This window comes from Azolla caroliniana, unplaced genomic scaffold, assembly GCF_043228905.1.
Source record: "Azolla caroliniana isolate FFs.n. ecotype wild unplaced genomic scaffold, voAzoCaro1.0.p SCAF_7, whole genome shotgun sequence".
NCBI lineage: Eukaryota > Viridiplantae > Streptophyta > Polypodiopsida > Salviniales > Salviniaceae > Azolla > Azolla caroliniana.
This window is the reverse complement of record NW_028230442.1, coordinates 7157296-7229384: the sequence shown is the minus strand read 5'-3', so window position 1 is coordinate 7229384 and position 72089 is coordinate 7157296. Positions and strand designations below refer to the sequence as shown.

At 43.2% G+C, this 72089-nt stretch overlaps 3 protein-coding genes and 3 non-coding genes across 6 annotated transcripts; 1 reads left to right on the top strand and 5 right to left on the bottom strand.

The window, feature by feature from the left end:
• Window positions 1-14555: 14555 nt before the first annotated feature.
• LOC147861755 (signal recognition particle RNA) lies at window positions 14556-14863 on the bottom strand. Its single transcript, XR_015530068.1, has one exon.
• An 8717-nt stretch (window positions 14864-23580) lies between these two features.
• Window positions 23581-23722, bottom strand: LOC147861754 (signal recognition particle RNA). Its single transcript, XR_015530076.1, has one exon.
• Window positions 23723-23752: 30 nt separating this feature from the next.
• LOC147861753 (signal recognition particle RNA) lies at window positions 23753-23888 on the bottom strand. The gene has a single exon (XR_015530077.1).
• Window positions 23889-28208: 4320 nt separating this feature from the next.
• On the top strand, window positions 28209-35057 carry LOC147861752 (phenylalanine--tRNA ligase, chloroplastic/mitochondrial-like). Its single transcript, XM_087322974.1, has 10 exons — window positions 28209-28435; window positions 32428-32621; window positions 32715-32921; window positions 33001-33118; window positions 33274-33350; window positions 33774-33953; window positions 34039-34083; window positions 34228-34332; window positions 34421-34534; window positions 34608-35057. Exons 1-10 carry the CDS (start codon window positions 28258-28260, stop codon window positions 34656-34658), a joined length of 1269 nt encoding a protein of 422 aa, XP_087179100.1. The 5' UTR covers window positions 28209-28257; the 3' UTR covers window positions 34659-35057.
• Window positions 35058-40019: 4962 nt separating this feature from the next.
• LOC147861751 (Vps51/Vps67 family (components of vesicular transport) protein) lies at window positions 40020-45499 on the bottom strand. The gene is made up of 6 exons (XM_087322080.1): window positions 42972-45499; window positions 42667-42861; window positions 42110-42426; window positions 41836-42018; window positions 41097-41247; window positions 40020-40666 (listed from the first exon to the last, which is right to left on the bottom strand). Exons 1-6 carry the CDS (start codon window positions 45294-45296, stop codon window positions 40490-40492), a joined length of 3348 nt encoding a protein of 1115 aa, XP_087178206.1. The 5' UTR covers window positions 45297-45499; the 3' UTR covers window positions 40020-40489.
• Window positions 45500-56937: 11438 nt separating this feature from the next.
• Window positions 56938-60209, bottom strand: LOC147861750 (uncharacterized). The gene is made up of 5 exons (XM_087322434.1): window positions 60059-60209; window positions 58316-58395; window positions 57472-57542; window positions 57251-57396; window positions 56938-57182 (listed from the first exon to the last, which is right to left on the bottom strand). The coding sequence occupies exons 1-5, from the start codon at window positions 60207-60209 to the stop codon at window positions 56938-56940; spliced, it is 693 nt and encodes a 230-aa protein (XP_087178560.1).
• Between the last annotated feature and the right edge of the window lie 11880 nt (window positions 60210-72089).

The window sequence follows — 72089 nt, the reverse complement described above, 5'->3', positions numbered from 1 at the left end:
GCTACATCATTTGGATATTGGTTAGGATGCATCGAAATCACTTGACTCACATGGTCAAAGAATCCTCAAATTTGAGACGATGCATTCTCGAAGTTCTCTAGGTGATTCACATTTTATTGTTATGGGGAACATGGAACTCTTATGCTTGCTTTCCACCTAGCTATCCTCAAAAACCTAATGATTTTTTGTATGCTCGTGACAATGGGAATTTTTGTGCGGTTGATTGAAATAAAATAAACTTGCATTGTGGTTTATCTAGAGGTATATTTGGCTTACCCTTATTATTTGATGGCATAGACTTTGCCTCTCTCTTAAATAATATTCTTGTTTTCTCTCTATTTGGCCTTTGGACTCTAGACAAACCTCAAAGCATGTGTGTCAATGGGTGGGAATGTCTTAACTTAAAACCATTGCTTTGATTTCTTTCAAAGATTAATTCGTCTTTATAATAAAGCTAATGATTCCATATCTATATTCTGTGATCAAATAATAAAGGGGTTCACATTCTTGTAGAGCCCTTACACCAAATGCATAACCTTTATGATTTACCAACTAGTGGCTATGTAATTACTATACATGACGCATTGGTTTTTTTTACATGGAAGGGCCAACTACTTGAATAACGTTAAGAAATAAATTAGATAAATATAATGCAAAAGGGAAATTTATCATTTTTATGTTATATGGATAGTTCTCTTTACTTAGCATTATCAAAATACAATCAGGAAATCATGCCCGTGATGAGTCCACTAGATCTACATATATTTGTCAATGATTTCCCAAATGATTCCCATCTCCCTCCATTTCGAATCACATGATGCAATCGATATAAGGAAAGGATAAAGAGATGATTGTAAACAAAAACTCTTAGCCACATTGAAGTTGGCTCCACACCATTGTAATGTCCCACATTGTAAAGTCTTGACTGTGCATGCTAATCCTAGCGCAAAACATTAGCCACTTAAATAACTTTGGAGATAACATGGATAAAAAGTAGTCCTACACCCCACAATATCAAATCAAGGTTCTATACATAAACGATTGAAATGAAGTTTTATATATTGAAAGGATAAAGAGACAAAACTATACAAGATTTTTAGCCACACTCTATGTGGAGTTTCAAGTGCACCCTTGTAATATCCCAAAATATGCATACTAACCTACATTTGGAGATCATAACAATATGGACCAAAAGTAGTCTTAATATTGATTAGCTTACTACAAAAGGGAAGAAGTATGGTGCAACAAGATAGATCGAGTTGACAAATGGCCAAGAACCATAATGTCATAGAGGAAACTTGAGGGAAAAGCATATAAGGAAAATAGAAGCATCATTCGAGGATAATGGTCATTGATGGTTTCGCTTGACAATAGATATGTGCACCCATGGTTTATATTTGCTCTAAAATTGAATAATTGAGGTTGGGTTGGGTTGCTTGAACTTTTGTACTTTTGGCTATTATATTATTACTTTCATCCTAAGCAACCACGATAATAAAGATGATATTTATATCAACTTAACTTTATGCACGCTCTAATTAATTGATGAACTTCATTTTAGAGGAGACACAAACATTTCCTTCAATGAGCTTACAAACTTTACAGTTGGAAGACATGTGCCATATTGAGCATTAAGAACACTTTGACTTCTCCAATTAGGTTTTTATTTACTAGTAATGACAAGGACATTTGACAACAACTCTTAACGTTGTTAATGTGAATGGAAACGTGTCTTACTTTGTAACAAGAGTGTTACGGGCATGACCATATAATATCTCGTAGTCAGAATTTACCGTAGTATTCTATACACGTGGATAGTTCTGAGGGTTAAACAAATGAGGGTAGCTAGGCCTCTTATTTATAGCGATACCCAAGGCCCCCAACCATGTTCACACTTGGCCTAATGGGTTGTCTCAATCCTGAGGATTAAAAGTAATCCTCCCCTTCTTTACACTCTTGTTTAACCCTCACACCTATCCACGTGTATAGAATACTACGGTAAATTTTGACCACGGGATATTATATGGTCATGCCCGTAACAAAGAGCTTGGCTAAAGTATGGCGAAATAAGACGTATTCTATCATTTGAAACTTATAGAGGATGAAGACGAACATTGAGCTAGAAATTAGAGGCTAATAATGTTAGCCAATGGGAAAAGTACATGAACATAGGCTTAAAGATTGTGCTTAATTGTGCAATTCACCATTTAAAGCTCAAACTATAAGTATTTCAATAAACACAGTAATTGCACAAGTTTTTGAAAATGGTCTCCCCTCTTTCCTCATAACTAAACATCAATCCTTGAACTTGAAATGTACCAAATTTACATAAGCAATGTGAAAGAGACGATTTTTCATGTGTGTAAATGGCAGAATTAAAACCACAATTGTCTAACAGAGATGAATCGACAATACAATGAAGATGTTATTTATTGTGTTGATGTTAACAACTTATCTACTATGTGTCATATATAATGATAAGCTATTATAGCAAGGAAAATTGATTGCAATAAATGCAACAATTGATCCATTTCTTGAGTACAGTAAAACCAAGACTTAGCATTAAACGATTTGTATATTATATTGCATCATACTACCACACATATTCCAATTATAAGCTAATTTTGTATTTTCCATGTAATATGTAATATGTGATGCTGACACAAACGTGTGTTAGTATAGTCATGTTAGCTGGATAATGTTGTTAGAAAAGAGTTAGTTGGGAGCTGTAGACTCGGGGTAAAAGAGGGTTTATTTCAATTTTGCTTGAGTTGAGGATCGGTTGAGTTTTTTTGTTGTTTTTGTTAGTTAGTTTTGGAGTTGTTTCTCCAAGTTGTATATGTTGATCCCATTGTGGATTTGGACAAATTTTGTTGTATTCTATTTGCTAACTAATGCGAAGTAGTGGTTTTTTGGAAAATTAAATAAATGTGATGCTATAGAAGCTTAGACACATAACACTTTTTATTCATTCAATCCATTATTTTGCATGAACTTGGATAGTTCATATAGGCTCACTTGTTACGTTTGTTCGAGGCACTTTCACAAATAGGCCTAAAGGGACTTTCCTCAATCAATATTAAATATGGAACAAACAATATTGGGTACAATCTTATTTGCTCATGCTACACGACAATGCTTTCATTTGTAACCCTTTGGTAGTGGAAAGTGATTTTTTAAAGTAACTTTTTTTTTGAGAAAGCTATTTGGGTGTATGATTGCAAACTTAAAATGGAAACATTCGCTTTTAATGAATGCATAATTTAGACATTGCATCAAGCTTTGATATGTGATAATAAGATTTCAAATCACAAACTTGTTGTCAGAGGTCATGGATCTTCTGTTTTTGAGGTAAGCTTATGCATCTATGAGGGGTCGATTTGAATTGACTAGGAGAGTCTATTGTGTATCATTCAACATATAACGACAATGCTTTCACATTGTACTTTAGGAAATGATGTTTGCTTCTAATGCTTGGGTTTCACTTTCAATGTTGTAACTTGTAATGCAAATCAACATTAAATTACTTCGTGAATAATGATGCGAAGATGCATGAGGAAAATAAGTCATTGCATGTGTTAAAGGTCAATAAAACATACATTGCCTTTATATCTCATACAATAAACTTTAAACATGTATAAGTTCAAACAATGGGATCAAGTATCGACTTATGGGTTTTATAATTGAGCATTCAATATCAGTTTCTTTAAAATTTGAGATGAGGGAGGCTAATAGTTTTTGACATACTTTCTCTAACCCAAGTTTCAAGACTAGTTTCATGACACAAAGGGTGGTTGAGAATATCATCACCTTATGGAAAGGTAAGGAAAAAGGAACAAAATACCCCTACATGTTTTTCATATTGTTGGAATGTTTATAAGGTTCTCAAAATTTAGTGAAATAACTCTACTTTACTTTGCTTGAGCCATTTTAATGCTAATTATTAGATTATTATGAGCATTAATTTTTATTTCCCATAGAATATTATGTGTTGATGAATACAATTGAAATGTAATTATTAATTAGTCCCATAATACCACTTACAAAATTATATTAAAATTAGAGACCATCAAAACACTTAAAGTGTAATTTTGTTGTGAATATTATTATGTAATTCGATTAAGGATTTTGTTATGTTGGAGTGAACAAGCCTCTATTGATTGTTTGAAATTTAATTGAGATGGCAGCTTGAAAAGTTAATGTCGTAGCTGATAAGTTATTGTGATTGTAATATTATTTTCTCACTAATTATGGGGCATATAAGCATATTAAATATTGTGTTATTATTTTTAAGCCGCTTAGTCATAATACTTAATCTTGTCACAGATTATGGAGCATATGAGCATGTGTTGTGTTATTGCTTTGCTATAATCAAGCTTTTGTGCTCCATTAAATCGAATATGTCTCTTCCATTGTATCACTATGTTGATGATTGTTTTTGCATGACACTATTTTCCACTATTAGGTATCAACTTTCCCATATTATATTCTCTATCCTAAGTTGATGTGAAAAGATGCATGTTTTTCTTGTGGTTGTACCTAAATTATGTGATTATGTATTTATCTTTGTACATAAGGTGGATGGTTAAATTGTCAAGAGAGAGTGAAAATGGTTGTAATAAATGCATCATCCAAGTCGTGCCATGAAAACTTGGTAGGTTAAGCCATGTCCTTTCAGTGTTTAGCTTTAGTCCAGAAGATTTTATCATGAGCCGTTGTCGTGAAGATTTTCGGTTACAGTGTGAAACCAGGGTGGAATAGGGCAAGTCGGTGGTGTGCGACATGTGCACATGTATAGTAGGAAACAATGTATAGAATAAGGGGGAGTATTTATCCCACATTGTAACGCCCTCCCCTCCTTGGTCTATAAAAGGAGGGAGGGGTCTCTTGTGAAAACGGTTGCCCATTTTGAGTCATCAAGGTATACCATTTTGTGGAGGGTCGTTTTGTCAAGAGTTTCTAGGGTTAGTAACTTCATGTTCTTCTTCTTCTTCTTCTTCTCCTTCTTGAGAAGTCGGGTGTCGTAGCCATGGTGGCAAAGTTGTTAGGGTTAACTTCTTTTCTTCTGAGCGTAGTCGGCTCGAAGCCAGGGGTTGTATCTTTTCCCTTGTAATATATATACTCATACCTGTTTGTGCATATGGTGTACTTGGTGGTGTCGGGAGCATAGCCCCTTGTTTCCTGTGCATAAGAGTCGGTGTCGCGCGCGTGCTCTCTCTCTTTTATCTCTCTCTCTCTCTCTCTCTCTCTCTCTCTCTCTCTCTCTCTCTCTCTCTCTCTCTCTCTCTCGTGTCAGGTTGCCTTTGGGACATTGTCTAGGAAATTCTCGCGGATGCGTAGAAGTTGGGCAGGACCACATGGGTCTTGAACCAAGGAATTGAGAAGTGGGGAGGAAGAGTCTGTGGTTTACGTAAGCCCTAAGACTGCGGTTAGCCACGATTTTTCCCACGCACCCGTATCGGCATATGACATCTTTGATCATAAACTTACATACTGCCATGGTGGACTTGTTTGTTAGTGTCGGACCCTCTACCTAGTTCGTTAGGTCTTCTTTGGCCAGCACCAGGTATTGCTTTTGACCCTCCCCCATCGGCATCGTTACTAAGTCGACCATCCATTTGAAGTGCACGACCGGTGGGTACGTTGGGTGTAGCTCATCGCAGTGTCGAACCACCGAGTGCATCTGGCAACTTTTGCATGTGGACACGAAGTCGTGCATGCTCTTATATATACCTGACCACTAGTATTTCTCCTTTAACTTCTCGAATGTGGCCCATGTACCCCGGTGTTCAGACCAAGGGCTTTCGTGGAACTCCGATATTAGCTTCCCTTGATCATCTGCCCACGCTATTACCCGGAGCAGCGCATCGTTTCGCGTTTTTGGGACCCTCCAGATCTTCGCGTTCCATAGGAAGTATCGGTATGCCCTTTTTCGGAGCTGTCTCGCCTCCTCCCTAGTCATTGAGGCGTCTGCCGTCATTGTTTTCAGAAATCTTCCGATTAGAAGCCACTCCCCATCGTAGTCGTCTTCGTCGAACTCGTTCAGGGGCGGAGCGCTTCGCCTTTTTATCCTCATCCTTGCTGATTCGAAGAAGTCCGCGCCGACTTCTTCATTCTCTGATACCATGTCGTCCTCGTCCTCAAACCTTGCTCTGGAAAGCATATCGGCCATGGCGTTGTCTTTACCCGAGATGTGTTGTATCTCTGGGTTTAGGGACTTGATGTAGCAATCCACCTGAGCATGGCCAGGTCGGGAGTTGTGTATCTGGAGACCATACCAAGGATCGGTAGGCAATCCGTTTCTATGACCACTTTTGTCCCGATTAGGTAGTCTTTGTCGACCTTAACCGCCGAAACGATACCCCATAGCTCGCGCTTGACTTGGGCGTATCCTCGTTGTCGCGCACTCAGTACCTTCACACCGAACAGGATAGGGAAATGCATGTCGTCTTCGTCCTCTTGATTTACAACCCATTTGATCCCGATCGGGCTAGTGTCCACCATAATGTAGACCGGAGTTCCCGGTGCGTATTCCGCTTTACGTAAAGCTGGTGTTGCGGTGAGCGTTCATTTTAGCTTCCGGACCGCCTCGGTATGTTCCTTTGTCCATTCGAATTTCCTGCTCTTCTTTAGCAAGCCGTAGAGTGGTTCGGTGACGTGCGCATAATGAGGTATACGTATGTGGTAGAAGGCTCATGCTCCTAAGAATCGCCAAACCTTTGTGATGGACCTGCACTCCTCCTTCATTGCCGAGATGGCCTCTACCTTGGTCGGCGATGGCTTCCGACCATACGACTCACATAGATGGCCCACCACTAAGATCTCTGGTTGTCCAAAGGCTGACTTCTCTCCTGAGAAGGTAAGTCGCACATCTTCGAGCCTCTGTAGTATCTTCTCGCAGTCGGGAGATATGGTCGGTGACAAACCTTCGGCACCTGTCCGTGCCGATCGACTCATCCTTGGTGTCCTCCGGACACCCCTTGATAGGGATGTCGTCTAGGAAAGGCATGGTGATGGCTGGAATGCAGTCCCACAAAACTCTGTTCATTGCATTCACCATGTGTGCCACCCAGTTGGTCCCTCCCTGTGGTAGGGTACACATTCGAACTAGACCAAGAGGGGTTCGCATTGTAGTGATGTCCCTGCTTTCCACGGCCAACTGGAACTGGTTGTACCCCCCCGAGTAAAGGTCTCTGACCGAGTATATGGACCTTCCGGCGAAGGCTTCCGCGAACTCATCGATCGACGGTCCAACTCCCGTATTGCGGATGGTCACCTTATTGACCGGTTGTAAGTCATGGATGAAGCGCAACGTACCGTTCTTCTTTGGTACCATAAACCACCGGTTAGAGTAAGGGGCACTCAATGGTTCGAGGATGCCCAGCTCCACCTTCTGCTTAAGAAGCTCCATCAACATTGGCATGTGAGCTCTCGACACTTGAATCGGTTTGAGACTCCATGGCACGTGCGACACGGTAAAGATCACCATTGGTTTGACAATGGTCGGGTCGATGCACCCGATCTCTCTTGGTGAGAATGCGAAGGCTTTCCCGTGCCTCTCGAGCATCCTTCTGAACTGGTCCTCTTCCGCTGGCAGTAGGAAGCCACCCCCACCGATCTTCAGCTCTCGTAGCGTTTTGTTGGTGAAACGATGTCCTATGGTGGCCGGATCTCGCAAGTGGTGTCTACTTGGGCGATCTGATGCGCCCTGGTCTTTCTTTCGAAGTCCGCAATGACTTCATACATGTCGACTGAGTTGACCGGTATGACTCGGTCTTCGCTTAGGCCTCCTTCGACTACCTTCCCGATTTCGCCAAGGGTGTCATCGAACGAGAACACCTCCACGGCTTCCCCAATCCCTTCGTCATGACTTAAGGCTCCGCACGCCTTCAAGCGTATCTCGGCCCGTTTTCTTTCTCGGCCACTGATGCTGGGTACTGTACATCCCCTGTTGTCGGAGAACAAAAATTTCCTTCCTATTTTACAGGTGTGGGGAATTTTCCGGCTATCCGGACTATCGCGCCCCCACGCCTTGATAGCCCTTTCTAAAAATCCGCCCTGTTGTTATTTCCGAGGGTGTCCCGGTTCCTCTCGTGATTCTTCCGAACAGTCAAAAATTGGACAGAATGATGGCCGTCCTGATTTTTTACCCTCACATAGGCTAAACCATTGTCCAACACTTTCGTCTCCATTCTAGCCACCGTGATGTATGGTTCGCCGAGGATGACCAGGTGGGAGGACGTCTCTTGCACGAATATCGACGTCTCCAACGCTCACCTTGACGTTCGGGCAAGCCCCGTGTAGTTCTTCTGTGGCTCTTGTAGCCACACGTATCTTCCACCCGTGTTTGGTGTTGATCAGCCAATTCCCCTTTTTGTAGAAGTCCATGGACATCAGGTTAATTTCCGACCCGTGGTCGATCAATACCACCACCGGTTCCTTTACGTCCCCGATACGAACCGGGGTTTCTGTATTCGCTCTTGCCCAGTGCGGCCTAGCGTAGTGGCTCTCTGCAAGCTCGTCTTCCTTGGCCATCTCGTCAAGGAGTGCCGCCCTTATCTCAACCAGCTTCTCGGGCTCCGGCTACGTCGCGAGACGCTTTCTCTTCACGAGGTCCACGATGTTGTCGTGGAATTCCCTCCTTGCTATGCCAAGCACTTCCCTAAGCGTGAGTTCTATGCGACTGTCAAGAACTCCCTCCTCTAGAACCTTCTATAGGTTCGTTGTTTTCTCGATCTCCGAGCTTAAACGGAAGCTTGGAACCCTGCCCTTCTCCGTCTCTTGGGACCCGGTCGAAGTGGCATCGTGCCTTTTCAGCGTACTTCGGGTGTCATACCTCCCCGAAGGGCCCGCTCCCCCGGTTTTCCCCACTTGTCTTTCGTCGATTAGGGCCTCGTAGTTCCTGCACGCGGCCTCCACAAAGCCGGTGCTCTCCTCAACGGGGTCACTCCAGCCGGTAATTTCGCGCAGACGCTCCTCCGCGCACTCCGCTTCTCCCTTTTGCAGCCTTCCTCCGGACAAGGTCTCGAGAATAACCGGCCAGAACCCAGGGTTTGAATCGGGTTTGAACCTACGCGGATGCCGGCTGAAGCCGAGTAGTGGACGACTTTGATGTGCCGTGCAACAGCCTCTTCCATTAGCCTCTTCATGCCACCTCGTCCGGAATTCACGTCAAGCAATCTTTGTGTGTCACTCGCATGTATCCTACCATTCGAAAGATAAATTACATTACTTTTGAGAGCTTCGCCGAGGTCAGCGCAATCTCTCCGGGCATGTCCGATGACGTAGCACCATATGCACCTCTGATTGGCCGCCGGTCGCACAGCTGACCCTCGTCGCTTCATCGGGCCTCGGCGATCTGGAGGTCGCGCACCATCCTTGTTAGTTCTTCGAGTCCTGCGCCACCTGCAGGTCCCGCGACTACGCTTGCCGGGGGTAGGCCTAGCTCGAGCCACCTCCCCATTTCTTCCATTCGGCTTGGCGTCGGCTTGGCTTTGGTTTCGACAGCCGGTCCGGCCGGCGAGGACCCCCTTTCTTTCCTATCTCGACGTTTGTCAATCCTACCGCATACTTCTTTGACGGTCGCCCAGTCAGTCGTGAGACCGCGGTTGGTTTCAAGGAGAAGACCCATGCTTTCCCGGACGTGTGAGTCGAACGACGTGACGAAAAATAGGACTTTGCTCGTTTTGAGCACGGTTCGGTCCAATCTAGAGAGCCGTGGGAACCGTGACTCGAACTCCTGGAGGAGCGCCGAAGCGTTTTGACCTTGTCGGGGCTGTTGACCCAATCCATAAAGTCTGTTCTCGATAGCCGGAGTGAGTCGTTGTAGCTCTACCTTTTGAGAACTTCCTCCACGAATTCCGCCCAATCGCAACAACCCGCTTGTATTTCGGCCATCTTTGTATGGATGTGTGGTGTCACGACCCGGGGAAACCCTGTCAGCCGCCTATCCTCGGGTATATTCCTCATCTGCATTTCAGATTTGTAGGCCTCTAAGTAACTCGTGGCGTCTTTTCCACTAAACCGACCTATCTTGTTGACCATTGCTTTTATGGCCCTGTCAAGGGCACTCGCGCCCTCGCGACCGCTAACCAGGCGGTCTACTACCACCACCATTGCTTCTGCAAGTTCGCTCCCTCTCATTTTTAGATTCCTTTGCTACCCCTCTTCACGTCGGGTTCCCCAAAGATGTCTAGGAAATCCTCGCGGATGCGTAGAAGTTGGGCAGGACCACAGGGGGTCTTGAACCAAGGAATCAAGAAGTGGGGAGGAAGAGTTTGTGGTTTACGTAAGCCTTGAGACCGCGGTTAAACAGAGAAGGTTAGCGAAACGAGAGAGAGAGAGAGAGAGAGAGAGAGAGAGAGAGAGAGAGAGAGAGAGAGAGAGGATCACGCGTAGACATAGGCACAGACAAAGATGTTGAGAGCAACTTGAGTTAGGTAGACAAGTTTCTATTAATCAAACATGCGCGTAGCGCTGTGGGGAATTACAACCAGATTAGTGCCAGGGATAGAGTGTAGAGCTCTACAATAGTTAGATACAAAGACACGTACGCACGCAGAAGGTCGATCCCCCGGTCGAGAGCACTCGGGCGTCCGACGCGAGCAGGGGAAGCGCCTTCCAGTGATACCTCGTAAGACTCATCGTCTCCTCTCCTCGTTGTTTCTTTTCTCCTTTCTAGATGATATATCCTGAACAATCAAAGGTCGCCCATTTATAGCACAAGGAGCGACCATTACAAAGCATTCATAACTTGTCGCTTTCCCTTCCTAGATTCTCCCCCCTAATTTTCTCTCCTCGTAACTCTCCCTACTTGCGTGATGTCTGAATCCCTATTAATGCTTTAACCATCTAATACACCTCCTTCTACCTATGCATAAAACTTACACCAATTAATTCACTAGGGGTGTGCACTCGTGCACACCAGTGTTCCCGCGCGTTTCACATTGTTTCCACCTATGGCCTGGAATCTTCACGACAACGTGGCCGGAGTCGGTTTTCTTGGCATCCCCTTCTCCCTCGTCCGAGACCCCCATGGTCCTGCCCCTTCTACGCGCACGCGCGTAATAACGCGACATCTCTGGTGAACCCGACGTGAAGGGAGGCAAGGGAGAATGGAGTTGGAAGAGGACGACTTCACACAACTTTTTGTCGAAGCGGTGAGGGAGTTTGGATGGGCAACAACGAAAAGAGAGACGACACAACAAGTTGTTGAGCGAGTGGTTGAAAGAGTTGACCGTTTCACAGGGACAAAGTCCCATTCTACTTGGAAGCCTAAAACGCAAAAATGGAGGAGCGAGACGTAGAAAAGGCATTGAGGCTGGAGTTCCTCTGTCGGGTCGTCGCCTCCGCATGCACGCGGAAGTGAAGGAGCTCCGAGAAGCTCATAGTTTGTGGGAGGCCTTCGAAGAGGCGGGTTTGTCTTCGAAAGTGTTTGTCGGTTGAAGAGGTTCTCAACCCTCACGCTCTGATACCATGTGAAAGTTAGCGTGCGGAAGCGTTCGACAAACAGGCTCTGCCGGATAGCAACAGAAGATGAGAAGAAAGCTTAACACAAAGAGAGTACGCGTATGAAGGAGAGACAGAGAGAGAACATAAACTCAATTCAAAATAATAGTCTAAAACTCTGTGTACATAGAATATGCTCAGAGAGCAATTTTATACAAGTCCATAAAGGACTGACAGGTACTTCAATATTCCTACGTGCGATTGACACTAACTACGAGACAATGATTACCTAGTATTCTAGGCTACTACTAGGCTTCCGATTTGCACTTGAATCCGGCTCTCTGATCCGTCTCCCCGATCCGGCCGGTTGTATCCGGATACCGATCCGGCTCATCCTTCCAGATGTCATCTGGATGCCGATCCGGCTCAACCTTATTCAGTCGATCTGGATCCGGTTGAGCTTGCCGCTCAACAAGAACCATACATATGAATTGACGGAGCTGCCGAAAGGAAAGAGAGTGCTCTGGAACAAGTGGGTGTATAAGCTAAAACCAAGAAACGTCGGAAATCCACCGAGATACAAACCCCGCATTGTGGTGAAGGGCTTTCAAACAGAAGAAAGGAGTGGATTTCGATGAGATCTTCGCCCCGATAGTCAAGATGACATCCATCCGGACGGTGTTGAGCATAGCGGCAAGCATGGACCTCGAGGTAGAGCAACTAAACGTCAAGACGACGTTCCTACATGGCTACCTCGAAGAAGAATTCTACATGCAACAACCGGAAGGATTCATCAAGAAAGGGAAGGAGAACCTGGTATGCCGGTTGAAGAAGAGCTTATACGAACTGAAGCAAGCACCCCGACAATGTTATTGGAAGTTTGACTTCTTCATGACCGATTAAGGATACCACAAGACGTGGGCTGACCAGTGCGTATTCATGAAGACGTTTGACGGAGGAGACTTCCTGATACTACTGCTATACGTGGACGACGTGTTGATCGTCAAAGGGGACCGTATCAAATTTTCTGTTTAATCTTCCATTAGCATTCTGGAACTCGGTTGTCGTTGAGCTCTATTTCTATCACTAGAGATAGGGAGAATTAGTACTAAAGATAGAGAGAAAGAATGAGGATTAGTACTAAGAAGGGGAAAAGTGTGTGGAGACTCACGAGAGAAGGAGAGAGAACTATGAAATACCGGATGTATCCGTAGTTGCGGAGGTAGATCAAGGCGAAAAGTAACATCATTAAGTTTTTCGTTAATACGGAAAAGGTCTAACCATCGATAATCCAGTTTGTCACACGGTCGAGTAGTCTTGATGTGTCGTCGTAATAGCCATACTCGATATCTAATATTAAGAGAGGATGGAAGTTGATGATGATTCGCATAGTCCTTCTGTGTTTGTTGGGCGCAATGTAGGTTGGTAGATATTTCTGCCTAAATTCGTCATAACCGCTCCAAATGATCCTCTGCACTAGGATTTGTAAGTAACTCAGGAGTTTCTAATACACACCAACAAGGATGATAAGCGTAGAATGGTGTAACCCTAGTAGAGGCGTGGATAGAATTATTATAAGCAAATTTAGCAAAGTGTAGAATATCTGCCCAATCATCTTGTTGGTAGCTTAGAAAACACCGAAGATATTGTTCCAATGTTAGATTGGTGCATTCTGCTTGTCCATCTGTTTGGGGATGACAGCTGGAGGAGAGATTGCATGTGACCTTCATCATTTTAAAGAGATGCTTCCAAATTTTAGAGACAAATTGCAGTCCACAATCACTGATGATACTGTCGGGAAAACCATGATGTCGAAATTTTTCACCCATAACAATCGCAACGGTTTCTTCACTAGTGATTTCTTAACTACCTGTAATCCTAGGGTTTGTGATCCAAAAATACCCCTCCCTCCTCTATAAATAAAATACATGCATAACTAAAATGTGTTTCCTAAACTCTAGGCTTCTCTCATAAAATTTAGCATTGAAACACCTAATCACACATTTACACCTACTTCCAAGCACTCTCAACACTTCAAGACACTCACATGCACAAATAAACATTCACATATCAATAATATCTCATAATCGCAAATGCTCATATTTAGGCACATAAAGTTTAAAATACTTATATAAGTCAACTCAACAACGACATACAATATCAACATGCACAAAAACACATACATGGACATTTATTTCTCATATGCCCTTATCTACCTATTCAAACCACACAATACACATAGAAGGGTGAATTGTATCAAACTGTCCTTGGTACACAATGTGTGCACCACCAATCAAGAAACATAAACTCCACAATCCTTCATTGACAACACCACATTATTGAAGTCATCTCTTCCTTGGTTCAGGTCCCGAATGGTTCTACTCAACATTCATGGTCGTGACACCATTTTGGATGCCTACTCGAACTCATGAATGATTGTGGATGACATTTGGGTAGTTATGAACATTGTTGGTTTAAGTCAAGCTAAAGTTATTATGGGTTCGAATATTCTTAAATGATTCAATTCAATTTGGTGGGTTCTCAAACTACGGTTGATTGGTGTCAATGATTTATTGTTTTTAACTTAATGTTTTGATTTCTTGGACTTGAAACCAAAGTTTGTAAGAGCTACCAAGGAGCCATTTAAACCAAATAAAAAAGCTATATACGGAATTGTTTAAGAGCTACCAAGGAGCCATTGAAACCAAATAAAAAAGCTATATACCGAATTGTTTAAGAGCTACCAAGAAGCCATTTAAACGAAATCATTACGGGAAATGTGAAATCGAATTGTCACGAGAAAGGGAAAGCAAAATTTGAAACTAGATCGAACCATTTAATAATAATAATCACAACTATTTTTGCACACACGAAAATTTGAATTTAAACAATTCAAAACCCTAAAAACCATCATCATCATCCTTTTCATGTTGTAAACCAACAACATGGCTCGTGTTTATTTGTTGATTGATTAACCCACTGCACACTAAATATATACAACATCCTAACTCGATCGAAGTCAAAGAAGAAGCAGAAAGCCAAGCCAACCGGCCGGCTACTCCATCGAAGAAGGAAGGAAGGAAGCAGAAGAAAAAGGTTTGTTTTGGGGGAGGCCGTGGTGGACAGTGGCGGCTCTGAGAGGATGGTCAGCAGGGGCGCAAGGGCGGCGTGGTCCCTCCACCGCCGAGAGAGGGGGGTGATCGCTGCTCCGTCTCCGGCCTTACACGCAGTACCCCACCACTTCAAGGCGGCGGACGCCTCACCCTCCGGCGAGACGCCCGCCGCCACTCTCTGCTTGGAGCGGGCGCGCCCATTCAGATGCGCCTCCAGCCGGTCCTTAGCCCAGCGAAGCCATGCCTCCACACAGCCCCCCAAATCCCCCCTTGTGAGGGTTACAGGTACAGAACCACCCGGGATGAAGTTCTCTCACTTCCACTTACTCATATATATGCCTCCATCTATGTCCCTTCTTTTGTATGTGGGATAAATGTTGCGACGTCTTTCATTCTCTTTTCTCATATGGGTCTCACTCATCCATCGCATACATACATACACATACATATGTACATTAACATACTATGTATGGGCTTAGCGTCGTCACGTACGTATATATGATGATTTTGTAAATCAAATTTTTTTGGGGGGGATTCTAATGAGCTTTTGTGATATTCTTTTATTGTATTTAGTTGACTTATGTCGAACTACATTAGATTCTTATATTTTCATATATGTAATACAACCCCCTTTACATTGTGTAGTGGTCAATGCAATGTCCCAAAAGAAAGTTTATCTATCATTTGGGGGTAGAGTCATTATTCGCACATGTATTCGGTTACCAAACCAACTTCAAAGTCAAAACCAAGGTGAACCTATTCTTCTTACCATACCTCTACAATTAAAAGATGAAGGACAAGTCCACTTTACATCCATGCAATAGTCCAACTTGTTGGTTCTACAAAGTATTTGATCCCTCTAGCAAACCACCTAGAATTCAACCATCATGATGTTTATACTTTTTCATTGACCCCACATTTTGGGATAACTTGGCATCTTCACCATCTTGGATGCAACACACATCCCACTTACTTTCTGCTCCATGAACCCGTTCCAAAAACCGGAGGAACGGCAGAACCAGAAAACCGGTGATGACGCAGTGACCGGTGAACTTCCGTCGACTACGGAGCCAGTCTAGTGAGGCACCAATGAATGACCTAACGTCACTCAGTACGGTGAGGTACTTCTAGCCGTACCTAGTGAAAAAAGATATCATACAGAAGTTGCATGCGGAAAAAAGAAGAATAATATATTATTCGAGATTTTGAACGGTCACAATGAAAAGGTGTGACGTCAACCCATTTAAAGCTCACCTTTGCGGTGTCATCATGCTATTATTGTACACGTCGAGCATGCGTGGGAGTCAAGAAAAGGCGGCGGCGAAAAATGGGGGCATAGAACTTCCGGATGAATGGAGGAGTCTCATTTCGCGAACGCAAGATCTTGAGAGCACAATAGAGTGCGCAGATTTCCAGACGAGCACAGGCAACCAACCAAGCCCAACTGCACAACCGCAACCGAAGAAGGTCCCAGCAATGATCGACCTCAACAAAATCTCTGAAGGCACAGTGCATGCCCTCTTTGGGTTACCTGCCAGAGGCATGTGCTCCATCGAAAATCTGTCCACAGAAATCCTGACCAAGTACTTTAGCGAATACTCCATAGCTAGCAAGGCTTACTGGACACAACGTGGCGAGAATCCCCTGTTCCGGGAAGTAGCTCTTGTCCTGTTGGAATATGAATTTGTGCACCCTCGAGCACCTGCCATGCCGAAAAACAGGGCCAGATTCATAATCGCAACATTCGAAGGCCTCAAGGTGGATTGGTCGGTGATTGTGGTTGACTCGTTACATGCAAGAATAGCATCCAAAATGGATGGGAAGAAGGCATGGGGCGGATTAGCATAGTGGCTAACACTATTGATACCCCCAACACGAGTCATCAAGCCAAAGAAGCGAGCCCGGCTAGAAACTACACCAAATAGTCATCCAAATGACAGCAGCTCCTAGCGAAACACACCCCTGGATGGACAGCAGGAGAATTTTCTTGGAGGGAAGAGGAAGCATAGGCAAACCGGATGCAGGAGCTAGTGGATAAAGTTCAGGAAAAGGTGGCGACACCAATCAAGATAAAGTTGTGACGGCATGACAGGGACTAGGAAGACCTGGTACGAAGGGTACACCAAGAAATCATGGAAGAGGAGGCTGAGGAAGAACCAGCCGAAACCCTCCAACATTGCCCAAGGAAGCACAACAGTGAGTAGAATGGGGAAGGATCAGGTCTGGAAAAGGACAACACACCGATTCCCCGCTCATCGGTGGTGGAACCCAGCACGGAGGCCGAGTTAGTAACAAGACCAAAAGCGGTGGCAACAATTCAACAGGAACTAGTTACAAAAAGACTTACCTGATCGGGTCTTCTAGGGCAATATCAACAAGAGGAACGCCAACCGGAGGGGACACCGGAGCAAGAAGCATCGTTTGGACAATGGCTTAGGAGGAGGAAGAATTGCGACCAGAGCTAGTGCATCAGTTCATTACAATCACACAACACGGAACTTGCCGACAATGGTTAGAATGTCTTGGCAAGCAGATATCCGGTGTGGCGGACCAGATGGATGAAGAACAACGAGTGGAGCGGCGCCGAGTGGAACAATTGCTGACAACCACTGACGAGTTGGATAAGGCCAGGAATCAGATTCGGAGGCTAGAGGAGGAGTTGGCAAGGGCTAAGGAGTTCGGGGTCCTCATGTCAAAGATGGGCCAAAACACAGCCTCCGGAACAAAGCCGGTAGAACCGACCAATCTACAGAAGGAAGCTCCGAAAACGGATGCACAACCGGAGGCCAACACCCCGGTAAAAGATGTTGAGTGGGAATAGGAAATGCTAACACTAAGGGAGGAACTACCCACTCAAGAAGCATTAAGGGAGAAAGAGAGAGCACAGAGGAAGACAGCCGAAGAAGAGAAACAGAGGACTGAGGAATGTCTCCGGAAGAGTCAATTGAACAACGACTGGCTGAAGGAGGAAAGAGAGAAGCTATTGAAGGAAAAAGACAAGCTCCGAAGAATGGTGGAAACGGAAACGAAGCCAGTGGATAGGTCCGGATAAAGACGGGCAAGCGACGACGACGGCAATGGCGACACCGGAACGGGCCAGACAAATGAACAGAATGACCGGGAGCGACGAGACGACGACATTGACGCCAAAAAAGCAACAGAGATGAAAACAATGATAAGACAGCGGGCGGTCGACAGACAATGACAGAGACGGTAGCAAAGGCGGTTAGAAAGAATGGACGGGCGAGTAGCTAGCTAGCTACTAGTAATAGCTAAGTAGTTATCGGTAATAGCTAACTAGCTAGTGGGAATAGCTAACTAGCTACTGGCCAAAGCTACAACCGATGATCATAGCTAATTAGCTACAAGCAAATGGCAGTAACTAACTAGTTATTGGTAATAGCTAACTAACTACTAGCAATAGCTAACTAGCTACTGGCAATAACTAACTAGCTATCAGTAATAGCGAACTTGCTACTAGCAATAGCTAACTAGTTACTAGCAATAACTAACTAGTTACTAGCAATAACTAACTAGTTACTAGCAATAACTAACTAGCTACTAGCCAAACCTACAACCGGATTATCATAGCTAATTAGCTACAACCGGATGGTAATAGCTAACTAGCTACTAATAATAACTAGCTAGCTATTGGCCAAAGCTACAACCGGATGGCAGTAGCTAACTAGCTACTAACAATAGCTATAGCATGAGAATCAAGAAGACGCCATCATTATACCTTTGACAAACACACAATAATCAGCTTGTGTTTTATGGAATCCATGTTCCAACATGAAGGATTCAAACTTCTTATACCATTGGCGAGGAGCTTGCTTCAGACCATACAAGCTCTTCGGGTTGCGGCATATTCATTTCTCCACAAAACCTTCGGTTTGTAGGATATAGATTTCTTCATCAAATTCCCATATAGGAATGTTGTTTTTACATCCAATTGCTCTATTTACATATTCATACTGGCAGCAATACTTAACATTGTTTGAATGGATGTCATCTTTACGACTGGTGCAAAAATCTGATCAAAGTTGAGCCCTTTCTTCTGTTGAAATCCCTTTACTACAATTCGGGCCTTGTATCTAGGTGAGTTATCATCTTCCCCATTTTTCAGCTTGAAGACCCCTTTGTTTCTCAAGGCTCTCTTACCTTTCGGTAATTCTACCAAGTCATAAGTGTAATTTTCATACAAGGAGTCCATTTCATCTTGCATTGCTCTTTGCCACTTCTCCTGCCATGGCTTCTTCGTAACTTTTTAGCTAATCGTCATCAGTCAATAAAACATATTGGCTAGCATATCGAGATGGTGCTCTCCTTTGTCTAAATGGATATCGTCTATCTCCCATGGTCAACTTAGGTCATGTTGTTTTTGTCGACTCTTTATTCGGCTCGACGTCATATGTATTTGTCGGTTGCTAAAGATCATCTAGCTCTGACTCGTATTCCTCAATCAATCTCGGTAGGTCAGCCAATTCCGACTCATATGTAATAGTCAGTGGCTCTGAGTCGACTGATTCAGATTCAACTATGTCGATTGGTTGTCTCATATAAGCCGATTGTGTAGAGACGACTAGTCCTGAGTCCATAGAAGTGGGAGTCGACAAGGAAGACAACTCCAACTTCTACTGTTTCCAGTCTTCAATAGTCTTGTCTTCCATAAATACTATGCCTTGACTCCTCACCACTTTCTTGTGGAGTATATCCCACAACTTGTAGTCGAATTCATCCTTTGAATACCCTAGGAATATGCATGGTTTCGACTTGTTGTCGAGCTTCAACCTCTGATCCTTAGCAACATGCATATATGACAGGCATCCGAACACTTTCAAGTGTCGATAACACACATCTTTACCTATCCACACACGTGGGACATCACCTTTTAGGGGCACTAAGGGAGACATGTTAATTAGATAGGCTGTTGTCAACATAACTTCAGCCCAATACGATGCTAGAAGCTTTGCATGTGAGAACATGCTCCTCACTCTTTCCCTTATTATTCGATTCATCCTCTCTGCAAGACCATTAAGTTCAGGGGTCTTAGGTATCGTATATTCTAGCCTTATGCCTTGGGTCTTGCAATACTCCTCAAACTATCATTTGTACTCGTCACCATTGTCAGTCCAGACAACCTTCAACTTTCCACCAGACTCCCTTTCAGCTCTAGCTTGAAATTCCTTAAAGACTGATAGCACTTGATCTTTTGATTTTAGCAAGAAAGCCCAGAACTTTCCATTGTAGTCGTCAATGAATGTTACGAAGTATTGTCCACCACTATGTGAATGAGCATCCACATAATTGTTGAGAATTGATCCGACCACAACCAGTTGCTTCGTATGAGAATGCGGGTGCAAAGAACGTGAAAGATAGTGTACAAACAAAACAGATAACAGAGAGTAGAGACACATAATGTTTACGTGGAAAACCCGAAAGGGAAAAACCACAGGGGTCCACAAACCCCAAGAAACAAATCACTATGTGTACGGAGAGGAGTACAGGGAGACTCGGAGGCAACAACCTCGAGCTCGTCTTTGTCAAACAAACGGCGACAGAGTTCCTACTCTCACTCTCTCTCACTCACAAGTATAGAGGCAACTACACACTATAACTATACAACAATAATGACTCACAACTATACCATAAAGTTTGCCCTAGTTGTATTTATACTGATATAACTTTCTGGGCTATTTACAAATGTGGCCCACATGGGCACATTAAGACTAGTTATAAAATTAGTCTCCCGAATTGGCTACTAAATCGATCATTCGATTTTTTATTTTTTATTTTTTATTTCGGCCTTGGCCAAATTTCTTGTGACTCTCTATTCAATTCGGCTCATACTCTTCCCATCCGGAGGGACCTATTTTCCCAACAATAGCATACATCCGTGTGGACTAATTCTAGTGCACATTCTCTTCTCCTTGGCTGTCTTGAGTGAAATGCAACTCTGTTTTGCTTTCCGACCAGAGAATACCTACTAAGGGTATTGGCAAGTTTCCTTTGCTCTGTAGCACTACTATATTACACTACTACAACACTGTTCCACCCTTACCGCTCTACACAAAGTTTGCCCTTGCTCTACATATTTATAGATGTGAATAAGGTATTATTATATTATAATAATAGTTAATCAGCCAATTGGTCGACCCGACTATCCGACCCACAAGTCGACAGTCTAGTGTATTCAACTATCCAGATAGCTTGACTAATCGGCCTTGTTTTCAACCATCTGGTCAACCCGACTAGTCCACCTATTGTCCTTTGACTTACTGATCGATCTAGTCTACTCGACTGGTCGACTCTTCATTCCATCCATCTAGTCGACTACCAAGTCGACTCGTTGGTCGATCTTGATTGCTGAACTCAGGGTCTTCAAGAAGACAAGCACAAGGATGTTGTTGAAGACAGGTGGCGGCCAGCAAAAGAATATAAAACCAAGCTCTAATACCATATGTTGGAGACTAAGACCATCAATGCGTAAACAAGAACATCATCTATGTTAAGAAGACCACCAAGTTAACAAGTTGAAGCAAGATCAAGGAGACAAAGTGTGAGAGAGAGACAAAGAGGCACACAATGTAACTGTCTTATTCCAAAGGTTACAATACAAGAATGGCACTATCAACATCATCATGAACTAGGTTACAAAGCCAGTTATATACTGACTAGGCTAGGGCAACTGCCCTTTGACATAATTGTCCTAAACCTCATCTATCCAAAGGGATAGTGTGAATACGTTGATTATGAACCCATATTCCACACATTGGTCCCTACTCTTGATGTTGGAGATTGTGAAAAATTCTTTGGGTATGTGTGAAAACATTAGTTTTCATCGTTGATGGGAGTATTGAGAGCAAGTTATGCCCATTCTCTTCTTTTCTCGGGCCACTAGAGGTTCTCGTTCACATCCTGGGCATGACACTTCTCGTTGGAACATCACAATAAGCTCTTGTGTCTATTGGTTTAGGTGGTTCACTAGTTGTTGTGATGGAGGCATCTTGTGTTGAGTATACCGCATTCTTTGTGCCATGTGATTGTAGTATTCGTGTTTTGTTGGGCACTCACCCACCATAAGTGGACATTGGCAATTAAAACACTTTAGCTCGGGTTTGCTTGGTCGTCCTTAGTATCCCGTTGTGGATTTGTGTTGTTCACCTCACAAGACATAGATTGGAATTTGGTCTTCTTCAAAATCAATGAAGTGAGAGAGAACTTCCTCGGCCTCTTAAGAATCGTGATAGTGACCCTCATAAGTCCCATACAAGATCGTACTCCCCCAACCTAACCTCAGTAATATCTATCGTGTTCAAGTTCCGCTAGATGTGATCCGATTTAAGAGAGTGACAGTTGTTGTGGAAGGATAGTGGGGAGTGTCGGGCGAACCGGTCTGGGTGTTCAATTAATGGTCCTTGCCTAAACTACCCATTCGGTGCTTGCTAGCAGTTGTCTTGTGTGTGCATCACAGAAGCTTTGCACCACTAGACTTGTAGTATTGAGGGTGTCTTTGGTGTAGGAGAGGGCTATCAAAACGGGTGCATGTTCATCCAATCCGGACAATGATCAAACATGGAAGGAAACAATTGCTTAGTCACAAAAGTGCACAAAAGAATATCTATATTCATGGAAATCAAGCTCACAACGGTATAAAACCTTGTAGAATTCAATTCTGTGAAGGTGCTACTCAATAGTGGGAACATGCTCACTCCACTAAGGAATAGGGGCCCAATGCATTCCCGATTCACAGACATGACCTCACAACAATGCTCAAAGTTCAACCTATAACTTGGCAACTTATAACTACCAGTAATCCTAGGGTTTGTGATCCAAAAATACCCCTCCTCTATAAATAAAATACATGCATAACTAAAATTTGTTTCCTAAACTCTTCTAGGCTTCTCTCATAAAATTTAGCATTGAAACACCTAATCACACATTTACACCTACTTCCAAGCACTCTCAACACTTCAAGACACTCACATGCACAAATAAACATTCACATATCAATAATATCTCATAATCGCAAATGCTCATATTTAGGCACATAAAGTTAAAAATACTTATATAAGTCAACTCAACAACGACATACAATATCAGCACGCACAAAAACACATACATGGACATTTATTTCTCATATGCCCTTATCTACCTATTCAAACCACACAATGCACATAGAAGGGTGAATTGTATCAAATTGTCCTTGGTACACAATGGTTGCACCACCAATCAAGAAACATAAACTCCACAATCCTTCATTGACAACACCACATTATTGAAGTCATCTCTTCCTTGGTTCAAGTCCCGAATGGTTCTACTCAACATTCATGGTCGTGACACCATTTTGGATGCCTACTCGAACTCATGAATGATTGTGGATCACATTTGGGTAGTTATGAACATTGTTGGTTTAAGTCAAGCTAAAGTTATTATGGGTTCGAATATTCTTAAAAGATTCGATTCAATTTGGGTTCTCAAACTACGATTGATTGGTGTCAATGATTTATTATTTTTAACTTAATGTTTTGATTTCTTGGACTTGAAACCAAAGTTTGTAAGAGCTACCAAGGAGCCATTGAAACCAAATAAAAAAGCTATATACCGAATTGTTTAAGAGCTACCTACCAAGAAGCCATTTAAACGAAATCATTACGGGAAATGTGAAATCAAATTGTCACGAGAAAGGGAAAGCAAAATTTGAAACTAGATGAAACCATTTAATAATAATAATCACAACTATTTTTGCACACACGAAAATTTGAATTTAAACAATTCAAAACCCTAAAAACCATCATCATCATCATCCTTTTCATGTTGTAAACCAACATCCACGATTACCCCACTGCACTCACTATATACAACATCCTAACTCGATCGAAGTCAAAGAAGAAGAAAAGGTGTTTGGGAGACAGACAAACGAAGAAGGAAGAAGAAGCAGAAGAAAAAGGTTTGGTTGGGGGAGGCCGTGGCGGACAGTGGCGGCTCTGAGAGGATGGTCAGCAGGGGCGCAAGGGCGGCGTGGTCCCTCCACCGCCGAGAGAGGAGGGTGATCGCTGCTCCGTCGCCGGCCTTACACGCGGTACCCCGCCACTTCAAGGCGCCGGACGCCTCACCCTCCGGCGAGGCGCCCGCCGCCACTCTCTGCTTGGAGCGGGCGCGCCCATTCAGATGCGCCGCCTGCCGGTCCTTAGCCCCTCCACCGCCGAGAGAGGAGGGTGATCGCTGCTCCGTCGCCGGCCTTACACGCGGTACCCCGCCACTTCAAGGCGCCGGACGCCTCACCCTCCGGCGAGACGCCCGCCGCCACTCTCTGCTTGGAGCGGGCGCGCCCATTCAGATGCGCCGCCTGCCGGTCCTTAGCCCAGCGGAGCCATGCCTCCACACAGCCCCCCAAATCCCCCCTTGTGAGGGTTACAGGTACAGAACCACCCGGGATGAAGTTCTCTCTCTTCCACTTACTCATATATATGCCTTCATCTATTTGCCTTCTTTTGTATGTGGGATAAATGTTGCGTCGTCTTCATTCTCTTTTCTCATATGGGTCTCACTCATCCATCGCATACATACACACTATGGGCTTAGCGTCGTCACGTACCTATATGTACATGATGATTTTGTACAAATTTTTTTCTTTTTCGGGGGGGCGGGGGGGAGGGGATTCTATTGAGCTTCTATGATATTCTTTTGTTGTATTTCCTTTTATGCCATCACCCATTCTTACTCATCATACGTCCCCTCTCAAGTGTTGTAAACCTAGATGACATAAGTCTATCTATCTCCTCTTGGGACAACGTCCCCATACAACATAGTTGTGAAAATTGCCCAAATCAATTTCCCTTTCATCCTACGGAGTTGTTGTGTTACCCCATGAAGTCCATCAAACAAGAACCCATTTCCCATGGTCCAATTAAACCACATCCCCCAATATCTAAGGTAATAAAAAACAACCTTATACGATGGTGTGGGCATAACTTTATCCTCATCCATAAAAAAACCCATTTATAAGGTGACAAAATATTTCCTGTTATCGATGCCCAAATTTGTGACATAATCACCCAAATGGCTTGAGAAACCGAACATGTAATGAACCTATGTGTGGCATCTTCTTCAACCACCGTACAAAAAGAACATGTCCCATTTGAAATATGTCTTTGTTTTAAGGCCATCGCCAAAGGCAACCCACCAACTATGGCACGCCAAAGAAACACCGTTGCACAAAATGGAAGATGAGACTGCCACCCTACAACTAAAACTCTACACCACCACTCCACATTTCGAGTAATGCGCCATGTATCCAAAACCTTATTTGTTAACCAAGCTCTATCTTCAACCAACTTATGGTACACATCATTAGTGTGCACCACATGAATCGATTTCCCATTACCAAATGACCAATCTTTCCATGGTTCCTCGACCACCAACTCTAGAATTGGGAAAACTAATCTAGGCAATGCCAATATTGATTGCCAAATATACCCATATCCACGTGGTATATGAAACTTATGTTTGATTGTCCGAAAGGCCATCATTTTCCTACGTAACTCTAAAATGCTATCTTCCACAGTTACCAAGCCTAGCCTTGCCATTCAATTGAATTGTGAATTTAGACTTTCTTTTCCATCCCAGTGTAATATCCTTGAAGCTGCCAACACCTTTGTTGCCAATGAATTTATATCTTTTCTGCACTCATGAGGTCTCCAATTAAACAAATTTAAACACCGTTGCCAAGAAAGCACCAATTGTTGAACCATAATAGATCCTGAACACTTAAATTGCCGAGTACTATTAACCACATGCCACCACGAAGCTGTAATTCTCGTTTTCCCATAGTAAATACCAACCTTTTCCACAAAATAGGTAATTATCTCTGCCCAAGGTTGGGTACCTATGCACATACCTTTCAAAAGATTGAATCTTCGAGGCACCATATGATCTTCTAAATTTAGTAAAGCAGCACCCCCTAACCATTTTGGGGTGCAAATATTGTTCCATGATACCCAACTCATACCAAGGTTTGTTTCTTTCTTCCATAGTGTACATTTAGGTGAACGAGCTAAATGATCAAGTGATTTCTTTGTCCACGGTAACAATGACAAAAAATAAGAAATCATTGGAATCATTATAGCTTGTACCACTTTGAGATGAATACTAAACGGTCGTGCCTGAGACCTCCAATACATAAATTTGTCCAAAATGGTTCCCAATATCCAATTCAAACTTTGTGATGATGAGACATCAACACCAATAGGGTAACCTAAGTGTTGACACACACTCCCTTGATCTATTATTTGGCCACCCCATTCAAGATCAACCAAATCATTGTCAGTGCATCTAATGAGCATCGACTTTTGCATATTTATATGTAATCCGTACGCTAATGAGAACACATTCCACACCTCAATGGCTTTAGCCATGTTATCAAGTGTTGATTTCAGAAATAAAAATGAATCATCAGCCAATGCTTGGGCGATCAATTGTTTCCCTGATGGTTGAGCTAATCCAACTATTTCCCCACGTTTTGCCAACTCATGCATCTTCACCCAAATCGGGTCTGTAGCAATTGCAAATAATAATGGACTCAATGGGCATCCTTGTCTAAGTGATCTTTTCAATGGTATTGCCTTAGCAACTCCACCATTTAATACAATGTGTGACACTGCACCTAATCCCCCCAACAATGATATTCAAGACATCCTTTCCCCAAAACCCATATGAGACATAAGTTGAGAAATAAAAGACCAACTTACATGATCATATGCCTTCTCGATGTCGAGTTGTATCATTACAATATGTTGTTTGGATTCCTTTGCATAATCCACTACCATTTGCACATTTTAAATATTATGTAGGATGTCCCTTCCCTCAATAAACCCATATTGCATTGGATGGACCACAGATGACAACACCTTTTGAAGTCTATTTGCAATTACTTTGGCAAAAATCTTATACATCCCACCCATTAATGATATCGGTCTCCATTGAGCAAAAGGTATAGGAGATGCAACTTTTGGTATAAGTTTAACAAAAACAACTTTCCATGAATCAGGCATTTTACCGAAACTCCAAATTTCTTGGAATATCATTGTTAGAGGAGCTTTGAGTTCTGATACAAAGGCTTTACAAAACTCATTCATAATGCCATCCCAACCTGGGCTTTTCTCATAGACAAAATGCCACATGGAATGGTGGGGGTTGAACCCATGACCTTCAAGTCTTATTGGGCAACCTTACCAATTGAGCTACATGCATTTATACATTATTGTATTATATAAGATTCAACTTATTTCATTATCGATTGATCACTAGAACTTTCAAGAACCTTGTAGAGAATGCATCTTCATGCACGCTTTGGAAGTTTCCATGCACTCTCTAGAAGTCTTCTAGCTTTCATGCATACCTCCACATTCTTGTATAATATATTGGGGTGCACCTTGATTGTAATCAAGGTGAACAAACTGTCATGAAAGGGTGGAATGATGTGATCTATCTAGATGATATCTTGGTCTTCTCTTCGAACATCAAGGAACATACTCGACATGTTAGGTTAGTCCTCACCAAACTACTGGATTCAGTATGAACTGTGAAGAGAGACGGATTTGTAAATATGTTTCTTATGTGGTGTTGAGGCCATATTTGTAAATAGCCCGCAAGTTATATAAGTATAAATATAACTTAGGGCAAATTGGTTTTGTTGTTGTTCTTGTTGTTGGATACACAAAGAGAGAGAGAGAGAGAGATACAGAAAGTTGTTTTTGTGTGTAACCGCCGGCTGGTGAAGATAAAGAGCTCGAGGTTGTTGCGTCTGTGACTCTTGCTATAATACCTCCTCCTTATAGTGACCATGTTCGGAGTTTTGAGAAGTCCTGTGGTTTTTCCCGATTAGGGTTTTCAACGTTAACATTTTGTGTCGTCTCATATTTTGTGCGTAAGTGCATTCTATCTATTGTATTATTTCCTACTTCGTCCATTGTGTGATTGAGACTCGGTTGTGGCCGAGCACTATTTCCAACAGACTAGAGGCCGAAAGTCAGAACCAGACTCGATCTGATCCAGAAGAACTAGGCAATCCAGCCAAACCGGACAAGCCTATCCGAACAATACATGATCCAGAGAACTAGCTGAATTAGGCTAGACTTAGACTTCATCTCTGCCGATTTGGCCATAAGCCGATCAACTTGTATTTATACAATTGTAATTGTAATCTAGGTTTACGAGGGAGATAAGCCCAATACAAATTGTATACTCATGTAGAGTAGTCTTTTTACGAGGGAGTTTGTTGGCATAAAAGGTCCACACCACCCAATGTGTATCTCTAATGTGAATACGTTCCCAAGTTAGGGCTTGAGTATATACGCCCAACTATAACATTGTATAGAAGAGAGTTCTCAGAAGAGAAATAAGAGTTTAGGGTTTAGAGAAATAAGCCCAACTGTAACATTAAAAGAGAAAGAGAGAGGCATGGCCTGAATAAGTAAAGAGGAAATATCACTCAAGTTTTTTGTTTGCTCCTTCCTTGTAGGTGATTCGAGGGTATGTGGGAAATTGTCAAAACCCTAAGGGCATTTGGGAGAGTAGAGAAGATGCAGGTCGAATGGTCTAATAATTGGAGAGGGGCATTTCAGGAAATATAATAAACACAGAGAAAAGAGAGCACCGAATAGAGACGAAGAAGGAGCTAGCTGAGCTCTCGCCCATGGCTTCCCTTCGTCGTCCTTCTCTTCTTCAGCGGTCCACATCCTTCTTCACAGTTCGTCGATACATCTTCTCCACGCAAGAAAATTCCATTCCCAGGAATAGCAACTATAATGTACAGAGGTTTTCTCGCTTCTCTTTGACTTCCCAAACAGGAGATTTCAAGTTACCAAGAGAAGGTGCTTCTCCCCTGAAACTGAATTGTATATATTTCGGGTAATCCATTTAGTTTGTGAAGGAAGATCATGACTTTGTTTCTTTGTTTCTAGGCATTTCTCTATGTTTTAGATGTCTTCATTCCACGGGAACGAGGATATTTACACTCTAGATTACTGAAATGATCTTTGAACTTGGAATACTTCTATATTTCTTTAAGTTTTCTGTATTCACTTCCTTGAAAGAAAGAAATTTACATGCTTCCAAAATTTCATACTGGTCTATCATTTTTATCACAGTTTATTGCGCTTCTGTCATTGCATTTTTCTTTATGTTATGCTCTCTTCAATCCAGAGAATGTTTGTATCTGTTTAATTCTTTGTATATGATTTGTTCTTACCTTTGGCTTTGTTTATTTCTTTGTACATTTCATGAAAAGAAAGATTTTCATACCTGGAAACTCCTTTGAATCCGAAATATTTGTAAATATTTGTAAATCTTTTGATGGTTTGCTATCTTCTTTACATGGAATTGAAGGTGTTCATACTTTGGAAACTGTATTGAATCAGAAATCTTGTATATTTGATCTATACTTTACATAATTATTAACTCCTTTGAATCAGAATTTTTTATAAATGTCTTCATGGTTTTCTATCTTCTTCTCATGGAAAGGAAGGTGTTTGTACCTGGAAAGTTCTTTGAATCACTTTGAAACTTCATGCCTTTGTTTATTTCTCTGTATATCATTGTACTCTTCTTTATACTTTATCTTCACTCCATGGACAGGAAGAAAATGTTTTGAAGCACAAAGTTATTTTAATTCATCCTTTACAGAAATGGAAAAGAAGTAGATAATTTGTTGTTTTTTACCACAATTTATTATAGTTATTTCTCTGTAATGGAAAGGAAGAAGTTTTACTTGGAAATTTCTTTGAAACAGAAATAATTCTTTGAATTAGCCATTAGTCTAAATCTTTTCATGGTTTGCTCTCTTTATCCATGGAAAAGAAACTAATAATTTTTCATCCTTGATACCAGGGGAAATTCATTGTCCTGAGGGTAAATTGTCAAAATACCCCACTTCACTTTTCTATTTGTTAAAATGCCCTAAACTTCTGAGCAATGGTTAGAATACCCCTTTTCCCAAACAACAAGAACTAAGGGAACATATAAGCTTTTGGTGCCATAATTTCAGCATCATTTTAGCACTGCATCACCAATTTCAAAACCCTTCTTGCATCTGAGCACCATCACCACCAGTTTTGGAGCACCATCTGAGATTGTTTCAGGTCTTGCTACAAGCATATGCACCTTTTCTTCCCTCAAACAAACATACATTTTCAATTCCTCTATCAATTGCTCAAGGCTTAATCTAACAGAAGTGGCTTCCTCAAGAATTGAGTTTATAGATATTGTAATCGCTATAGAAAAGGAATTTTTTACTTCTTCAATTGGTGATTGAACTGGAAAAAGGAAACCAATTTGATTCCCTGCTTGATCCAAAGAATGTTGCTAAGGTACATTCTATTGCATCAGACACTGGATCCGTTGTGGTGAAGTCCAGCAAGTGTGGATACAGGTTGCAATGCAAAGACTTAGAATGTTCTTGGAATTGACTTGCTTCTGTAATCCATATTGTTCTAATATGTGAAATTTGTGTATTGGAAATAACTTTTGTCGTGGTGTTCAGCAATTTGGGCAATAAAAAGGCTCCTTCAGCAAGGATAGATATAGAGAATTTTACAGAACTATATTGAATCAATTGATGATTTTCATAGCGAACACGTGTCATTCTTTTGGACCTAGTTGCTTACAAAGCTGAAGAGTTGGCCTTCAACATGATCAATGGAGGATATGAAAAAGTATACCTTAAATTGCATGCATTTTTGCAATTTTGAAGGAAGTCAATTTAGGAAGGTAAGTTATTGAATGTTGCCAAGCACATCTTTATAGACTTTATTTAGTGGAGTTCAGAGTTACAAACAATTTGTGTAGAGGCCACCTTTTTGAATGCTAAGTATGCATTTTTGCCATAGTTGTTAAAAAACGCGTATTCTTTGTTTAGAGTATGTTTTAGAATACTCTGATGTATTCTACGTTTTAGAACTGCCGTTTTTAAAAATTTGACGTATTCTACATATTCTAAAAATTTGATGTATTCTACATATTCTACGTGTTTAACAAATATTTATCATTTCAATAAAAAAAATTAATTTTAAATTTTTTTGAAAAAAAACCTTTAAAATTCAATAAGTATTTAACGTATTTTACAAGTATTCTACATGTATTCTAAGTATTCTACATGTAATCTAAGTATTCTACAAGTATTCTACAAGTATTCTACAAGTATTCTAAGTATTCTACACGTATTCTAAGTATTTAACGTTTTTAATGTATTTAACATATTTTATCTATAAAATATATATTCTAAGTATTTAAAAAAAAGTTAGAATACTTAGAATACGTATTCTACACGTATTTTATGCTAAGTATTTTACAACAATGATTTTTGCAATTTTGAAGGAAATCAATTTAGGAAGTTAAGTTATTGAATGTTGCCAAGGACATCTTTATAGACTTTATTGAGTGGAGTTCAGAGTTGCAAACGATTTGTGAGTTCACAGACCACTTTTTTGAATAGTAAGTATCTTGGGCATTTACACTGTGCTACTGGTGTTGATGCTAAAGGAAATTTATTTCTTATTCTCTTAGCTGTCATTGATAGTGAGAATGCAGAGAGCTTGACATGATTTACTTTGCACTACTGATATTTATGCCATAGGAAGGTTATTTCTTATTGCCTTGCTACCATTGATAATTAAATGCAAAGAACTGGACATGATAAAATACTTGCCTTACGTTTGCATTAGATTGAGATAAAGTTTTTGCACTATATGAATTCACATCTCAAACCTCTCTGTTGATTATAGAAGAAAAATTCCAAGAACTTTCTCAGTCCTTGCATTGCAATTTGCATCTACACTTGTTGGATATCACCACAATGGTTTCAGTGTTTAATCCAATAGCATGTACCGTGAATATTCCATTAGCAATTTGAGAACTGAATAAAATTCTTTTTTTGTAGCAACTACAATATCTATGAGATCAAGTCTTGGGAAGCCACTTCTATTAGATTAAGTCTTGAGGAATCTAGGGAAGAATTGAACGTGCAAATTTGTTTGAGGAAAGAAAATGCATGTTTGTTTGAGGGAAGATGTGCATACGTCTATAACAAGACCTCAAAAAGTCTCAGATGGTGCTCCAAAATTGTAGTGCTTCTCAGATGCAAGAAGGCCGCTGAAGCTCAAATATCTAGTATAGTGCTAGAATGATGCTGAAAATGTGACACCAAAAGCTTCTGTATTCCATTCCTTTTCTTGTTTGGGAAGAAGGGGTATTCTAACTATTCCTCAAAAGTTTAAGGTATTTTGACTTATAGAAAAGTAAACTGGAGTATTTTGTCAATTTATCCTTGTTGTTATTATGATTAAATTGGATGTGAAGGTCTTCATCTACCATAGGTACATGCTACATGGACATTTATAATAATACATTATAAGATACATTTCAAGAAATTGCAAATGAAAGATGCATATAGATTAAACCTTTTGCTTTTGACAAAGAACTGTACTATTAGTAATATGACATATTTGATATCAAGCACAATGATTACAAACATTTCCATTGACTGTGTTATGCTTTTATTGAATGTGGAGGTCATCTTGTACAGATTTATATGCATACACCCATCATAGGATGCATTTGAGTACCAATGCTTGTGAATGGAGTATGTATAAAATTTGTATTTTCAGCAAAATACAAGAACCTCACCAACTAGTAATCCTACATTCTTTATACTAGTACGAGGATCACTAGAATTTCTACTTCATATCGTGCTTCACTTGAATGTCAAGTCCATTCACCATATTTACTTTGTTACTGTTCGCAAACTAGTCTTCGAAGTTACTGTTTTTATGTCTAATTGTATCTAATTCACATTACATTTTGTTATCAGCGGTTGTGAAGGATGGTGATCCAAGTAATAATGTACCTGATTCAATTTTCTCCAAGATGGGGCTCTTTTTGCATAGGCGAGATGATCATCCCCTTGGTATTCTGAAGAATGAGATTTACAGATATTTTGATGAGAAATCTCCAGGGTTGTATCAGAAGCTTGATAACATTAGCCCTATTGTCTCTGCTAAAGCTGTAAGTTCTGTCTTCCAATTCTCATGCAATTGATATCATCTACACCAAAATTTGCTCCTTTTGCTGATGGATATATTCTTTTTTGTATGATAGAATTTTGATGATGTTTTAGTTCCACCGGATCATGTTAGCCGAAGCTACAATGACACTTACTATATAAATTCTGATACTGTTTTGAGAACCCACACTAGTGCACATCAGGCAGAGACGTTAAGGAATGGATTCACTCATTTTCTTGTGACTGGTGATGTGTATCGCAGAGATTCCATAGATTCTACACATTATCCTGTTTTTCATCAGGTTTGCCTTAATTTATGAATTTCAGTTTTCAAATTTCATGTTTTTACACCACATGGTAACTTCTTTGAAAATATTATAGATGGAGGGATTTCGTGTATTTACTCCAGCAGAATGGGAAATAGCAGGTGTTGATGGCACAACGTTTGCACTCCAAGATCTGAAGGGAACATTGGAGGGTTTGGCAAAGCGATTATTTGGTGAGATCAAGCTATTCATGACTTCTTGTTCTTTACATAACATGACGTTTTATGAATATGAAAATCCATACTACGTTTCTGAGAAGATTCTGGAGAAAGTTTGTCTTCACTTATTTTATAGATAAGCATTGGATGTTTGATTTAACTTGATGCAGGTGATGTTGAGACTCGGTGGGTAGACACTTACTTTCCATTTACTAATCCTTCATTAGAGCTTGAAATATTTTTCCAGGTATATCATAGCTGACTTCATTAGTGACATAATCTTTCTAATAGTGCTTTCCAATTCATTTAATTATGATAATATTTAGGACAAATGGTGTTTAACGACTTCGATTTAGGCAGGAATGCTTGTGAAAAAATCAAATTAGGTATTCTAATAGCTACGTTGTTTTGTTGCACATCCAAGTGCCTAGACTGTTTCCGTCTTATAAAGCTAGATAGATCAGACACAACCAACATTTTTCTTTCCCAATAAAGCAGCTATGATTTTTGGTTAATACAATGAAGAAGAGAGTCCATTTCAATAGAAATAGATAGAATTCAATTTATTGTTTATCACAGGGATTTACCTACTGACTGCTATATGTGTGGTTTCTTGGTTACTTCAACTTAGAATGAAACTCATATCTATTCTCTTAGACTACCCAATCAGGGTGACTGGCTGGAGGTTCTAGGTTGTGGAGTGACTGAAGCTGCAATTTTGGAAAACAATGGGAGAGCTGGAACAGTTTCATGGGCATTTGGTTTAGGACTTGAGCGTCTCGCCATGGTTCTATTTGATATTCCTGATATCCGATTGTTTTGGTCTCATGATCCACGATTCGTCACTCAGGTATAGTCTACAGATTGACATTCACTTATTCTTTGGATAGCATGTCAACTAGAGTTTCTCTGACTAAGCTTTATTTTTTAACCAGTTTAAAGCAGGAAAACTTGGTATAAAATTTAAACCATTTTCTAAGGTAGATTTGGTGTTAATATTTTTTTCAATTCAAGTTATTAACCAGGCAAAAAGCTCGTTTTCACAATTTCTTGAACCGAATATGTTATGAAAACTTTTGGAAGCTCAAAGATGATGAGGGCTATTGATTTTTTTTTCTTGCCAGTTTCCTCCTTGTTACAAAGACATCAGTTTATGGATAAATGATTCGTTTACTGAGAATAATCTGTGTGAAATTGTTCGAGGCATTGCTGGTGACTTGGCTGAAGAGGTCATCTTTCAAGATGCATTATGGTTTTGATGAAAAAGTGATTATTGTGGGATGAGCATGGGGTTAACAAACTTTTTGGAACATGCAGGTGAAGTTGATCGACAGTTTTACAAATAAAGAAGGTTTAACAAGCAATTGTTTTCGGATTGCATACCGATCTATGGAACGATCACTGACTGATGATGAAATCAATCAACTACAGGTTAGCTCAATCATTGTAGCATACGTCAAGATCAATTCTTTCTTTGCATACACACTAATATCACTTATTTCAGGATCGAGTGAGACAGGAGGTACAAACCAAGTTGAATGTGACACTGAGGTGACATGAGTTAAGCTATTAATTTTATGGATAGCTTGCAATTATTTAAATAGCTCAAATTTTAGTAGACATAATTCATGGATGAATTTGCTTCAATGAAAGGATGCCTGTGGTAGTGCGAAGCATTTTGCGTAGTGAAAAGAAGCATGCTGATGTCTGTTTCTTTTGAAATGAAGTATATGAACTCAGTGGGTAAGAAGATAGAAAAATATAATTCATACAACAATTAGGGAATGCAGGATTGTAATTTACTCTTTAAACTGAACTACTTCAGAGTGGATAAAACCATTGGAAATTACATCATATGTGTATTGTGAGGTGATTCATACAGATATTATTCATGCTGTATCCAAGGAGAGATTCTAACATTCTCAAACCTAATAAATAACAAAAGCTTATGTTATAGGGAAAGTATCCTTGTTTTATGTGTGCATGATAGTAGCCAACCTTAGATGTCTTTTCGATCAATTGCGGCAGTTGATGTTCAGATTTATTTCTACCCTTTGTAAGTCCAGCACACTAATGTTTCCCATTTTTTATAACACCTGATTCCCCATCAAAATCCATTTCTTGTCAACAGATAGTGTAAATTTTTCCATTTGTTGAGCCAATTTGTAGGATAATATGCCCAAATAACTTCAAGTGTAGTTTGTTTTGTTTTGAATGGATAAAAAGCATGCTTTTTCATCACTCATAGCCCAAGAAAAACAAATATGTTATCGTGCTTTTTTGGCACCAAATCACGGCATAGGAATCTTGTTACATTTGTCCAACTCCTTTTGTGTAGTTTCTGAATTTCTTCTTTGAAGTAGAGTCTTGTACACTGTAGCTTCACGAATAAAATTTGATGTTTACAGACTCTACTTCAAAGATCCATGATAATGATAGTAATTTTTATTCTTGAGATGGTTTTACAAACCAAAAAGTTAAGTATGATGTATGGGATGAGTAAATATGGTATCCATTGGTTGATATCATGGAGCTAATAAAAGACAAAGTGCATTGGCTTCATCCAAGTGTCTTTGGGTAACTTGGACATGGTGAGCCATCTACATGATCGATATTGTTGTTTAATCCCTTTATTCATCACTTGTTTGTACAACGATTTTACCACATTTTGTAATTCTTTGAGGTTACTCATTAGGATTTGGTTTATGAGATTCATTGTATGGAACAATGTATCTATTGTCATGAGGGTTGTGACCAATTCAACATTAAGATATGATGCATTGTTGAGGCTTTGTTATTTATGAATGTATCATTAAAGACAACATCATAACTTGTGGCATGTTTATTAGCATCCATGTATGGCCAAGGATTCATGAGGCATGGATCCCATATGTTTGCCACACCAATTTGAGGAAGTCTTTGAACGGGCCCTCAATTACACCAAACAAGTGAGCTATTGAGTGTATCATCAACTTGGTTAGGCTGATCAAGCTCTTTCTTGTGCCAAACAAGAAAATTTCCAAGAGTATTCATGTTATGTCAAGCAAACAGATTGTGAAGCATTTTCATGACATACTAGGCAAGTGGATAATCAAGCGAATCCAAGTTATGCCGGTTGAGCATATTCATGTCATGCTTGACAAGAGAATCCATGTTGCACTAGTTGAGTGCAAAAGCCTCTTTCAAATCCACTTTGAACCAAATGAGTCATTGGCTTCCCAAGCTCACATATAATACTCATGGTTGGGGTCATAGTGTGGATTTTGAATGGTGTTTAACTTTGTTGTACCTCAATTCTATTCAATTCTTTCACTCCACTTCATGTGAAGATCTTCAAGTGAGTTGAGTCATTACACTTCTTCACATGGTTCAGTTGGTTAGGGTCCACCGATCAGAAGGCCATTTATTAGACCCTCTAGTGTTTGTCGTCACAAAGTTAATTCTATGACTTGTTACAACTTTTTTTTTGTTGGAACTAGTAGCTTAGTTAGTGATATATAGAATCAATGTCATCATTATTCTACTTCTAACAATCCAACTCCATGTTGTAAATACATGTAATATCCACTTTCAATGTTCCACTTGCTAACCATGTCAAATAATATTCTTCTTCCCCATTCTTTGAGATTATTGCAGGTGTGGTTACTCAACCAAACTGTTTGTTGTGTCCACTATAGTTCAGTTCACAAGTAACATTTCTTTTTTAAGTCAAAGAATGTCGATGATGTATCTCTTGTGATGATGGCAGTCCTAAGTGAGTCGAAACATACTCATCCAAAAGCCATGTGTCGATGCAAGAAGCCGATCTACGGTCTTAAGCCAGCACCGCGTGCTTGGCATTCGAAGATCACACACTCTCTTCACCAAATCGGATTTCGAATGTTGAAATCGAACAACTCCTTGTACATCTAAAACGAGTCGAACAACCCAATTGTCATCATCCTATACGTGGATGATTTGGTAATCGGAGGACTAAATCTAGCCAAAGTCAATACAGTGAAATCATTGCTATTCGACATATTTGAAATGAAAGATATGCAGGAGCTCCATTACTTGGCATCGAAGTAATTCAGACACCAGACGGGATCCTGATCTCTCAACAACACCGCGTTCTCAACTTACTCTACAAGTTCGGAATGACCGAGTGCAAACTTGTGTCTACTCCTCTTGACCGTAATCTCAATCTCGATGTCGATTCCGGCACAGCTGAGTGCGAGCCAACTCAATATCGCCAATTGATCGGCAGCCTCATCTACCTAACCATCACACGACTTGACCTCAACTATTTTGTCGGCCTACTTAGCCAATTCATGCAAAACCCGCGAAATCTCCATCTCAATTGCGCTAAGAGGATACTTCGGTATGTCAGTGGTACGATGGATTACGACATTATGTACAAGTTGAATACGCTTATTCGACTCGAAGGGTACACAGACGCAGATTGGGCTGGATATAAGGAAGATAGGTGATCGACATACGGATTCGTCTTCTCCCTCAGTAGCGGAGCAATCTTGTGGAGCAGCAAGAAGCAACCGACAGTCGCACTGTCAAGCACGGAGGCTAAATACAGGGGCGCAACAATCATTGCATGCGAAGCCGTATGGTTGAAGCGCGTACTAAAGGATCTGGGCGTACCCATCAAAGATTTGATTTGCTTATATTGCGACAACATGAGCAGTATCTACCTGCCTCGCAACCATGTATTTCACACGCAGACTAAACACATCGAAGTGCACTACCACTTCATTCGTGAGCGCGTTTAGGCCGGCGAAATCGACCTACAACACATTAGTACGCACCTTCAAGTTGCGGATATCTTTACGAAGGCCTTAGGCATCGACAAGCTCGGGCAATTCGCATCCGACCTTGGTCTCACGGTATCCACATTGCCAAACTTGAGGGGGAGTACAACATGAGACACAGAAGCAGCCGATACGCAACCAACACGGAAGTAGCTGATCAGTTGATCGCAATGGACCAGATGATTCGAAGTACGATGGCAACATTCAAGATGAACAAGGAGCATGAAGCCGAAAAGCCGAAAAGCCGAACAAGAGTTCGGATGAGTAGGATATGAAAGTCGGAAGCCGATTCATTCGAATCAAAGTACTCCGAAGACTAGATCAAAACAATTTTTCGACAAATGGAAGTTGTGTTCGACAACTTTTCAACAATTTTGGTTAGAAAATGCCTATGCTTCTCAATCCTAGTTTGAATAAGCCAAGAAAATGACTATATAATGTCTCAGTCTTTAAATCCTAATTCTAACTTTCAACTTTTCAGATGAACATTATTTGATGAGATGGCCTAGTCAGTCTAAGGCACTAGATTAAGGTTCTAGTTTGAAGGGGTGTGTGTTCAAATACCACATTCATTATCGATACACTACAAGGTTAGGGTAAAATTTAAAACTAGAAACGTAAATGTTTTTGTAAGTACCATAGGGACTGATTGCAGCAGGTACCGGACTAGTGCTTCGGGATCGATCTAGGACCATAGGGATTGGATTCTGTAGGGATAGCTTCATATCCTCCTTCCCGTATAGATATCACCTAGCGAACTCCAGGGATTGATCGAACCCACCAATACCTACGGGTTATAATTCTTGAAGTTGTTTTCTTTGCAAGAATAGGCCGCAACCTATGCTATCTGTACGGCTACTTCTCTGCCGGCTTTTGATCAGAAGCAAGTGAAGGAGACCTAGCTTGCTTTAAGTTAGAGATGGCCAAGTTGGTCTAAGAGAAGATAGTACTGATTGTATACATTGTTTGATTGTTTATCAAAGAAGAAGGTCATCAATAGATTTGTTGCCTTGGATGAAACCCCCATGTTGAAGAAAGAAGTTACTAGACTTACTCTTATAAAAAAGATCAGGAGAACCCAAGAATTTGAGTGAGTTCAAAGAGATGGATAACACATTAAAAGGCCAAACTCAAGATGCACCAAGATATGTATCATGCTTGCCGCCAGTAGAGAAAGATGTATTATTAGATCACCTAAGGGATATCGTGACATGGTTTCTTTCCTTTTTGTCATCAATGATGAAACTCCATCTAGTTTTGAAGTTGTTAAATGCATTGATTCTAACTACTGGTAAGTGGTAAGAAGAAATACATGTTGAGTGAATTTGAAGTGGAGGATCTTGGTGCTCCAAAAAAGATCCTCTGTATCCAAATGTTTAGGGATAAGAAAGATGGCAAGTTTTGGCTCAGTTGAAAAAACTACAAGAAGAAATACTCAGAAGGTTTAGTATGGTCAACACTAAATTTGTGAAGGTTCCATCATCTTCACATTTGTGTTTGTGTTTAGAGCTTTGTACAACAATAGAATATGACATAGAGTACATGGCTTGAGTGGTGTTTGAAACTATCATATGATATCAAACATACATGAATTGTTTTACATGCAAGTACATATTTAAAAAAATGCATGGGAAATCCAGGAAAGCAGCCTTGCAATGCAGCAAAGTGGCATCATATGAACAACTTCGCATTACAACTCAGGTATTGCTCCCAAGGAAAACCATTGCAAGTGCTTCAATCAAGTAGTGTACCACCTATAAGAATTCCAGAGAAGAGGTTCGAGCTCATGTAGAGACCAATTCCAAATCAAATTCTTCAAATTTTGTTCGGTTTTAAGTTATAACAATGAGGTATGGTTTTTGCATTTATCCCATAATCTGAGGGATATGGTTTAGATGTCAAAAGATTGCACAATTATACAACTGTCTACGATAATGGAAGTGTTAGATTAACAAACAGTGGAATGCTGCAAAGTGACATCATATGAACAAGTTAACTTTTCATATGTCCTTTCGCTTCATATGGATTCAATTCAACATGTAATGAGAGCTCTTACATATGTCCACAAAGTAGACTGCAAAAGAGACTAATAATCCCACTTACTTCCAACTATATAGTTCCGCAACTTATGTGACATTTTTGACAATAACTACATTGGCAAGAATTTTACAAGCTTCTCTTCTCAGATAATTGAAATGCAAGAAATATCACCAGTGCGTCTATTTGTACAAATAGAGAGTGAAAACTTCCACTTTCATAGCCATAGTTCAAGCCTCACGGGGATTTGCCTCTGTACAAGCTCAACACAAATAGGTATACTCAAGCCGATGGCATTATGATTACCTATACAAGGTCATTTATTCTTGTAAACTCCACCCAATAGTCATGTCCCGCTGAATATATGTTCCCTTAATTATCTCGTGCACGCAGGAATTTTACTTGACTTGTTATCACCGATGCTTTTCACAGCTTTGTTTACCATACAGGAAACACCAAAACTTCTCGAAATTCAACAAGGAGAATTTCTCCCCTTGAGAGCCTTTCCGGGAATGATATTAGAAATATCAAATTTAAAGCATATGTACTAATATGTTGTTGATCCTGCTGTGAAAGATGAAAGTAAACCCGCTGCCTGAGACGGCAAGATGTCACCAAATGTAGATATTGCCGCAGCTGATCGATCTTTGATTCGGCTTACTTGACTATCACTCAGCATATACCCTCCTAGCTTGAAAGTTCCTTCTCCAAACTTAGTACCAACCTGGGAAAAAACGAGTATACCAAAATTCCAATACTTAAATGGGAATTGTTGACCCTTTCAGGTAAATACATTAGGCCTTCGAAAATTGGATGTGTCATAAGTAAAGTTGTGGACAACATGACCTATTTGACACCAATCATTAACCTGCGGGTGTGAAATAGGAATGATCATATATTGCAGGGGTTTACAACTAATTAAACCCTTCCTATTTCCTAGTTTCTTATGACCCTTCCTAATTTCTAGTGCCTAATTAACCAAGATCAAGAATAGGTCAATACTCCCACTGAGTTGGTTATAGTTTCCCTCAACTACATGTCATCCTTAGGTTAAGTAACAGAGGGTTAAAGTTCCTAATTAAGCCCGAGGGTTACATAACAGAGACATGCGACACACTTTTTTCAACATCAACATCATGACGAATCCATTGTACCTGATTTATGAAGGATTGCAACAACGGCTTTGCACCACCAATTGATCCAATGTTTGTGTTATCTTCAATACCAGCATGCTGACTAGAGATTATAGTTTTCAACTTCATTCCATTCTCATTCAGGAGTGACTTCTTCATCAAGGACGGCGTGCTGAAAAAGCAAGAAATCAAATCTCAATGAAGTAAGAAATTGATCGAACGAAACCACAGCTCTGGTATAATGGCCAATAAATCAAAGACTTGAATATATATAAGAACAGCACATATTGAGGTTACACTTGAGATCAAATGGAAAGAGACGGCAAAGAATAGCAAGCTAAAATGTTCTTGCACTAGCATCAATCTAGCATGCTGTAAAATCTATATGGCACAATCACAGCATACCCAGACATTTTGTTTTTCTACACCATATAGCATATTGAGGCAAAGCAAGCAGTCAATAGAAGTTTCTTAGAATAATTCTTCCTACAACATTGAAACCTTTTTTTCTTCTTTTTCAATCTCTCATGCACTTTGAATGGATGTCACTAATAACATTTTCCTTCAACCAGATTTTAGACAGTAATAAACAGTATTGCTGCTATGAATGGCAGCAATACATGGCTCTACAGCTCTACACCCAAATAATTTTATGCTCCAAAATGGATTGTTTTACAGTCGAAAATTTTAGGGCATTAATATACAGCTTACAAAGTACTTTTCATGAATACATAACCAGATAGCAGAGACATGGACTTACCTTATTGGAAGATACGTAAATCGTGGAATGGATACTGAGACCTTAAGGATACTGGGATCAGCATTCAGTGGAGGTCTTTGGGCTGTGTCTCGATAAAGATGTTTTAACTGAACCAAAAATCCTAACATCACAGAGCACTTTTGATAAGCTTGTTGTTCATTTTCCCACAGTGGTGGCTCATAGCTGCATTATGACATGGGATAAAGTATAAATAAAAGGAAATCGAAATTTCTTTGATAAAAATGAGATATTTGCTTCCACATCTTATCCTTACGTAGCCCAATCTATTGGATCAAGCAGGCTAGAAAGTCTTTCCTTCAAGCTAATAAGCCGCCTCTTTCTATGTTGCTGAGTTCTATTACTCTGAAATAGGAGTTTTCTTAACAGAGCCACATTTGCACTAGATAATGTAGATGCAAGAAAGACTTCGTCAGATGAGAAAAGACTCAATTCTGGGTAGGGATGTTCACCACCAGCAAGCACATCTCCTAGAAAACGCACATCAAAGAGAAGTTGTAACAAGCCCTTTTCTGAAACTAAACCCCTTGTAGTTCCCAATCCTGAAACAAAATCTTCGTACACAAGTAAAACCTGCAAGAATCCGAGTTTCAGAATTTTTCTCAAAGAAATTTCATCATGACCTGGAAGGATTTGGGAAAAAATCTGAAATAACCTTGTTTTTCTTTCTTCCCCAAATGCTTGTAAGTTTTCATCATTTCCTAAAATACCCTTTACCAACCACCGAAAGAGCATTTGAGGGAAAAAACCCTGGCATTTGGGGAAATAAAGAAAAATGTGAGTGTACTTCAGAGTTTTTTTCCACGATGATACCTTCTCAAGCAAACTTGAGGCGAATAGCTGCAGGACTGCCTTATCAAGAGCATGGCCTCCTATACGATATATTTCTTGACAACTCCTGAAGAGAAATGAAATAACATATGATGATGGCATTGCTGGCAATGGTAGCCTCACTTCAATTTCATCACCTCCTTCATTGACTTGCCTTAAGGGAGTCTCCTCCCAGCCCTTTACAGAATGATCTACATGGTCAATATATAGACTCCACATATACAAAGTTTTACATCTTCAATGCAATGCAAAAAGGCATGTAAACAAAAAATGACAAGCATGTATACCTTAAGAGGGGCAGATGATGCAAGATCATCATCCTTCATCAAGCTTCTTGTGAGAGACTTGATCAGTCTTTGAGCGCTCCATTCCACCCAAATACAATGAGACCCCAGACTAGCATACTTCAAAGCCATTTGCAGCTTACCAAACTCAGAATGACTCTCCTCCTTTGGAAGATCCATATTGAACCTTGTTTTCTCTATATTCTGCCCTTCTACTGTGGAATCATTCACATCTAACCAGAACTTTCTGCGCTCAGAGGAAGCTAACCATGGAAGAGAACTTTTTGTCTCATTTGATTGCAATGATTTCGAGGATTGTAGTATAAGAGGAAGAGACCACGTGCGTTGTGAGAATGCCATAAAAATGCGAGCTAATAGAAGCGCCTTCTCAACTGATGGACAAATTTCGAAAGTGTCCAAATCAGCCAAGTCACCAGGTATCCTGCTATTCTGTACTTCATTTCTATTACCTAAAATGCTTTTCACAGAAAATAACCCATCAATTTTGGGTGTAGAAATTCCACTGCTATCTGATAGATCCAAGAGTTTTACAAGAAGTCCATTGATGAAGTGTGCCATCCACTCATAACAATGCTTTTGCAAGTGAGGAGTAAGTTTCTCAGATCTTGCAGTATTTTGTTGTGCCTGGATAAAGCTAGTTGCATCCTCCAATAATGACTTTAATTTTAAATGAATTCCTTCTTTCAATTGAGATACCTCAGGACCCAAGTAAGAATCTGACATCCCGGAGGAATCTTCCTCTTGGATCTTTCCTAGCAATCTTGCAACTGTTTCGGAAAGATCTTCAGCCTTGTTCGTGAGGGCAAACCACATAGATTCAGTGGAGGTAAATCCCTGAACTTGAAAATACAGAGCACTCTTGCTTTGAGAATCAGATGAGAGTGAAGTGATCATAGAACTCAATATATCATTGACGGAATTCTCCGTGTCGATTACAGATAATCCGACGACCATAATTCTCTTGGCCCTGTCAACAAAAATATCCTCAAACAGAATATTCCATAGATTCAATTGCTCCTTCAATAGTAATGCAGTCATGTAGTCCCACGGGGACTCTATGGCCTTACCAAATGCACTTTCAAGCCACTCTGTGCTCCCTTCTAGAGCTTTCTTACTATCACATTCCCTCCTAATCAAGCATTCTATCCTCTCTAATTCTTTGCAAAATTCCACAAGTTCAAGGATAGTTTTGCCCTCAACCATAATATTAGATCTACATGTATTGATCCATGATGTACATGTCTCAGAGATGAATTCCCCTGTCAAAGAGATTGTTCTAGACTCTAACTTTTCCCAATGACGCTTCCATAATTTTACCTCTTCCTCTGGATTGGGAATCCCACCAAACAGTTGGGATCCAGGAAGAGAGTTCATAACTGTTCTGAAAAAGAGTGGTAAATCCCCATTCACTTCTAGAAAAAGCTGGCCAGCTTGACACAAAGAAACTTGAATGATATTCGCTGCCTTTGATAGCACTAAAGCAATCGAACTGATGTCCAAGGCAGTGAGAGTATCTACTTTATTCCCTGATATGCTTCCAGATAAAGGACCTTGATCTTTCCTCATAGACATGAACGTTCGAAGGTGGCCTCTCAACCACGCTCTCCTGGTCTCAAAAAATAAGGACATTATCTGTGCAGAATTAAGGTCGTCGATCACGGCCACAGCAGCGAGAGCTATGGCATACTCCTGAACATCCAGACCTTGTTCTAATAACCTATCTCTGCTTCTTTGCGAGATCTGACCTTGAAATGTCTCTACAAGAGACCATTGATGTAGAAGAAGTGGAAAATGAGACAATTTCTCTCCTTTTCCTTCCCTTTCTGTAAGCAGTGTTTGAACTTCATGAGCACGAAGGTATCTCTGAGCAGCTTCAAGATACATATGTTCATCTAAGAATCCCCATATCCTTTCGGGAGTATCTACCACATACTTAACTCTGCTTCCAACACCATAGATCTTCTCTCTCTTCTTCTTTTCTAGATCTATATATGGAAGCGATGCAGAAGGATGCTGGATGACTAACCTTTCTTTCAAAGAAGCGAAATCAGACTGGATCCGATGAATGTTCAGAGCCACATTTTCACAAGAATTCTTCATTTCAGCTATGGAATCCGCAGACTCGATGAGATCTCTGTAGCTAGCTCCGACGAGTTGTCTGAGTTCTTCTTTCTTCTCTTCAATTTCTCTGCGAGTATTAGCTTCTACTTCGCGGATCTCGACCACAGTTCTGCTCTCAAAGAGAGCTTCTGCGTTGCGGATGGTTGCATCTTCACTGGTTTTCTGTTGGAATCTCCCTCCTCTCATCCTCGTGTGCGAAGGGGAAGAAGAATAAAGAAGAGCACGGAAAGAAGAAGAAGAAGAAAGAGATCTGATCTGCTTCTGCTTCTGCTTCTCTGATTCAGAGGAAGAAGCCGAAGAGATCAGAGGCGAAGGGAATGGTGGGCATGTATGTTATATGTATGTGCAGGCGTGCGTGCGTGCAGCGATGGGGATGGCGATGGCGATGGCGATGGCGATGGCATATTACTGGATCTTGCTTGATGATGGTGATGATGATGATGATGCCTCAGAGCTATGATGATGGTTGGATGGATGGATGCATTATGCCATGGAATGAATTATAGCATGCATGCATGCATGCATGATCATGATGATGATGGCTCGGAGCTATAGCCTATGATGGATGGATGGATGGATGCAACTCGTGTCTATTCTGCATCAAATCATAAAGAGGGCTGGCGAGGGAATCGCGGCCACAGACCGTGCAGGTCGCTCAGAGGAAGGCGCGTGCGATCTGCACCGTCAGATTTCAATAAGGAAGATCGCGCGAAAAAAAACCTGTCGGAGGTCGCCCAACTCTGAGTCGTTGGTCGCCCAACCACAATTGGTCACCCAACTCTGACCGTTGCAAGTCGCCCAACTGTTGTAGGTCACCCAACCCTGACCTTTGTAGGTCGCCCGATCTCCAAGTAAACCCTAAAAAACAAAGAGATGGGGGGGAGGGGAGAGAACAAAGAAGAAAAAAATATCTATCTATGAAAACAGAGATCAACTTATAACATACTTGAAACATGAATCAAAATATGACATACTTCAAACATAAATCAGCATATGACATACTTGAAAAATAAATCAACATATGATATCCTTTGAACGTAAATCCACTTTAAACATCGTAAACCCAAATCAACATGTGACATACTTGAAACAGGAAACTTAAAACATAAATCAACATATGACATACTCCCAAATGCACTCATAAATCCACTTTAAACATTGAAAACCCAAATGCACTAGTCTGCAAAACCACTCAAGCTATGTTTATGGCTCATCCGGAGATCATGGCAAGATGTGGCCACAATTCTTGCAACAATCAACATTTGAGTCCCTTGATCTAAAGGTCAAGGCATCACAATGCAAGCATCGAATCTTCTTTGTCGCACATATTGGCAACCGCCTCCGAGCTCGACTTGCGCCCCTTTGCATTTTTCCGGTGTGTGCCTTGGAAGTGTTTGGGGAGCTGCCAATAAGATATTGTGAAATGTTGAATGATGCTCCCCTTTTTGCACCAATTGCTTGCTTACGCCTTACGGATCCACGGTCTTCTTCATTGGTTGGTTTCGGTGCACCTGCGTGATATACCACCGTTTGACTCATTTCTTCAATGGACTCCATACATGCCAAAATTGTTGCACGGTCGAGGGATCGTAACCCTTTCCTAAGACATTGAATAGCCCCCTCAGCCGTTTGTAATTTTGACTCCCATTCCTCCATTTGTGATGTTATAGGGTTTGTCTCCTCCACCAATTCTACCTCTGTCTCCACTTCCGTCTCTGTGAAATGGTCATTGCGCATATGGGTTGCATGATCTATAAAAGGCAACGACCCACATAGAAGTGGCATGTGCCTCTCAATAATCAACCTGATGTCGAGTATATGCTTACATTTACTCGTAGGGTCTTGGCAATCACAATATGAGCATTGGAGCAATACATTATACCATACATTCAGTTTTGTCAAGCTCAATATTTTAAACCAATATCAGGGCTCGTCCACAATATGCATTGTTGCATCATTAGTTTCATACCTCTCTAGTAGCCTTTCGGCCTCTTTAAGTCTTGTTGTTTGATCACTACAATTTGCACAGGGTGCAAATCTACCACTCTCACATATTTCTTGTTGTTGCTTGTACCATTCAATAACGGTACCCCCTATCCAAGTGCCAGTTTGACTGTCCCCGATTAAAACATGCACAAGATCGGTAATTGATCGGTTTATCCTCCCTCTCAAGGCAGTATATTTGATAAATTGCCAATGTTTCTCCACAAGATTGGTAGTGTCAACATGTCCGTAGTTGAACATTCTACCAAATTTGGGCCACAGTTTCCTTCACACACATGTCAAGCCACATCATCCTCCTTCTATATATTGCCAAACACTTGGCTTGTTTGCATATTCTACCTTTAACTCCTCACATTGAGCATTGAATGTGGATTCTGTAATGCATTGCATGAGTTGGCACATCCGATTATAAAGATGGTTTCTCTCAGTTGCACTTACCTTTGGCAACAAGTTGTCCAACCATGCTTTTTTTGCATGGAACTGACACAACAAAAGTCAACATTGTGTTTGAGACCTTTGCCCATTTGTGACTATCCACATTACTTATGGCATTATTTGATGTCGAACTTTTATCGATGACTATGGCATTTGGCCTCACATTGAGCATCCGTGCGAATATGACTCTCAAGCAAGTTTCTAAAGCTACTTGCTCATGGTTAGACCCCTTATCAAAACTACATATCATGTACCATAATGGGATACCAACTCCCATGGCATTTGGGGCCACAACTGCATATAATGGCAAGCCAAATTGGTTTGTTTTAAACGTGGAGTCGATTGCCCAAGAGTTGTTTATTGACAATCGCTCACACATCTCTAACATCCATTCATCTTGGAGCACCAAGATGAACGGTTGCCTTGCGGGAGATCCATATTCACCAGGCAAGTAGGGTATGACATGAGCCACCTTCCCAATATCTCAGAGGGCATAGACATCTTGTATAATCAAAGACCAATCAACTTCACACATAGAACTCCCAATTTTTAACTTGTTGGCCATGTTACGGACCTCCTTTGGTACCATAAAGAACCTATAACTCACAAGGTCTACTGAACTAGCCTTGGACTTATGATATGATTCCTTACGCATGCTCATCCGTGCCACATGTCGTGCACATCCAACATCAAAAAGGTCATCTCTGCAACAACTTATAACATTTGGGGCCACCGGCAAATAGTACGCATCTGGTCTACTTCCCCATACATGACCCGTATGAGGTCCATATATTGAAAGGGTCATTGTCCCATGGTCAACCCCGTCATTCATTCGAGCGTTCACATGAAAAGTACACCCACATCGGGATGAATACTTTCTACGTCAAGTGTACGGATATTGCTTGTTGGCCACACCGGATCGGTGACAATTATACCTAGTCACATGTGCACCCCTTGTGGCCCCTGTATGGAAGCGTATGTGATACCTCAATTGAACATCTATGAGTGTATCATCAACCTTATGGGCCTCTATCTTGATCACTTCTATGGGACTAGACTTTTTATATTTCACGACACTTGTCCCCTCCATGTTAGATGGAGTTAACCTCGACACAACTTGACAACCACATCGGTCAACCACTGCTTTCACATAGGCACTAGGGATCCCATGGTCACGAAGATCATTGGACCAAAGTCTCTTTAACTCTGTCAGAGAACTCGTCAAAGAACGGTGCCATGCACCACAATGTGACGCCGGTACTATCTCCCTCCATTTCTCTACGTGTGTAACCTAAAGATTAGGCGATGCCTTAAGGTGTATTACATTCTCATTTCTAAGCGTGAGACAACTCTTCATGCGCCGCCATGCATGTAAATTAAGAGGTGCACCCCTTGCAATTGTGCTTAATGTTTCAAACGTTACCTTCCCTTGACCCGATAAATCTTTAAGCATTAAATCGTACATACCTCTTGTGAACGCAAAATACCTCGTTGAACAATACATGAAGGGATCAACCTCCTCCGCCTCTTCTTCAGATGAAGCTGACTCATAGTCTTCGGATGCAGACGAATCCAAGTCTTTGTCGATGGTTGCGGAGTATGGTGATGCATAACCATCCTCAGAATCATACAAGGACGTGATGAAATCTACTTCATTTGGATTCATCTCGACAACTTCTAATTCTTGTAGTGATTAATCAGAGGTAATTTAAGACAGAGAATGTGATTAATTGAACCTAATTAAGTCAGAGAATGTGATTAATTGAACTTTATTAAGACAAAGAATGTGATTAATTGAATCTAATGTTAAGAGGTAATTAATTGGAGATGGAATCAGATCTGATTAAAATGACGGTGAAGGGTTTAATGTGACTTAAAATGTGATTAATTTACATGTTAATATGACCATTTTTTTGGCCAAATGTGATTAACAGGTTGGGTGACTTGGATTCTGATCGCGAGCTTTTTTTTTAAACGGTTGGGTGACCTGGTTTAGGATAGAGAAGGATTTTTAACAGGTTTGGGCGACCTTCTTTATTACCATCGATGTTTTTTACGAGGGTTGGGTGACCTGGTAAATATAGGTTGGGCGACCTGCTTATTTTCCATATTTAAACAGGTTTGACGACCTGGATTATGAGAGAATGAGGTTTAAGAGGTTTGGGTGACTTGGGTTATGAGAGGATTAATTTTAAGAGGTTTGGGCAACCTGGTTTATTACCATTGATGTTTTTTACAAGGGTTGGGTGATCGATTGGTTTAAAATAGCTTTTTCGAAGAGATTGGTTTAAAAGCGCAAATCAATTGGTTTACACCTGAGATTGTGTCAAACACAGTGCTCGGCCACAACCGAGGAATAGGATCAACTCACAGAAAACAGGAAATACAAAAATGCACGAAGACAATAGAGAGAAGAGTACACAGGATATTTTACGTGGAAAACCCTAAGTGGGAAAAACCACGGGAGTCCTCAAACTCCAACTATCACTATACACAGAGATGTACAATGGTGAAGCTACAAGGCAACAACCTTGAGCTCACTGTCTTCGCCACAGGCGGCGGTAATACACAGAGGCAACGACCTCTTCGTCTCTCTCTCTCTCTCTCTCTCTCTCTCTCTCGGCTGCTCACTTAGCTCCCACTAAGTGGAAAACCAGAAAAATGAGTAACAACTACAAAACTGTTTGCCCTAAGTCATATTTATACACATATGACTTTCGGGCTATTTACAAATATAGCCTCAAGGGCCCTTGGCAAACATATTCACAAATATGTCCCCGCATCCGGATCTCTCTCCGGGTACATTCGTCATCCGGCTCCGTAACCGGGGTCTTCATCATCCGGCTCCGTAGCCGGGGTCTTCATCATCCGGCTCCGTAGCCGGGGTCTTCATCATCCGGATCCGGAACCGGGTCTTCATCATCCGGCTCCGGAACCGGGTCTTCATTCCCGATTCCCGGACATCCGACCATCCCATCCGGAGGGACCGTAATCCCAACAAACTCCCCCTTCACTTCGGCATGGGATGTCTTTCCAGTCCGACCCTCTTCCGGCACGCTTCCAGCTTGTCGGGTGTGAGCACTTTGGTCAGCATATCTGACCCGTTCTCGTCCGTGTGGATCTTCGTCAGCACGAACTCCTGGTCTTCTATCCTTTCCCGGATCCAGTGATATCTTCGCTGGATGTGCTTCGTCCGGGAGTGATAGGCCGCGTTCTTCGCAAGGTGGATGGCACTCTGACTGTCGCAGTAGAGTCGGTACTCCTCCTGCCGGATACCGAGCTCTCTAATGAAGTCCTTCATCCATATCATTTCCTTGCCGGCTTCAACAGCCGCCATGTACTCCGCCTCCGTGGTTGACAGTGCAACCGTCTTCTGCAGCCTCAACTGCCACGAAACAGCTCCCCCTGCATACGTCATCACATACCCTGATGTGGACCGGCTGGTATCTGCATCAGCCGACATATCCGAATCGGTAAAGCCGTCGAGTTCGGGCTTACCGGAGCCGAATCGGAGGCACACGTTTGCCGTGCCCTTCAGGTATCGGAGTATCCACTTGGCCTTGCCGGGATTGCTCATGTACCGACTCACCACTCCGACTGCATATCCTATGTCCGGTCTTGAACACACCATTGCGTACATCAAGCTTCCGACGGCAGAGGCATATGGTACTTTCATCATGTCCTCCTTCTCAGCCTTTGTCTTGGGGCTTTGCTTGCTGGACAACTTGCAGTTTGCCGGGAGGGTTGACTCGACCGGTCTTGCTTCCGACATGTTGAACCGGTGAAGCACCTTTGTCACGTACTTCTCCTGTGACAGCCACAACTGCTTCTTCTTCCGGTCCCGGATGATGTGCATCCCTAGTATTTGCCTCGCCGGACCCAGGTCCTTCATTGAGAAGGTTCGGTGAAGCGCTTTCTTCAACATCCGTATCTTGACCTGGTCCCGTCCGACGATCAACATGTCGTCCACGTACAGGAGGAGTATTAGAAAGTCTCCTCCTTCGAACTTCTTCACAAACACGCAGTGATCGGACTGCGTTTTGTGGTACCCTTCGTCGGTCATGAAGGAGTCGAACTTCCGGTACCACTGCCGGGGAGCCTGCTTCAGTCCGTAAAGGCTCTTCTTCAACCGGCATACCAGGTGCTCCTTCCCTTTCTTCTCGAATCCTTCCGGTTGCTGCATGTAGATCTCTTCTTCGAGGTCACCGTGAAGGAATGCCGTCTTCACGTCCATCTGTTCTACCTCGAGGTCCATGCTTGCCGCTATGCTCAGCACCGTCCGGATGGAGGTCATCTTCACTACCGGGGCAAATATCTCGTCGAAGTCGACGCCCTTCTTCTGCTGGTACCCCTTCACCACGATCCTGGCTTTGTATCTCGGGGGGTTTCCGGCATCTCCCGGTTTCAGCTTGAACACCCACTTGTTTCGAAGTGCCCACTTTCCTTTCGGCAACTCCACAAGTTCATATGTGTGGTTCTCATGCAGGGAATCCATCTCCTCCTGCATGGCACTTAACCACCTGCGGCTATGGGTGTCAAGCTTTGCTTCTTCAAAACTCTCCGGCTCCCCCTCGTTGGTTAGCAGCACGTGCTCTGGTTCCAGAAATCTCCGGGGGGCCCTTCTCTCTCTTAGAGGATATCTCCGTTCCGGAGCTTCGGTAACCGGCTCCTCCGTTTCCTCTTCATTCGAATCCATTCCGGGATCGGGGCCGATTCCGGTATCAGTTTCATCTTCCTCGGCCGGTTCTGTTTCTTCACCGTCTTCGGCCGGATCCTCGAGTGCTAACCGGTCCCTTGCCGGTCGGGACTGCTCCTCGTAGAGTTGATCCTCACCGGTCGACTTGGAGCTCTTCATCTTCTTCTCCGACTCCCAGTCGGCGAGTGTCTTGTCCTCCATGAAGATGATATCACGACTCCGGAATATCTTTTTGTCGACCGGGTCCCATACTCGGTAGCCGAACTCGTCATCGCCGTAACCGAGGAATATGCATGGCCGGGTCTTTGGATCTAACTTTCCTCTCCGGTCCTTTGCCACATGCACGTATGCGAGACACCCGAACACCTTCAGATGCCGGTAGGATACTTCCCTACCGGTCCACACTCTCTGCGGCGTGTCTCCATCCAGGGGTACTGAGGGTGATCTATTTATCACATATGTCGCCGTCGACATTGCCTCAGCCCAAAATCCCTTGGGTAATTTCGCATGTGCTAGCATACTCCGGACCCTCTCCATTATGGTCTGGTTCATCCTCTCGGCCAGCCCGTTCAGTTCCGGCGTCTTCGGCACAGTAAACTCGAGCCGGATTCCCATCGAACGGCAATACTCCTCAAATTGCCCTCGGTATTCTCCTCCGTTATCCGCTCGTAGTGCTTTCAGCTTCTTGCCGGATTCTCTTTCCACTCTCGCGTGGAGTTCTTTGAAGACGGACAATACTTGGTCCTTTGTCTTCACCGGTGCCGTCCACAGCTTCCGGCTATGGTCATCTATGAATGTTACGAAGTACTGGGCTCCGCCATGTGACTTCGTTTCTACCTGACACACATCAGTGTGTACCAACTCCAATGGTACACTACGTCTCATCGGTGGTCTTGAGCGGAAGGAGGTCCGGTTTTGCTTACCGGCCAGACAGTCGGTACACTTCCCCAAGTGTACGTGCTTTACCGGTATCAGGTTGTCTTCGGCAAGCCTCTTCATCCCCTTCTCGCTCATGTGGCACAGTCTCTTGTGCCATAGCTCACCGGCAGTGTCAGCTGCCACGTTCAGCTCCTCCGGACATAGCCGGGAGTTCATCAGGTACAGTGTGTTGACCTTCCGGGCCCAAGCCACTATCAGGCTCCCTCTGCTGAACTTCATGACACCGTTCCGGATGCTACCCGTGTAGCCTTCATCGTCTAGCCTCCCGGCCGAAATCAGGTTCAATCGAACCTCCGGAACGTGTCGGACATCCTTCAGCAGCATCTTGCATCCGGTTGATGTCATCAGCCACACGTCTCCTATGCCGGCAATCCGACATGTACCTTCATTTCCCATCCGGACACAGCCGTGCTCACCGGCTGTGTAGGATGAGAAGTATTTCTTCTCCGGGGTCAGGTGGAACGACGCTCCGGAATCGACCACCCAGGTCATCTCTTCACCGGCAAGGTTCAGCTCCCTCTCTTCGGTAATGAGCATTATCTCTTCTTCACTTGCCGCAAGTGCCGTCGTTCCTTTCCGGTCCTACCCTCGCCGATCCGGACCTCTCCGGTCCGTGGCTCCCCGGTATGCACCGTTTCGCTCCGGTGACTTCTTCGAATCGGTACCGTCGGTTCCATTGTCTTTCCGGAAATGCCGACAGTTCTTTTGGAAGTGCCCCGGCTTCCCACAGTAGAAGCATGTAGGTCTTCCCCTCGACTGCGACCGTGTCCCCGACTTCTCCCGTCTTTGCGGACTCCGGTTCCGTTGTCTTCCCCGTTCCGATTCGGTAAGCAGCGCCTTCGAGTCGGAGGCCGGTTCTTTATCTCTCCGACGCGCTTCTTCATTTAGAATACTTGTCTTTACCGTTAGTAAAGACAAGTTCTCTTCCTTACAGGAGGTGCTGAGAGTAACTACCAAATTCTCCCAGCTCTCCGGAAGGGTACACATCAGCATGATGGCTTGCATTGCGTCATCCAACGGGAACTTGATCGCCGCAAGCTGGTTCACGAATCCCATGAACGTGCTGACGTGTTCGACCATGCTCTCGCCGTCCCGGTACTTAAGATTCACTATCTTCCTCATCAGGGAGGTCCGGGTCAGAGCATTCTTCCTCTCATACAGTCCGGACAGCTTCTGCCACATCTCATAGGCGTTCGTATCGTTCGCCACATGTTGCAGAACACTTACATCGACATATTGCCGGATCGTCGCTACGGCTTTCCGGTTCAGGAGCTTCCACTCCGACTCTATTACTCCCTTGGGTATCTCGGCATTGTCGATCGGTTCGTACAGGTCTCGGACGATGAGAAGGTCTTCCATCTTTATCTTCCAGTCGGCGTAGTTCTGTGAGTTCAACACCATCATGCCCGGGGGCCCACTACCGCCGCCTTCCATTTTCTGTGTTACCATCGCTCAGATACCACTTGTCAAACACAGTGCTCGGCCACAACCGAGGAATAGGATCAACTCACAGAAAACAGGAAATACAAAAATGCACGAAGACAATAGAGAGAAGAGTACACAGGATATTTTACGTGGAAAACCCTAAGTGGGAAAAACCACGGGAGTCCTCAAACTCCAACTATCACTATACACAGAGATGTACAATGGTGAAGCTACAAGGCAACAACCTTGAGCTCACTGTCTTCGCCACAGGCGGCGGTAATACACAGAGGCAACGACCTCTTCGTCTCTCTCTCTCTCTCTCTCTCTCTCGGCTGCTCACTTAGCTCCCACTAAGTGGAAAACCAGAAAAATGAGTAACAACTACAAAACTGTTTGCCCTAAGTCATATTTATACACATATGACTTTCGGGCTATTTACAAATATAGCCTCAAGGGCCCTTGGCAAACATATTCACAAATATGTCCCCGCATCCGGATCTCTCTCCGGGTACATTCGTCATCCGGCTCCGTAACCGGGGTCTTCATCATCCGGCTCCGTAGCCGGGGTCTTCATCATCCGGCTCCGTAGCTGGGGTCTTCATCATCCGGATCCGGAACCGGGTCTTCATCATCCGGCTCCGGAACTGGGTCTTCATTCCCGATTCCCGGACATCCGACCATCCCATCCGGAGGGACCGTAATCCCAACAGATTGGTTTAAAACAACAAACCAACTTGAGATAACAACTTGAGATTGGTTTAAAACAACAAATCAACTTGAGATAACAACTTGAGATTGGTTTAAAACAACAAATCAACTTGAGATAAACACTTGTTGTAAACAACTTTTCCATTAATAAGTACTCACGATATACAATGAGTCGATTCTCGCTATACAAAATTTGTGTGGATTCCAAAATATAGTTACAACATTAGCTCTATAACAAAATATGTGCTAAAAACAACAGACACAAAATTTACAATATGGGGCTATCAGTCGCAGGTGCAAATCCTAGTACCCTTCATGACCACTTGTCCACATGAATCCGAAGTGAATCCACTTCGCGTTTGGTGAACCACATCTCTGTGCCCTGTCACCAAATATGTATAACAACACATCTATACACAATCCACATGAATAAGGCATTGCAATTACACTTACAAAAGTCGGAGATATCCATCCTCGTAAGAACTCTTCCACGAACATCTAGATAGTCTTCATCACGTAAAAGCCACAATCCCAATAATTTGGCTGAGTTGGCATGTGCAATACGTGATGTCAACCCTCAGACACAATGGTGTGGTCTGACAGTTCAGATGAAATGGTCCAAATCGCCAACTCTGCCATTCTCTGCACGTTGTCAGTCGCCGCATTGTTTAATGGATTGCAAAAGACTACTTTGCTGGTAAGCTTAGAAACTTTCTGTCGCATCTTCATCCACAACACCTAATGGCCGTCAAGCACGATCGGAATGAGCATAAAATCACGTTCAACCACCTTCCTAAGGATGGCTTGCCCCTTCACCATCTGCTGGTGTAGTTACACCCACAACGGGTTGACAATGGTGAAGCGTTCTATCACCTCGGGGGGTAGCGAGTACTCCATAAACAACAAGAATAAGGTCATAGTCCACGTCGATGCCATTTCACGACACTTGCACATGGTCTCAAGATCTGACTCGATAACGTCAAGGGCCATATCGAGACGTTGGTAGGTCAGCTAGTACCTGAATGCATAGAAAGTTTGGATCCACAACCTTATGCCCTTGCCGTGCTGAAATTGAACTGTGGCCACATCCGATGCAACGTCATCTGAATCTGATGTTAGGGTGACATAAAGACTAGTGTTTGATTCGACCTCCTTCCGTCAGACTGGCATCTTCTGTCGTCTCTATCTTGGTGGAGTGGACACACCACCCTCAGATGGGTTTAGAGTCTCACTCACATCCGTGGACACACCTTGCGGTTGGGTGGATATCCCCGCCTTTTTACGCTATCTCACCACAATAAGACACATGTTATTATCTGAATTCTGCCAATAAACCCTCCAACACATATCTCAAATGAAATCCTCGCTCATACTTACATAAGAATCCAAACCGGATCTTATCTTCTTCGTCAACATCTCCAAACACTCATCCTTTTTGGAGTCGTATATGGCCATCTCGTTGTCCATAAATCGCGCCACGAACTCTGCCTCTGTGCCAAGACGGAGTTCAGCGGGAATAGAGTTGTACCTCAAAATAGCCCTAACCTTCAACTTCCGGATATATGTTTGCTGATTTCTATTGTACTTGATATCGAGGTCCATGAATCTTCTAAGTGATCTCTAAGGCTCATTGCTATTAAAGCATGCCCCCGGAGTACCCGCCTCCTCCTCTATACACATCCCTCGTGGTAGGACTATATCTATTCCATGTTCCCTGCGTAAATGTGATTCCATGTCACTTTTTTTGCGATACCACCTTGGCGAGAGACGGCAATACTCAATATAGATACACACATGGGCCTTGTTCCCATTTGCATCTCTTCCAACCTTATACAATGAGTCTGGGCGAGGAGCATCTGTTCCTTCTGTATGTGTTACATATTTAAGATTGACATAAAGATTGACATATTGCAACGACACCACATCCACATACCATTTGGAGGAGCATCTTGGTCAAATGTTGCCATGACATGTATCGGCTTGATCTGAGGCGGATGAACCACTAGTGTCTGATCCATTCTCTCCCCACCCTTAGACATGTCGGCTGACGAACTTCTCCAATGTCTTCTAACAAAGACCCTTTAACAAATCACGAGTGAACATACATGCATCAAACCCTAAACCAGTATTAGGGGAAATTGGTTCGTCACATACCTATTTTGAGTTGGATATATGTCACTGTTATCGAAATCCAAACAATCTTTGTACTTGGACTTGGAAGCCATCTACCACCATTCAAGCAAATCATTTTGGTCACTGAATTAGAGATAAATATAATTGCATCATTTTGTTGGATATGATGTCTTAAACAATGATATCTCATATACCCACATATTATAAGGACTGGCTGGGATATTTTGATGAGTAATGGAGCAGACAGATATTGACAGCGAGTGAGTGGGACCAAATTATTTCCCTATGTTTATTTGTCCACAACCCAAAGAGAAATACCCACATGAATGAATTATTTTATGTGCTCAATTAAGTATAGTTTCGAACCACATTCTATGTGATCAAATAAAATCTGAATGGACTTGAACGTACAATTCAATGTCATTTCTTCATAACATACAAATATAGACATCAGTTTGACCATGTACGACCTTAAATAATAGACATAGTAGGACACAACGAAATACTTGTTATTACCATGCCCTTAGCCTTTTCACTCGATATGTACTGGCATTCTGCTTCACATGTTGCTGCTTTCACAGCGTTAGTAGCTACTAGCATTGCATTATGAAAAAAGAACAATTTAAAGAAGCAAAGAAGGACTTATGGAGTTAATACAACATTACTTGTTATATGCAGAAACTTACATTATCAATGCTTCATTGTGAATCCTAGCTCAAATTTGTACAAAAAATAATCACATATGACATTGCCAAAAGATTAACATTGGTTATTCTGTGTCGTTGAGACTAGCACAGATTCGTACAAAATAAAATTTGCATTTGTAGCATTACCAGAAGATTAGATGTTATATTAAAAAACTTACAGTTACTGATGCATTGTTGTTGAGGCTGGCACAAATTTGTGATTGATCAAAAGCGTTATCGTTTGCTTTCTCAAGGATACCTGTTAGCCCAAGTTTCATAGTAAATTACAAAAAAAGATGTTAAAACTTGAAGACATAAATGTGGCCATATGCAGATTTATCTAAGTATATCTAATATAGCATCGTCACTTGCATATGTTTACATCACTTATTCATATACAACCCATTGTTCGGAAATGGTCAATGCTTGTACTCCTTTCCCTTTGTTCCTTTTTTAGTATGTATACAGTCTAGAAGAGAACCAAAACAACCAAAACATTTCTAAATGGAAACTTTCATATGTAAACATTACTAACTTTAAACGTGTGAAATGGTGACCAAACCATGTACCAAACCATTAAAATAAGTTATTTATGAACACACAATTCACAAATGACAACATTTGCACGATGATTACCTAATGATTCACTTGCACATTTATCATCAACTAATCTTTAAATAGAAGAGTGCATTCAACTACTAAATTATGTTGGAAATGATACATCTCTTCACCTCAATAAAAAAGGGTTTATGTTTTCCATGTCTCATCCATGAATAGACAATCAAGAATCGATGTCAAACGTTCAGTGCCATTTGGGAGGCTACCAATACGCAATCTGGCCACCATGATATTGCCTCAAGAAGCAGTCTTTTAGCAACGACTGGAGCCATGGCATTCATTTACACATATCAAGCACTAAAATTTGCATTTTAGGTATTGTTGAGTTGTCATGATCTCATATACATTAAACGATCATATCATTGTTGCCTTGTCAAAAGATCTCATTACAACTTAAATTCATTGAAAACCAAAGCTTGGTTATGTTCCTTAAGAAATAGAATGACATTCATCCAAACCTTAAAGTGATGAAGAAAATCTGTTAACATTTGCTAGAGGCCAAAATCAACCCATGACACAAATTATGATTGCAAATATGGCTGAATCCATGTGTCATCCATATTGAAATAGAAATACAAGCTCTAAATTTCCCAAAGCTCCATCATCATTATCTTAATGCTTGTGGTAGAATGATTAGGTTAGTTGGTGTGGTGGAATGAGACTATGACGAAGTTCAACAAGTGTATCTAGGTTTTCTTGTGTGGATCAAACATGGTCAGCAATGATCTCCATGATTCAGTGATGGTACGACCCATGTACTTTATGACCCTAAACCTTTAACCCTAATCCCTCACTTCCAAATCTCCCTATATGTTATATCCTACTTATCATGTTGCAATAATTAGATGCTCTCTATATAGTCTATTCCTTCCTTTTATGTAGTAAAACCCTAATCCCTCAACTATGCCAAACCCTAATCCCTCAACTATTCCTACCACATGTAAAAAAAATCAGAAAAAGTGATATAATAGGGTTTAGTACATACCTGGGAATAGTGATGGAGGAGATTGATTACCACTTATGTCGATTGCAGGTTGCTTGACGATAGTTTTCTTTCCCAGCAAAAAAACCTTGTCAATCTCGTTTGAAAAAATGAGAGATAATGATAGGTTTCAGGCTTTTATAGTCGTCGGTTGGGCGACCTGCATCTTATATTGAGTTGGTTGGGCGACCAACTCAATATAAACTTACCTACTATTGGGCGACTTGCTTAAACCAATCACCCAACCGTTTTAAAAATATATAGTTGGGCGACCTACGTCAATGATTACGTTGGTTGGGCAACCAACTTAATATAAACTTACCTGCGGTTGGGCGACCTCTATAGAACTTTTTCTTTCGTGCCCTGTTTCTTATCGAAATCTGACGATGCAGATCGCACGCGCCTTCCTTTGAGCGACCTCCACCGTTTGTGGCTGCGATTCCCTCACCAGCCCTCTTTATGATTTGTGTCATAATAGACACGTTGATGGATGCATCATGCCATGGAACACATGCATACATGATGATGATGATGGGTTTGAGCTATGATGGATGAATGCCTCGTCATGGAATGAATCGTTGCATCTACATGCATTCATCCGATGCATGTCTCCTCCGTAAGCATCATCTATTGGTCGATTCAAGCATACATTCCTTGCCTGAGATCATAATTGATGGCTTCCCTTCCAAGAGAGAGGTAGACAAATTGACAGAGTGAGAGAGAGAGAGAGAGAGATTATGTTATCGTCTTCGGAGGTCAAGACTCAAATATGACATATGAGACCAAAACAATTACATTTCATGTGATACATGTGAAAGTGAATAGCGACTCTCGATGTTCAAGAACTTTACCAATGAATGTCGCAATCGAGAGTGCACATTGTGGTTGTGAGAGAAATTCGTGCAAGGATTGGGCTTGGTCGAAAATGTGTGGAAAGCATGGTCGAATATGATCAAAGGCAGAGCATTGTATCAAAGTGTGATACTCAGACTCTCGAACTTGTTTAGGGCAAAGTGTGCATAGTCGACCACTCTCATCACTTGTGTCCCAACACCCCAGCTCACATCGCAATGCATGTGAGCTAAGTCGCATGGAAGAAATGGTTTGAATAAAAGCCAACGAACGGAATGAGCTCTAACATGTATTGATGTGTACAGTTTCCCATGCAATTCTAGGAAGTCGATGTGATGGACTTTTTTGAACCTTAAGCATGTATTCAACAACCCTTTCCATGGTCAAGATCTCAATGGGAAGTGATCCCGTCTCAATGAGGAGGAGGGTGTATGGCGTTTGTTTCTTAACTTGTAGAAACTTTGTAAGAAAATGTTTTTGGACATTTTCAAACTCTTTCGAAGTAGATTTAGGGATGCTACCACCCCATAGAGAAGCACCAAGGTCACCAAAGTGTCGAACAGGTATTCCTTGAGGTCCCAACACTTAATATCTCTATGATTGCATGTGTTCTCAAATGCATAATATGCTCGCTTTCCCGCCTCTAAGCAGCGTGTAGCACATTCATTCCATCTATGATTTGAAGGAACTTCAAGGCCAAGATATTTGAAGCTTTCCACACATTGAAATGGCTCATTATTGTACATAACACATGTCTTATCTCTTTTTTGGCTCTTCACAAGCATAATCTTTGTTTTAGAGCTATTAACATTTAAGTTCATATGCATCCAAAATTTTCCAATGCCTTCATAAGCTTTTGTGCATCTCCTAAAGTATTTGCAAAAAACACTACATCATCCGCATATAGCAAAATCATAATGACAACATTCCCAATTGCAACTTCTTCAACACCTTCTTCCTTTACAAACATGGCAACCACTTCTTCCAATTCATGAATGCATAGACCAAATAGAATTGGTGAGAGTGGGCATCATTGCTTCACACCAATAGTGCTATCGAAAAAATCTGAAAGGTTATCGCTCATACACACACAACATATAACCTTCTCATACATTCGGGAGATTGCAAGAATATATTCACTTGACACCTTGAGTTCTTCCATTCACCTCCAGAGATGGTCATGAGGTATGTAAAAGAATATGCGTGGAAGCTTAATAGACACAGCCGGGTAACAACATACAAAAGACAAAGAGGATGAGGAAGGTTTAATGGAGAGGTTAATCAACACAGTGTACACATGAGAGACAGAGAGAGCAGAACACAAAAAACTCTATTCCAAAATAATACTCTAAAACTCTGTACATAGGATGTGCTCAAAGAGCACTTTTATACAAGTCCATACGAACTGACAGAAGTATTGACACGTACTTCAATGCTCATCAATGAGCCCCTACACTAACTCCCAAAATATATTCCTCCGTGGAATATCTATCCAACGGCCTCCCGGTTTACGCACCCAATGTTGAGCTTGTATCTCAACACTCCCCCTCAAGCTCAACTTGATTTTCCACTTGCTCTTCCGGATCTTCGTTCCGGCTTCTCCTGGCTTCACGCCTCGCTCGCGCTCCTCGACTCGTTCGATTCCGTGTGCCTCGACCCTTTCGGTCGACTTGTCTGCTCGTGCAGCCTTTCTCAGCTCCCTTGTTGTCACAGTGTGGGCGCCTCTTCCACTGCCCTTTCCTCCGCTTGGCCTTCAGTTGATTTGACGTCTCCGAATCAAACATTTGAACCGAATCGGCTGTCTCTGATTCGTTTCCGCTCTTGCCCGAATTGGCTGTCTCCAATTCGTCTTCAGTCTTCAGGCCCTTAACCACATCAAACCATGTCTTGGTCTTGGCCTTCTCGCCCTTCTTGGATTCATTTCCCCCTTGTTTGGTTGACTCCGGCTCTTGCTGCCCTTGTTTCCGCCTTCGACTTCTTCAGCTGACCCGAAATCGAATTCTTCATCCAACTCGGCTTCACAGTCACTTTCGCTCCTTTCCTGATCCCTTTCCTGGTCTTTTCTCCCTCTCAAGGTCGGCATATCGAGGTGTCGACAAACCAAGCGCACCTGAGAATTGCAGCAACTTGTCGAGACCAAGGGGCTTGGTGAAAATGTCGGCAGTCTACCGATCCGTTGAAACATACGCTAGTTCGACTTCACCAGAGAGGACACACTCGTGGAAAAAATGGTAATGCACCTCAATGTGCTTGGTCCGGGTGTGGAAGACGGGGTTCTTCGCAAGTTGGATGTTGCTAAGGTTGTCGCAGTTGAATACGTGCATCTCTTCCTCCATTGTGGCACGCCAAGTTGCGTCCTTCGCCGCTCTCTGGCTCACACACTTCCGCCACTCGCGTCATCATATACACGTAATGATGCGCCATGTACTCGTTGTATCCGAACCACACCATAGGGTTCTTCTGGTGGGTAGATCGGCATAATTGCTCATTAGCCGATTTTGAGGCCCTCTTGGCCGACACAGACTTCATTTCCGAAGGTCCATCTTCATTCTTCTCGGAGCCGGATTTGCTTCAATCTGACTCGTGTTTATTTGGGCCGTACTCTAGCATCTTCTTCTTTCCCTTCTCTTCATGTATAAGTCGTCTCCTCGGCTTCCTGCACGGGGATTGCACGACCGAGTATCCACTACTCGCCGTCTCTACGTCTAACTAGTCATGCCGACTCAGTCGCTCATTCGGCCCACTTAGCTTGAATGAGATTGGACTCTCTTCAGGAGCTCCCATGTCTCCTTCGTCCCGAGGCGTTTCAGCCTCGCTGACCTCTTCATCAAAGATTGGAATGAAGTTGTCAGGGTTTGGAGGCGAAGGCAAGTACCACGACGCGGACTCGTCGAACAGAACATCGCGACTTATGAGAGCTTGTTTGGTTCGGGGGTTATAACACTTATAACCCTTCTGTTCATCCGAGTAGCCAACCAAGATACATTTCTCGGCTTTGGTGTCCAGTTTCCTCCCTTTCTCCTTTGGCACATGCACATACGCGATGCAACCGAAAACCCTCAAGTGTGCCAAGTTCAGCGTCTTTTTGAAGTACAACTCATGTGGCGTCACTTCTCCATTGGCAGATCTCCAATTCTAGAGGTAGACGGCTGTTCTAATTGATTCGGCCCAAAAGAACTTCGGGAGATGCTTCTCTTCAAGCATTGCCCTTGCCGCCTCCTCTATCGTCCGATTCTTCCTCTCGGCCACACCATTCTGCTGTAGCGTGTATTCTACACGAGAATTCGCGTTGAATTCCCTCCTTCTATAGATAACTTGAGAACTAGTTAGAGAAGTACTCATTCCTGCCATCGGACCTTAGGCATTTGATCTTTCACCCAGTTTCCCTTTCTGCAAGGCTCTTCACCTTCAAGAAACACGAGAAAACTTCGCTCTTTTTCGCAATCAAGTATGCCCAAGTGTGTTGAGTGAAGTCATCACTGAAGGTTACGAAGTAACGGCTTCCTCTGATGCTCACGTTTTGTGCTGATCCCCATACATCCGAATGGATCACATCGAGCAGATTTTGATTCCGATTACGCTCCTTGGGGAATGGAAGTCGATGTTGCTTCCCAAGCTAGCAGGCTTCGCAGACTTGGCCGTTCCCCCTCTCTCCCCCTCTCTCCCCTCACATTTGAACCCCCTTGGGAGGGGGGTGGAGCCGATCTTGGCTCCACCCCCAACCCATAAACATATATTGCTCATGTTGTCGCAGTAAATGGGAGTCAGATCCTTGATGGGAACACCTAGATCCTTCAAACTCCTCTTGACCCATACGACTTCAAATGCAGCTACGACTGCACCCTTGTATTCGGCCTTTGTACTCGAAAGTGCGACGGTAGGCTGCTTCTTACTACTCCAAGATATTGCTCCGCTGCCGAGCGAGAAGACAAATCCGGAGGTCGATTGTCAATCAACTCTATAGTCGGCCCAGTCGGCATCCGTGTACCCTTCGAGTCGAATTGGTGTGGCCAATGCGTAGAGGATGTTATAATCCATTGTGCCGCTCACGTATCGTAATACTCGCTTAGCACAATTGAAATGGATATCTCACAAAGTTTGCATGAATTGGCTAAGGAGGCCGACTGGATAGTTGAGGTCGGGTCGCGTGATCGTGAGATAGATGAGGTTCCCGATCAGTTGTCGATATTGAGTTGGTTCGAACTCGTCTGTGCTGTAGTTGGCATCTAGTTTAAGGTTTCAATTGAGAGGGGTTGACACAGATTTGTACTCTGTCATCCCGAACTCGTATAATAAGTTGAGAATGTAGTGTCGTTGAGAGATCATAATGCTGGTCGGAATCCGAATTACTTCGATGCCAAGGAAGTAATGAAGTTCCTTCATGTCTGTCGTCATCTCGAATTTTTTGGAGTGGAGGGATTTCACCTTGTTGATGTCAACTAAACTTTCTCCTCCAATGGCCATATCATCCATGTATAGAATGATGACTATCGAGCTTCTAGAGTTGTTTCGTACGTAGAGGGAGTTGTTAGATTTCGACTTTCGAAAGTTGATTTGATGAAGATATTGCGTAATCTTCGAATGCCAAGCGCGTGGTGCTTGCTTGAGGCCATAGAGAGGCTTCTTGAGTTGGCATACGGCTTTCGGATGAATGTTGGATTCGAAACTAGGTGGTTGTACCATGTACACCTCCTCTTCTAATTGGCCTTGAAGAAAGGCATTCTTGACATCCATTTGGTGGAGGTGCCACCCTTTCGTCGCTGCGAGTGTGATCACGGTCCGCACAATCGTCATCTTTGCCACCATGGAAAATGTCTCTTCGTAGTCAACTCCATGCGTCCATGCGTATCCTTTTGCTACGAGTCGAGCTTTGTAGCGGTTTACGGAGCCGTCGGCGTTATACTTCACCCTGTAGATCCATCTACAGCCGATCGCCTTCTTGTGCGGTGAATGGGGGACAAGATCCCATGTCTTGTTTTTGGAGAGTGTTTGCATCTCCTCATTCATCGCTTCAACCCATCTGGGGTCCTTTGTAGCTTCGGAAAACGTTTCTGACTCTCGTACTGTCGCGACCTTCATCATAAAGGCGTAATGGTATTCCATATAATCGTTGTTGCCGAATCGGCTTACGAGGTTCTTTTCACGGGTGGATCGATGGAGCTTCTCGTTTGCAGATACTAAGGCTTTCTTCGCTCCATTTGTCCGGATGTCAAGGCCTTCCAACCCACTATCGAGGGAGTAAGTCAATTCGTTGCTGTCAAAGTGATCATCTTCATACTCCGGCATTTTCGCCTTCCCTTTATCCAACTTCGAACTCGATCGAGATGTGCTTTGATCGCTCGGAGGCTCTTGTGGCCCACTAAGCCTTGTCGTAATCGGGCTTTCTTCAAACATGTGTGTGAGTCGATCTTTGGCTTCTATCTCTATTTCGGCGGATTCTAGGTCGAGCGGAATCGGAGTCGAAGTTGTCTCTAATATGTACCAGGATGCGGACACGTCGAAAATGACATCTCAACTTACTCGAGATTTTTGAGTTGAGGGATTATAGCACTTGTACCCCTTTTGCTCCAGTAAGTGTCCCACGAGGATACATTTCTCCGACATCGGTTCAAGATTTTGTCGCTTCTTGTCGGGGATGTGCACGTATGCAATGGTTCCGAATATCCGAACATGTGATAGGCCCGGCTTCTTTCCGAAAAATTTCTCGTGCGGAGTAAGTTCATGCACACCCGATGTCGTACAACGATTCATGAGGTATACGGCCATGTTAGCCACTTCTGCCCAATACGACTTCGGCAGGTGCTTTTCATTCATCATGGCCTGTGCTACTTCGAGGATGTGCCGATTCTTTCATTCAGCCACTCTGTTTTGTTGTGGCGTGTGTCGGCACGAGAATTCTCATCGGATTCCTTCCTTTCGGAGATACGCCATAAACTCATCCAGAAATATTCCTTGTCTCCATCCGATCGAAGGCATCGTACATGTCGGCCCGTGGCTTTCTTGACTTCATTCTTAAAATTTTTGAAGTGTGCTAACACTTCGCTCTTTTGCCGCATGGGGTAGATCCAAGTGTGCCTGGAGAAGTCATCGATGAAGGCCACGTAGCATCGGCATCTACTGAATGTAGCTGTCTGAGCCGGACCCCTCATCGGAATTGTAAAGAATCGATGGTGATTCTTGTGCAGTGGAATAGACTAGAGATATGTGTTGTAAGTGTGTGTGTATGAGAGAGAGAGTGAGAGAGAAACGAAAGATAGATTGGAGAGACAATAGAATACTCAAGAAGATGTATATTACAAAGGAGATTAATCGACCTAATTACAAAGTAGGAGGAGAGTGCTTTATATAATCACTCTCTCTCTTCATTAACTTCCGAAGCTCATGGGTCATGGGGAATGTGAAAACTCATTAGTTATGTATCATAGAATATGATTCTATGACACATAGTTAATGTGTAGATAAGAGTGGTGACTTTTAACCTTTGAGTGCACATTCTTGAGGGTGTGTTCACACACTAGACTAGGTTGAGCTTGATTCTCAACACGCCACCTCAAGCTCAACTTTGGTCGGCTACTTCGGTTGATGTCCGCTTATAGAGAATGCCATAATCCATCGTTACGCTCGTGTATCGTTGTCGTGTTGCTACGTGCATGCGTGGAGAACGAGGCGGGACCACCGGGGTCTTGAACCAAAGAGCAGGTGATAGAAGGGGAAAGAGAAAGAGAGAGACGCTCGGTTACGTATGAGCAAAGAAACTCAAGGACACGGCCCTGTCAACGCAGAAGACACGAATGGACACAGAGACAGAGAGACACGAATGTTTGTATATTAATGAATGACAAATAAACAACAGAGCACGCGAGCAATTACAACCGAACAGGCCGGCGAACAGATGTCGATGCCTGCTCGTCTGCGCATGAAAGGGGATAGGATGGAGGTGCTGCCGGAAGCACACGGGCGTTCCTCGAAGTAGTGCGAGCCTCCCGAAAACCTGCAGAGAAGAGCGATGGAGAACGAACAAAGGAGAAGCGTTCGGTTTCGGTCCGACAACACTTCGTCCTCCTCAATAAAAATTAATGCCCCGTCTCTCCCGCGTCTCCCTCTCTTTTATAGCTTCAAGAGGGGAGCCGTTTCCCTCATTAACTTCCTACCTACCGAATCTAACTACCTAGGATATACCTTTGTACCCAATTCTCTATTGTATACATTAAAGGGTGCGCACGCTGTCGTGAAGAAAACCGTCCACAAGCGGAATCGGTGCACCGGAGCGTAGGAACCGGCTCTTCATGCACGTACGCCTTATGTTGTACATAGAAGATCCTAGGTAGGTAGATTCGGTAGGTAGGAAGTTAATGGGAAACGGCTCCTTCCTTGCCTATAAAAGGAGGGAGACGAGGAGGGGGGAAGGGATCGCGGTGAGAGAGGACGAAGTGCTGTCGGGTTGTCGGCCAAAGGCTTCTCTCTCTTCCAAACTCTATAGCTTCTTCCTGTGTAGGTTTCGGGAGGCTCGCGCTGCTTTGAGGAATGCCCGAGTGCTTCCGGCAGCACCTCCAACCTACTCCTTTCTTTCTGTGCGTTTACGAACAGGCATCATCATCTGTTCGCCGGCCTGTTCGGTTGTAACCGACTTCGTGCTTCTTGTTGTTCGTCTCTGTTAATATATACATACATACCTTCGTGTCTCTCTGTGTTGGTTTCCCGCTCGCGTCTTCGTGTCGAAGGGTCGTGTCCCTGTGGATCTACGCTCGCACCTAGTGGGTCTCTTCCCTTCTCCTTTCTCTCTTGCTCTTCGGTACAAGACCCCCGAGGTCCCGCCTCATTCCACGCATCCGCGAGGAATACCTCGACGTCTTGGTGAACCCGACGTGAAGGAGGCGGCAGAAGAGCAGAAGATGAAAGGGTCGGATATTGCGGAGGCCATGGCTTCGGCCGTGGATCGGATATTGAGCGCACGCGAGGGCTCCGGCACCCTCGACAGAGCCATTGAGGCGGTCGTCGGTACGATCGGCCGGTTCAGCGGAAAGGATGCCACGAAGTATTTGGTGTCCTACGAGGCAGAAATGCTGATGCGGGACATTCCGGAAGAGAGGCGTCTTGCCGGGTTCCCTCGAGTGGCGATGCCGAGCATCCATGCGGAGGTGCTCGAGGTGCGGGCGGAGAGCCGTACCTGGGAGGAGTTCGAAGTTCGACTCCTAGAAAAATACGGGCTGGACAACGCGCTCCGGCTTTCGAAACGGGACTTCATGGAATGGGTGGAGTCCCCCGGCAAGGGAAGAAACGCGTCGGCACTCCTCCGGGAGTTTGAGGAACGCTTTGCGCGCCTTTCGGCGCTTGACCAAACCGTTCTGGATACAAGCCGGGTCCTACTGTTCGTCAAGTCGGTGGACGAGCGGGACTGGGATCAAGTCGGCTCCTTGCTGGAAACCGAAGACGGGCTAACGACCGACTGGGTTGCGGTTAAGAGAGTCTGTGGCCGTTTCGACAAACGGCGAGAATGGGCTGATAACGGGGCGGCCAGTGCGGGCTCGGTCACGGCAAGGAGGCTTGAACTGGCACCGCAAGGGCGAAGGGAAGAGACCCGGGAGCGGCTCGAACCCGGTTCGGCTTCGACCGGCATGGTCAATGGCTCATCCGGAGGAGCAGCGCTGGAGGAGTTGACGTGGGCGATAAAGGATCTCCAGATCGCCCATACTCGAAGGGAAGGCGGCGAACCGGCTCGTGACCGACGGTTGGCAGCAGGGAACAGGTGCATGTGGTGCGACGAGGTCGGCCACATTCGGAAGGACTGCGGCGATTTCGTAGAGGCGTTGAGGAACCGGGTGGTGTACCTGTGGGAAGGCCGGGTGCATGCCGGCGATACCAGAAGGGCCCTAAACCGAAATGACGGGCGAGGAGGTATGAAGAGACTGATGGAAGAGGCAGCGGCCCGACACGTGGAGGCCATCCACTACTCGGCGTCGGCCGGTATTCGGGTCGGGGGCAGCGAGGCCCGAAAGGAGAGCAAAGACGGATTCTGGTCGGCAATGCTGGAAGGCCTCGCCGGCGCACGGCTGAGGAAAGATGAAGCGAACCGCGCTGAGAGACGGGTCCGGGAAATAACCGAGTGGAGCGACCCGGTCGAGGAGAAGACGGGCTTCGTAGAAGCCGCCTGCCGGAACTACGAGGCTCTGGTAGAAGACAAACGAGTGGGGAAAGCCGGAGCGGCCGGGCCCTCACAGCGATACGAGACCCGATTTGGGCAACAACGGAACGAAGCCGGTGGGTCCAGCGCGCAAGATAACCCCAGGAAGGGCGGATACCAACTGGGGACGGAAATAGAAAGGACCACGGACCTACGAAAGGTCCTAGAAGAACGGATCCTCGACAGCAAAGTGGAGCTGTCATTACGGGAGGTGTTAGGGATCGCCAAGAAGGAGTTCCTTGACTCCATTGTGGACTTGGTGAAACGGAAGAGGCTGTCGACGGAGACGGAACCGGAAAGACCGGTGGAGATGCGGACGACGCACATCGACGACATGGCGCTGGAAGATGAGTGGGCGGAGAGCCACTATGCAAGGCCGCACTAGGCCCGAGCGACCACGGAGACCCCGGTAAAGATTGGAGATGTTCAGGAACCGGTGGTGGCACTGGTGGACCACGGTTCGGAAATAAACCTGATGTCCATGGACTTCTATAAGAAGGGAAAGTGGCCGATCAACACCAAGCACGGGTGGAAGATACGGGCGGCGACGCGCGCCACCGAGGAATTGCACGGGGCCTGCCCGAACGTGCGAGTCAAGATCGGCGACGTCGAGATTGACCAGCACTTCTTCGTACAGGAGACGTCCTCGCACTCGGTCATATTAGGGGAACCATACATCACGGCGGCGCGGATGGAGACCAAGGTGCTGGACAACGGTTCGGCCTACGCGAGGGTCAAAAGCCAGGACGGGCGCCATTCGGTCCAATTTCTGACGGTGCAACCGAACCACGAGCGAAACCGCGAATCCCTCGGTGGCGAGAACCGGGAGGATTTTTAGCGAGGGTTGCCAAGGCGTGGGGCCGAGACAGTCCGGACACTCGGGAAAGACCCCACAGCTGTACGATAGAACCGAAACCGAAGAAACCTTGTACGATAGGTAGAAAAATTTGCTTCTCCAACAACGGAGGGTGTATGATAGTCGGCATCGTTGGCCGAGAAAAGGCAAGGGAGGAGGAGCGACTTCGAGCATGCGGAGTTCTCGGCCCGGACGAGGAAATCAGCGGAGCCGTGGAGGCGGTTTCCTTCGACGAAACCTTGGGAATGCTGAGGAAGGTAGCCGGAGAAGACCTTAACGAAGACCGGACGATACCGGTATGTTCCGAAGAGATGTACGAAGTCATCGCGAACTTCAGTCAGGGGCTCGGGTCGGATCGGACGGCCCGAGTTAGCACGAAGTACAAGACTGTGGACCGAAAGGTAAGGCCAGTCGCGGCACCCTTATCGGAGGGCAGCGAGTCCCGAATCAGAGGGGTTGCGTCGGACCCCAGTTTACGAGATCCGGTCTGCATAGGACACACCTTCACCGACGGGACGTTTCGGGAGCTCAAAATCGGTGGGGGCGGGTTCCTACTGCCGGCGGAGGAAGACCGGTTTCGGAGAATGCTCGGACGGCACGGGAAAGCTTTCGCATTCTCACCGGGAGAGATCGGGTGCGTAGACCCGACAATCGTGGAGCCGATGGTGATATTCACGGTACCGCATGTACCGTGGAATCTCAAGCCGATTCCAGTACCGAGAGCTCACATCCCGAAGTTGATGGAGCTATTGAGGTAGAAAGTCGATATGGGCATTCTCGAACCGTCAAGTGCCCCATCCTCGAACCGATGGTTTACCGTACGAAAGAAAAACGGAACATTGCGCTTCATTCAAGACCTGCAGCCGGTCAATAGAGTGACCATTCGGAACGCAAGAATCGGACCGACCATAGACGAGTTCGCGGAGGCCTTCGCCGGAAGGTCAATTTATTCGGTCGGTGATCTGTACTCGGGGTACGACCAGTTCCAGCTAGCCGTGGAGAGCAGAGACATTACGACAATGCGAACTCCCCTCGGCCTAGTGCGAATGTGTACCCTGCCAAAAGGAGGGACCAACTCGGTGGCCCACATGGTGAATGCAATGAACAAGGTACTGAGGGATTGCATCCCGGACATCACCATGCCATTTCTAGACGACATCCCGATAAAAGGGCGCCCGGTGGAAGAGAAGGACGAGACACTTGGGCCGGACGGGTGCCGACGATTCGTGGCAACACACATCAACGACTGCGAGAAGGTGCTACAAAGGTTAGAGGATGCGAGGCTCACCTTCTCCGGGGAGAAATCGGCCTTCGGGCAATTAGAAATCCTGGTGGTCGGACACCTATGTGGACCATATGGCCGGAAGCCATCTCCGGCAAAGGTGGAAGCCATCTCCGCGATGAAGACCGACTGTAGCTCGGTTACGGAAGTTCGGAGGTTCCTGGGGGCGTGCGCATTCTACC

Coding starts and splice junctions, on each gene's coding strand:
- LOC147861752 (XM_087322974.1), top strand. CDS start 28,258: ATGGCTTCCCTTCGTCGTCCTTCTCTTCTTCAGCGGTCCACATCCTTC. Junction 28,436..32,427: donor TTTCAAGTTACCAAGAGAAG/GTGCTTCTCCCC, acceptor TTTTGTTATCAG/CGGTTGTGAAGGATGGTGAT. Junction 32,922..33,000: donor ATTATCCTGTTTTTCATCAG/GTTTGCCTTAAT, acceptor AAAATATTATAG/ATGGAGGGATTTCGTGTATT.
- LOC147861751 (XM_087322080.1), bottom strand. CDS start 45,296: ATGAGAGGAGGGAGATTCCAACAGAAAACCAGTGAAGATGCAACCATC. Junction 42,019..42,109: donor GATCCAATAGATTGGGCTAC/GTAAGGATAAGA, acceptor GTCATAATGCAG/CTATGAGCCACCACTGTGGG. Junction 41,248..41,835: donor TTTACGTATCTTCCAATAAG/GTAAGTCCATGT, acceptor TTGCTTTTTCAG/CACGCCGTCCTTGATGAAGA.
- LOC147861750 (XM_087322434.1), bottom strand. CDS start 60,209: ATGACACAAATCATAAAGAGGGCTGGTGAGGGAATCGCAGCCACAAAC. Junction 58,396..60,058: donor TAGAGGTCGCCCAACCGCAG/GTAAGTTTATAT, acceptor TTGGGCTAACAG/GTATCCTTGAGAAAGCAAAC. Junction 57,183..57,250: donor CCAAGATGCTCCTCCAAATG/GTATGTGGATGT, acceptor TAACACATACAG/AAGGAACAGATGCTCCTCGC.